General features: G+C 42.2%; 3 protein-coding genes across 4 annotated transcripts in view; all 3 read left to right on the forward strand.

Annotated features, from left to right (window-relative positions):
- stard10 (StAR related lipid transfer domain containing 10) overlaps positions 1–5,487 on the forward strand; it is a 10,029-nt gene extending 4,542 nt beyond the window's left edge. The window contains exons 2-6 of the mRNA XM_084019430.1: positions 1,407–1,554; positions 1,711–1,814; positions 3,344–3,464; positions 3,821–3,873; positions 4,384–5,487. Of these exons, the coding sequence (XP_083875556.1) occupies positions 1,407–1,554; positions 1,711–1,814; positions 3,344–3,464; positions 3,821–3,873; positions 4,384–4,590 (633 nt within the window). The 3' untranslated portion in view covers positions 4,591–5,487. The remainder of the gene's footprint in view (positions 1–1,406; positions 1,555–1,710; positions 1,815–3,343; positions 3,465–3,820; positions 3,874–4,383) is intronic.
- A 2,909-nt stretch (positions 5,488–8,396) lies between these two features.
- arap1 (ArfGAP with RhoGAP domain, ankyrin repeat and PH domain 1) lies at positions 8,397–53,858 on the forward strand. Of its 2 annotated transcripts, none has more exons than XM_084019213.1 (34): positions 8,397–8,558; positions 18,388–19,521; positions 25,029–25,198; positions 26,451–26,539; positions 26,619–26,701; positions 27,103–27,255; positions 27,402–27,471; positions 28,112–28,232; positions 28,353–28,537; positions 28,905–29,011; positions 29,917–30,116; positions 30,552–30,637; positions 31,189–31,371; positions 38,335–38,509; positions 38,922–39,056; positions 39,274–39,409; positions 39,595–39,697; positions 40,092–40,284; positions 41,038–41,083; positions 41,289–41,452; positions 42,616–42,828; positions 43,360–43,465; positions 43,555–43,702; positions 44,284–44,367; positions 44,692–44,769; positions 45,534–45,651; positions 46,446–46,559; positions 46,659–46,792; positions 46,904–46,986; positions 47,433–47,492; positions 49,407–49,470; positions 49,844–49,919; positions 51,312–51,349; positions 52,562–53,858. In XM_084019213.1, exons 2-33 carry the CDS (start codon positions 18,461–18,463, stop codon positions 51,317–51,319), a joined length of 4,746 nt encoding a protein of 1,581 aa, XP_083875339.1. In that variant the 5' UTR covers positions 8,397–8,558; positions 18,388–18,460; the 3' UTR covers positions 51,320–51,349; positions 52,562–53,858. The 2 variants fall into 2 exon arrangements, with proteins under 2 accessions (XP_083875339.1, XP_083875338.1); XM_084019212.1 differs by having other exon boundaries at positions 8,398–8,558; positions 49,844–50,002.
- Positions 53,859–69,730: 15,872 nt separating this feature from the next.
- pde2a (phosphodiesterase 2A) overlaps positions 69,731–72,089 on the forward strand; it is a 116,485-nt gene continuing 114,126 nt past the window's right edge. The window contains exon 1 of the mRNA XM_084020047.1: positions 69,731–69,851. Within this exon, the coding sequence (XP_083876173.1) occupies positions 69,793–69,851 (59 nt within the window). The 5' untranslated portion in view covers positions 69,731–69,792. The remainder of the gene's footprint in view (positions 69,852–72,089) is intronic.

Consider the following 72,089-nt stretch of genomic DNA (forward strand, 5'->3'; position numbering starts at 1 on the left):
AGCCGTTTTTGTTGACACTGTCGCATGGAGGTATTCATTCTATTATACTGTATGTTTAGGGATTGAGGTCAAAGTTAGGGATGGTGTTGCATAGACTGCATTATATTCAGAGCGTTCCAATAATCTGCTTCCCTCATGTATTAAAATGCAATACAAAAATAGAAGCACCTTAATGCAGTCTAGTGCAACACCACCTTTAACGCCAGTAGTGAACATATCATTAAGTTTACACATTTCAACAAAGAGTGGGTTTAAGGCCAAAAAGAGACATTGGGAGGTATGAGATCTGGTCCTAGGAGAATTCTAACACGCTAAACTAAGACAATAAACATCATACAGCTAAACTGCAGCATGCTAGTAGTGTCTGTTTCCAGATGAAGTCTTCTCATGATCCTTAGTTATGATATTTTACTTTCATATGACAACATTTTTAGTCTGTGATTAGTAAAGGATTTTGTGGATCCATATCTGAATGAGCACTTCAGCTAACAAGTTTTAAAATGGCAAGTACACAACATGTACAATATTTTCTGAAACGAAGACCTCGGGCATCGAGGCGACAAAGATGGGGCAGATTGAGTTTCAACTCTCCTGGAGAGACAAGTCCACTCTTTTCTCCTGCTCTCATCCTCCATTGTGCAGCCCTTCTTTATTGTTATTATTAAGACTAATTCCCCCATGCAATTGTAACTGTAGTAACAGCTTTACTCAAGGGCTGCAGACCTCTTTAAACGGAGTCTATGTACGGTGCCTTCTGCTCCAAAGCTGACATGGACAGGAGTCCCTACGGTTTCATTAATAAGCTCTGAATCAAGACATCATACTTGTTCCAAATCCACAAAGCACGGCTGTATGAACAATTTATTACTCCTCCTTTAGCTTATATAATTTATCTGAGCGCTTTTTAAAGTCAATTGTAAGACTTGTTTGGCCTCGAAAAATCATCTTCAACACTTGCACACATACTTTATATTATATAATGCATCACATCACTATACTTTACCGTCATTTTTATGGGATGCAATACCTTGAGTTACATATGGTCAATTACATAAATGTTGTTCATTTATTAATGTTTTGTTAATGGATTTATTCTTTCTTAAGTTCCTGTTTGTTTTTTTCCCACTCAGGTTTATTTACTTATTATTTGTTTTGTTATTTATTTTAAATTCTGAATTAATTTATAGTTTGGATGCTAAAATATCTCAATACGTTCATATGTTTTTTGGTCAAATTAAATGAATGCAAGAAACTACAATATATATCTATTAGGAGTACATGAGAAAACATTGTATGTTGTTTACTTGTTTATTAAAGTTAAAAATAAATAAAAAACATTCTCTGATTCAGTTATGTTAGCGTTTCTTTATTGCCTAAAAATGAACGCTCGTCTCTTTCTGTTTCAGTGTCGGATGGTGTGTAAGGACTTGTCGGCCGAGACCATGTACGACGTTCTCCATGACATTGAATACAGAAGGAAATGGGACACAAACGTCATCGAGACCTTCGATATCGGGAAACTTACGGTCAACGCGGATGTCGGTTACTACTCATGTATGTTACACGCTCCAACGCACAACATATGCTGTTTACAGAAAGGGTTGGCATGTCACTAACATGATTCGGGGCTGTGAGGAGAAGCACAGATGTGTGCAAAGTGCACATTGATCATCAGATCGTCATCATCAGATTTATCTTGCGTGTTAACAGGGACGTGTCCGCGGCCTCTTCGCGACCGCGATGTCGTCACGCTTCGCACCTGGCTGCCAATGGGGAATGATTACATCATCATGAACTACTCTGTCAAACATGCCGTGAGTGCTCTTACACACACACACACACACACACACACACACACACACATTAAGACATGCTCAGCTGAGTCCCTGCTCATTCACCCCTTTAGAGTGTGTTCAAAGGTGCATTGTGAAACAAATGGGCCGTTTGAAAATGAGTGCACATTTGGTTGATCCAGTTCAGTACCCTCAAGGATGTTGTGCTGAATTAAAAGAAATCCTTAACTATTTGTCATAAAACATAATTCATAATTTGATTTTGCTGAAAACGTTGTGTTTTTTATTTCCTGCTTCCAGTCGTGCTTTCAGGGAATTTGAATGCCAAAGGTCAGTAAAGCAAACAGACTGATTAGAGAACAATGAGCCCACAGGAATGACTTTCAGTTTGGAATCAGAGCAGAAACCTCAGCCTTTTAATTAAGCTGCGTAACTGTTTCAGTTGCACCACTCTCGATCGGTCTTTTCTGTCTCATTTTCTTGCTTCTCTGCCCGTCCGTTCCCCAGTCTCTGTTTCTGTTTCCGAGTTTCGCTCACTAATTTAATGTTTACAAAAGGATAAGACCTCTCATGTGACCCTTAGCTGTTGCCTTCCGCATTCCTGCATCAATAAGTGGTTACGGACAAAGTAGATGGTGTGTGTGTGTGCGTGTTTGACTAGCCAAGGTCACTCTATCAGTAGAATTAGAGAGCTTCTGACTTGTGGAGTGCAGTTTAAGGAGATCTTTAGTGGAGTGCTGCGTTCACACATCCACTGCCGGGCGTCGGTCCACTTATACTATATCTGACTCCACGTTCATCTGTGCTGTGTGTCTGGTTGATTCATCGTTGAATGTATATAATGTCAAAAGTAAGAAGTGTCCATAAGAAGTGTTGACTGTAGAGACACCTCGCTGGTGACTAATGGATAATTCAAATACTCTCTTGAGTGTCTCCTATTAAAACCTCATTATTATAAGCTCGGAACATAAAATTTCCCAATAACCTGCAGATGTAATGCACCGAAAATATGAGTCAGATCGTAGCGTAATGATAAAGCAGTTATATAAAGGTTCTTAAGCACTCCTCAGTGTGCCTGTCCCAATTAGCACAGGCTAGCCAGTGCTGTGCTTTATTATCATGAATAATAATCTTGGATATATATTCAAAGGAGCCAGCAGTGTAACGTTGGGCCTTTACTGCTGTTATCCACAGAGTAGTGTGGGCTGGATTAGCATCTGAAATATGACTGTGAAGCAGGAAATCTGATTGATGGACAGCAGAAACCCCCCCAGAACCCCAATGCTTACCCTGCACAAAGTATGTCAAACACACAGACTGACACAAAGAGCTGAAGACAACATTTTTAGGTTTTTTTTTTAAAGTAGTGATTTCTGAGTCTCCTCTGCCTGTGGTGCATGTGACATTTACATCATAAAGGAATTACTCGTGGAGCTACAGAGAAAATAAATGAAGATTTCCCAGAGTTGTTGTCCTGTTCAGGGTTGATGCATGCACTGAATAAGGATGTTAATTCTAATGAGAATGTGCACGTTTTATTGTCTTCACAGAAATACCCTCCTAGAAAGGGCAAAGTTCGAGCTGTCTCCATTCAGACTGGCTACCTGGTCCAGAGCCAGGGACCAACCAACCACTGTACCCTCACTTACATGGCCCAGGTGGATCCACGAGGTAACACACACACACACACACACACACACACACACACACACACTCGGGTGCTTATTGCTTACTCAAAGTTCTAATGAATGATTCAGTCCCCTGCCTTTATTTAAAAATGAATCGCCATAGTAACCATATGAAGGACAGCCAATTTACTCCACTGCCTTGCTCTGTCCATCTTCTCTCTCTCCCTCATCTCTTTTCCCATTCATTACTCTGATTCTCCCTGTAATTGAAGGTATTTACTGTCACACTCTTGCATGCACATATGTAATGTCTGTAGTTATAAATCTCCTTTATACCCCCCCCCCCCCCCCCCCCCCTTTTTTCCACTTTTCTCCTCTGTTCACTCCGTCTCTTTGCAGGTTCGTTACCCAAGTGGGTTGTCAACAAGTCTTCCCATTTCCTTGCTCCCCGCGTAAGTCTTATGAAGATTAATCCAGATTATGTGTGTGTGTGTGTGTTGCGTGTTTGGCAATGTGTTAATCCACAGGCACTCATAAATCCAATTAATAATCTCTCCTACAAATGTACCTTGTTGTTTTCAGTATTTGTTTGTGTGTGTGTGTGTGTGTGTGTGTGTGTGTGTGTGTGTGTGTGCGTGTGTGCGTGTGCGCGTGTGCGTGTGTGTGTGTCTGTGTGTGTGTGCGAATACTTAAACTACTGTACTTACTTAAATACTTAAAAATAAAATAGTAGCTCATTGCAATGCACAAGAACAGCAAAATTTCAGGAGAAGAGAAAATATAAGCAAGAGGGCACAGTCTCCGTTGATACAGGAACATCCATAATTCTTGCATATTATACCTTTTTAAATACAATAATTTCCTTTCTGAGAGCTGACGTTGTTGTTGACCAGGTCTATACAGATCTATACCAAATAAACATGTCATCTTACTGTGTTGTTCATCTATTCTGTTGTTTTTAGGCATTGAAGAAGATCAGCAAAGCCTGTTTGAAGTATTCAGAGTGGAAGCAGAGACACAACCCTGGCTTCAAGCCCTGGCTCTACCCTGAACAGACTACGTTACCCAGCATCCCGCTCTCTGAGCTCAGCCTCCAGCGAGCTGAGAGCCTGGAGAATATTGATGAGAGCTCCCTGGCTGAGGCCCAGGAGAGAGAAGACAGCGACTAACACACACACCTGCACACGCACAGTCATGTCTTCATACACACACACCAACAGAAATGCAGGGTTACATGCATAGCTGACACACTTCCGTAATTACACTCGTGTATACGTGATTCTATATGTACGTATGTGTGTATGCAGATGCAGGCATACTAACAGGCACATGTATACGGCCATTCACACACACAGACATACTCATATTTGACCAACTCCATCTCACACTTATATACATAATGTATGAACACGTACATGCAACATAGATGCACTCGCAAATACACACCAACCACTCGCAAGCTGCATCAAAAAAACGACCTATTTTTACGAGCCAGTAACGTCATATTAGTTGGGATCAGAAAAGCGTCTGTTAACGTCATTTTTCATGCTCCTTCAAGGGATATCAAAGTTTTCTAATTGGGGCCGATGCAGATTATCATAGAAAGATATATTTTCAGTGGGATTTGCTGTTGAAATGATTATGTAATGACTGTGGACATCTAGCTCCCATTCAAAATAGGATTTAATGGATTTCAAAAATGATGCTCCTTTTATCTGAGTTATGTATGCCTTCTATTTTGTGGGAAAACATCCCAGTGCAATCCCTAATGGTCATGTGTACCCACGCCGTCTCTCTGTCACTCAGTGTGTGTCTTCATCACATTTTGTAAGCACATAATAAATATGCAGGCATGCAGAAGGCAGCTGGAACCCCAAACCTGCAACCCTTTCTCTCTCTCACACACACACACACACACACACACACACACACACACACACGCACACACACACACGCACATACAGATGTTACACACGTACTGTCTGCTCCTCTAATTGAGAGATGTATGAATGTATGTAGAGTTTAAAAAATTAAATACATATTCCTACAAAGATTTTCAAATTTCACTGGTGAACAGAGTCATTTTTTCATGTGTCTGATTTACATATTTTTAAAAACGCCACTCCCGTAATTAGGAAAAGCCATGACATGCCAGTCTTGGAATGTGTGCATGTGTTTGTTTGGTTGCACGTACCCATGCGCAGTGGCCTAGATCAGAATTAGGAATTCCCCAATCTGTTGTCATGGCAACTCTGAGATCGACTCCGCACCAAAGGGAGACATAAAGTGCTTTCCTGTCGCAGAGGAAGTGACTTATCGCAGGGTGTCTGCCCCTCTTCCCTACGTAGTATAAGACTAAGAGCATGTGTGTTGTAAATGCACCACATATACAGTGGCTACCACCGCTGTTTCCCTGTGGGGAGCTAATTGGCTGACATGACACTTGTCTTGCGTAACCCACACTTGCACCCAGTACGATGGCTTTTTAAAGCCATTGTACTGGGTGCAAGAGTGGCTTCAGACTGTGTTAAGCATATCGCATAAACATAAGATGAGAAAATGATGTGAAAGTCCAGGACTAAAGCATCCAATCGTCCACGTTAACCTCATGCCTCAAGATGTTTTTCTTTTTGCCCGTCATCTTCTCTGACTCTTCCCTTTTTACGACATCCGCCCCTGCATATGCACTGCCTCATAAATTATGAATGATGAAGGAAAGTGTATGTGAGGGCTGCAAAAAGGCGTGCTGTATATGCAGCTTTCCCACAGCTGCATTGAATGTTATAACCATCCGTCCTTCCTCAGAGTCTTAATGAGGCCTTTTGCTCAGCCACCATTATATATACGTGTGTGTGTGTGTGTGTGTGTGTGTGTGTGTGTGTGAATGAGGTGGGGGGGAAGCTGCATGTGCACCACTTTGTGAACTGTGTCCCGGTGGCATCCCTGCATTGTCTTCCACCCGCCTCCACAGCAGGTGGAGACATATAAGCAGCACGATGGCCGGCATCCCTCTGTGTGTGTTACTGCATATGTGTCACTCTGCCACCCCCACAGCAACCGGGCCCACCAAGGCTGATGATGACTCATCACCACCCAACCTCCTCCTCCTCCTCTCCTCTCCCTCCACCTCTTGTATTCTCCCCCTACTCTGTTCCTCAAACCCCCCCCCCTCCCCATTCTCTTTTTTTATGTCCTCTTCCCATCTCTTCATCCTCTGATCCTTGCTTTCATCCACTTCTTATCCAGGCCCCTCTTCTCCTTTGATCCTCTTTTCTTCAGTCCTTTGCTCTCCTCATCTGCCTGTTTTTTCCTCTCCTCTTTTTATAAATGTAAACCATTTCTTCTCTATTTATTCCCATTCAATCTCCTCTACAGCTTCCAGCCCGTTCACATTACCCCAATTACTTTCCCCTTCTGCTCATTCATCTCCAAAATCTTTTCCTGCCACATCTCACCTTTTAGCACCTGTTTCTCCCATCTGCCACCTTTCATCTCCTCCCCTTGTTACCTTTTCCATCTCCTTTATCCAGGCTAATCTTTCTGGCACAGTCCCCTGATCTTTACCCCGGGTCAGGAGTGAAATGAGTAACACACTGCCAAGTCACTGACTTGTCACAGAGTCAGTGCATTGTTCATCCAGGCTCCTAAAGGCTAAAACATTACCCTTTTATTCATTGGGTCTCTGGACTAACGGGACATAAGGGAACACAGAATATTGAATCACACACAGAAACATAAAGGCCAAAATAATAGACATGGTTCCCCTTCAGCTCTCATAAAAAAATGTCTGACATAATATATGACAAACCCACAAGTGGGATACATTTAATTCATAAATGTTTTATGTTTGGAGTCTTCTGGTATACCGTGATGTACAGCATCACTGTGAATTTATGTGTTTCAATTTGGTCTTGCTTATGACTTTAATCGCATGCCAGCCTCCCTCGCACTCAGCTGCTTTCATCTTGCTGACACTACACTGGCTGAAATGTAATCAAGGGAGCGATGTTTAATAATTTAAGGTCTATTCCCATGCAACATTCTCTTTCTACTATAAATGCTTTTTCTTTTTTCTTTTTTCTTTTTAACACGATGCCCTTTGAAATTCTCTCTCGTCCACTGCGCTCACTATCTTGATGGTGAGTGTTGCCCTCTTCTGGTTCCTCTGGGAGCTTACAACTAAAAAAGAAAATCAGCTGCCTGTCTGATTCAATACTGATCTGAATGCCACATCACCGCCACCTCCAATAAGTAAATGTCTGTCAGAATAGTTTCTATTCTATCTATAGATTATACCCGTTCATACCAACTGATGGGCTCATGGACTAGAGCCCATGTAATTACATAGCCACCTCTCATTTGGCTAATACTGTTGGCTGTTGTTTGTTGTTGTTGTGGTTTTATAATAGCAATAAAACGGCAATATGTGATACATTTAATATAAATGTAAAACAGATATAATGTTGGGCATTCATATAAACTAGTTAGCTTTGATGCCCAAGGGAAATTAGCTATGTAAATAGTGAGTTATTCAAGTTCTTATTATTACTTTCCATGGCAGTCCTTTAATATTTTGTCATACAAGGATTTATAATCCGCAATAAGTATATTATTTAACAAATTTGCCTCGTGCGATGTTTCTTGTTAGTGAAAAGTACATGGATACTATGTAGTTGTTGTTTTTTTGGGATACTATCTAGTTAAAGGGCATTTTTCCCTGAGAACAGACTGGGCTGTCCAGTCAGTGGTCACATGACGGCGTACGGAAGTTTTTTTTTTTTTTTTTTTTTAATTCTCCTGCAATCAAAATCACCAGAGCATCGCCGAAAATATATCATTCCGAGCCTTCAAAATAAAACGCTGCATCATTGAACGTCGATACGTACGTGTATTTTGAAACGCACAACCGGAAATGGTTTACTTCCTCCACTAGCTTTTTACTAGCTTCACCCTGGCTGTCTGTGAGTTGAGGTCTGCTCGCTGCTACTGCTTCTCATCTGTGTGTGAAAAATGTTATCCGCTACTCGGCGTCGCAGTGGTGGTGGTGGCCGCTAATTTTGCCTAAAAAAACAAACAAAACAACAAAACGCCAGTACGTTTTCAGCGGAGTCGAAACACTCGCAACAACTTAAAAAAGGTAAGTGAATGACAAGAATTTAAAGAAACGTTAACTTCACAGCGTAAAAAAACCGCACAAACACTCTAGTTGTTCGCTCGGAAAATGTGTTGTCCGGGTTACGCTCGTGCACTGACCGTTAGCTTGAAGATTTGCTGCGGTGAAAAATAACCGTTTAGCTTGAAAATAAGCAACATTTCTCTTTATGTGAACAGTCCGTCGACTACTGAGTCCAGTTCTGCTTTTAGGAACTTAACGTCACTCACCGTTAAGAAGCACGTCCTGGCTTGAATCGGTTAATACCAACTAAGTTGGATGTTGTTCGGTTTGTTTTTCCTGCTCCGTCGAGAGGAAATGGGAACTGCCTCCCTGTGACGGGGTTGTTTATCCACAGTGGGATTAATTAGTTTTAAGATGGGTGCAGTGTCTATAGAATATTTAAGGAAATATATAGATGGAGTAGTTTGGTCCACGCCTCCCCCCACCACCCACATCCTAATGTGTGAATCTGTTAGCAGGTGGACTTGTGACAGGTGTTTTGTTTCTCTAACTTAACCTTAAGGTGTCCACACTTTCTTTCTGAGGGATGACCCATGCAGCTCCAGTAGATCACACAAACCCTCTACTGCTCCGGTTCTGCTGTTCAGGGCTCTTGGCTTTTTTTGTAGAGGCAGGTGACCCTAGATGTGTTTAAGTACTTATTGAAGTCTCCCCTTTTCTCCCTGGCTTTTAATTCAGGCTCAGCAAGACACATATTTACTGTATTGTTATGTGTACTTTCTCATCATGTTGTATTATGTGCACTGTTTTACTACCCACTTTGAAAGAAGCAACAGCGGACCAAAGTGCTGTACAGGACAATAAAACGTGCTTTATAAATACAGTTTGAGTTGCGTTGAGGTGATAAGATGTCATTAATAATTAAACAGTTAGAATATGCTATCAGGTAAATTGTTAAGTGGGAACTAGTTTCTACTTTTCGCTGCTAATGTAATTTGTGAAGTAGTTGCAGGGGAATATATATATATATATATATTTTGCATATGGCTTTGGAATAGAGTACATTTTTCATGACTGGCTGACCTGCTCAATAGACCCTTGCAATAATGAAATATGTTGTGCACACATTAGTGATCTCATAGAAGCAGAGTTTTTGCACAATAATGGTGTCTGATGTAGTTAAACAGATTCTGCTGTCCCACAGTAACAAAACTATTTAGCACAATTAATAAGAGAAGAAGTTAGGCTGGGCCAGGTTAAATCTTTTAAAAATAGCGACCAATTAGATACTCCAAAGGGCAACACAAAAACCTACATCATTTTTATTTTTGGGAGACTGTAAAAAGTAGCTATCAAACAGTACCAAGACCCTACTAACCATATTTTGTGGTTAGTAGGGTGAAGTCTGGCTATGAGTAAGCCTGGTTTTCTGTGTTTGGCTTTCAAGTGCAAACAGGGCCATATAATGTAGAGTTACAGGATGTTGGTTATCAGAGATACAAGTCTCTCTTCACCTTCAACGTGTGATATTTTTTTTTGTGTCTTCCAGTAAAATGAGCCCCTTTATGCTAAGTCGAGCCACTTAAAATTCACAATCTCCATTTGGTTGATTTGTACTTCTACCAAGGATGCACTCTCTGAATCATCTATTGTTGCAGCTGAAACTTTGTCAGTCGCTGTTTCTCCATCCCGCTTGTGTCTACCACTTTTCTGTCTTTTCTGTCTTTCTCTCCCTCTCTCCCTGCTTCCTTCTCGTCTCATGCACTCACATGATTACTCACTCCTGAATCACTCCGTGATGAGGTGAGAAGAGTACCTCACGGGTTCAGATGACGTATTAGTCAGTCTGGCTGTAAAATGACACAGGCTAACCGAAGAGCCCAGTTGTGCAAGAACTGACAACTGGACACTGTTACTCAAATTCAGCTTCATGATCGTACATTTTCCAAAGGGAAGAGAACAGGTCTTTAGGTAATGAGTTTGCAAGTCTTGAAAATTAGATAAGCCTGATATACACACAAAACCCAAATTGTTCTAAAACATTTTTTTGAAAGAATTTATTTGATTTATTTTTACACCGAGCTAAAATGAACACAGTCTAATACTGCAGTTAATCCTACATTCATTTCCTGTTTTTGTTAAGTTTTTGGTGCTGTTAAATAGAGAGATTAGATTGTAGATTAAATATTCAAAGAACCTCTCCGTATCTTAATACAACAACATTTTGGAGGATTTCTTGCTACATTTTTTTTATTCAAAGTGATGTAACTATCAGACTCCTGCCCTTAATGATATGTTTGAGTAATGATTTCCAACATATGGATTTTTAGAGTTTGCTCAAATCTGTACTGATATGCTGTCAAAACTTTAGGTCAAGCTAGAAGCAAAAGTAGACTTCATGAAGAGGAAGATGCTGTTGCAAGCTTGTGTACACAGTTTGTACTCATATCAACTCACGCCATGGGAGGAAATTATCATAACCCCCAGAATGTCATCCTTATTAACGTTCCATTAAGGGACTCGTAGGTGTAATGTAGTTTGAGGCGGGTTACCATGGGAAACAGCCTCCTGTGAGACGTTGAGCCCTGAAGAGTTAGGAAGCAAACACACACACACACACACATAGACATTTTAACCAGAGGACATTGGTCAGATGCATTTCTTGACTGGCAGGACTGAGTCACTATTCAGTTCTAATTGGAACGGGGTGAAAGCAGCAGTGTGTCTGATTGTGTGGTGAGTATATGACTCATGTCCTGTGTGTACATGCGTTCTTTTTTTCAGTCGTCCTGATGGAGTCAACACCTTGATATTAATCAGAGGGTCTGAGGAAAAACAATTTTGTAGCGGCTACCCAACTACTTGTCTGTGGGAAGCATATTGTTGCGTGGGCTAAATGGAAAGTTACTGGAATGGCAATTCAGAGATCTGGCAGCGGCATCAGAGAAAACCCCAAAGTCACTTTGTCTCTACGAGGTTGACTTTTGACTTGAGCATTGTCAAGATTGAATTTTGGACTTGCATTCATTAAGTGGCTGCAAATTCTAAGAGTTTTGTGACCGATACAATTATGTATATTTGGGAGTCTAAAGAAATTCTATGTATCAGAACAATATTTCTGTTATTTATGTGATCTCTTAGCAGTCTTGTGAGTATTGTGACCAATATACTGAGTGTGACATTTTAAATTCAAGAAATAATCTTGTTCATGCTCTCTTGACGTTTCAGCTCTGACATTTCTTGTCATCGGCCAACATAGGTACTGTTGATGTTAAATGATAAAATGCTGATTTGACATTGATGACCTGGCCAATGTATCATTCTAGTTCTAGTCAATAGTTGATCAATATTCTGTTTGCTAACACAGTAGACAAACGTTATGACTCAAAAAATAAGCTTGCCGTCTTACGATTTTAACCCGTTCACAGTGTGTTTTCAGTTTGTGGAATTAACTTGTAACATTTTGGTCCCCTAAAAATGAATTTTTCAGCGTTCAGTTGTATTAACTCCACCCTCTTATGTCACTCTTGAAACCAAGATGGTGAAATTGTGTTTTTGTGTATCTGTCGTCATAAAGGAAATGATGCTGTTCTCACCACTTTTACAGTACATGTTTAACCATAAAAGGATACTTGTGTGTCTTGCACATTATGATATCATTTCTATATTGATTAGTTAGTCCTACCCTGACATATTGTTTTGGCACACATGAAAAGATGTGCAATCTTTCCTATTCTACAATGGTATTTTGTTGAAGTTACTCAGAATGGAGGTTTTTGAGTTTTCACATTCCTAGTCTGCTGGTATTTATTCTCCTATAAACAAAACACATTTCCTTCTACTTGATCCTTGTGATACATTTGTGACTTGTTTTGGAGTATTTCCCAAGACTACACAGTCGACGGGTACAGCTGGGCATCAATTTGTCATATAGTGAATAAAGTAGGTTGCATATCATCATGATCACATCATAATCATGCGGCACCCCTTTTCAAATTAAAACTGTCTTAGCATTAATTAGACAAAATCATATAGAATATAAGCATTCATTTCGGCAATTTAGAGTAAGGGGCCGCAAAACCTCGATCATGATGGATGTGTTTTATATGCACAGAGAGCAGAAGACGAGGCCGGTCATGTCTCAACAATGAGAACAAGGCTGTTTGACCTTTTAGTTGTTGTTGCTTTGCTTTAGAAATCAGCCGATGTAAATTCAGTCCAATTTAGGTCATTTATTTCAAATCTTAGGACGCTGACAGGAAGCAGAGTTGAGCCTGTTGCCAGCAGGCACTGAAGCGCCAACAGAGAACATGAGTATCTGTGTTTGTGTGTCAAATTGAAAGGGGATATGAGACGTGAAAAGCAATTTCTGAGGTCCTCCGATTCCTCAGAATTTACACACACACACACACGCATGCACAATGTTATTAGGTGAGTGCTTATTTTAGAGAGTGTGAGCAGATTCGACCAGTGGGCCCCCACCATGCGTTTCCCTCCTCACTCTCAGTTTGTGTGTATGTGTGTATGCATGTGTACTTTCCTCGGCAACAGAATGCCCCATTGTGAAGGTAGTACAGAGACCCTGTTATTGGCAGCTTTCTGAGTGGGAGGGAGGGAGGGAGCGCAGAGAAGGATGGAGAGAGAGTGGAGGGATAAATGAATTGAAATGTGCAGAGAGCACAGCGGTTTGGTAACTGCAGAAAATCAAAATAAATGCCCAGGAAAAAGGAAGTCAGCTGTTGCTGAACAGATACTAAGGCTATACAAATTGTAAAAAGCACTCAGTCCTCTGTCATTTTATGGGAGTTCAGGTTCAAACTCTTTGTCCATTTCAGCAGCTAAAGGAAGGTTGACATCATCATGTTTCCCATCTTACTGACAGCCAGATAAAAAGATCAATATACATTTTTATCTCTCTGCATTAGTAGAGGAAAGGGTCCAGGTCACATTTTAAGTGAAGCACAGAAGTTGCAATAATTCTTGCAACATCTCAAAACTTTTTACTACTAAGTAGTACATTAGTCAGAAGGGTTTTGTTCAGAGTGAGGACATCTGACAAAGTAAAGCTGGTAGTTCTGAGATGCAGAATTCATAATCTAGATCCTGGAACAACTGAAGAATTTGGGCCATGAAAGTAGGTCCTTTGGTTGGAGCACCTAAGTGCATGGATGATGAACCTGCACAGTTTTTCCAAGTGAGATTATTTAGCCTCACAGAGAACAAAATGAAGCTGTGTTTGCTGGCTGTTTGGCCACAACGTTTTAACTATTTGACAGTGAGAGTGTTTACCAGTGGAAAACTGGAGTTTTCTTGTATTTTATTATACCCAAGGGGCACAGGTCGAGTTACAATGCCCTATTTGTACACATGATAGATGATTGGCAACAGTTCACTGTGATAATGGTAAATATGTCTCATAACATGCCCCATGACGCCTTCTCTTACCAGAAAGTGTAGTGAACATATTAGAATAACTTTAAAGCCCCATAATAAAAATAATTCAGGGTAAGGGAACTTTAAATACATAGAATTAAATGTGTAAAATCAGGTTAGTTTTGGAGGGTGTTGTGTTTCCATTTTAATGAAGGCTAGAAGCATGTTGTGTACTGTGCTGCTGCCAAAAAGGCCATTAAGAGGACAATAAACTATCCAAGGTTCCTCCTACTTCCAGTCTTTAAGCTGAGCTAGGCTAAACCCATTCTGTATGTCGAGGCCCTGGATGTTCAGAAATATAAATTTACATCAACCTTCTCATCTGACTGTGGCATTATGATGGCAGATAAATATGGTGCATCAAAGTGTCCATTCCTCTCAGTTTAACCTAAGATTAAACCTAACGTCTGGAACGGTTGGCGAAGTTATAACTCCAGCCTCTCTTTGTGCATCTGCTGAACGTGATGCTCACTGCGAAAGCTAATAAGACGTGCTTCTACCTACAATACTAGATTCTGTGATATCCACCCACACTGAGCTACTTAAAACTGCCTGAACTTTGCTGAAATGTTTGTGTGTATTTACAACTACAGGTGTATCTCCTGGCCATGGCCACTAACATGGTAACTCTTTTAACTGATGACACACCGTTGTACCCTCCTTTTAGCAGTTGTACCCTCTGAGCTGAATTTATTGGGTTATCTGCAGGCTTGCTTGTTTGATTTTAAAAGTAATTATGTTGTAGTCGCAACAAAATCTCAATGTTTTTGTCCCCTGAAATATGTCAAAGTAAAATCTGCTTTAATTATCTGAGAGTATCTCTGCTTTCATCTCGTCAGGCTTTGCAGCAGCCTCGGTTTCATTGGGTTTTCTCACCCTTTATATTAGCATTTAACACTTGGGCCTCGGGTCATTCCTTAAAGACACACACACACGCCAAACAGACAAGGCTGATTAAGGGCTTTTCTGGATTAAGTGCTGAGGTAAAAATTACATTTGGCCAAAGATGCTGAGAAACATTTTTGTTCAAATGCCATTTGTAGACTTTTTGTTTTTGGTTATATGTGTAACCATCCAATGATGGCTGAACCAAGACCACTGACCAGACAGAAATTCATCGCGTTCCTGAGCGAATGGTTCCTCAATTCAAAAATAGGAACTTTGTTTGATCAGGGTGCAAGATTCAGTGTGTCCCTGTGCTCTCCGGCCTCTGACCTGTTAGAGGAAACATTTGACAGGAAATGAAATGCCCTCATTTCAACATGCTCACATCCTCGGACAGGATTGTGTAGGTTACTCTGCGCTCGCTCAGTCTTCTACACCTTCACTTTTACCTGCAAATGAATGAGGTCCATGTTGTGTCTTTATTGATATTTTGTGTAATCTACTGCTATACACGAGGCTGAGGCGTATGTGTACTACACATTCAATTCACAGAATATTTATGTGGAGTGAAACAATGTACTGCCAGGTTCTGTTTAATTATAGTCACATTAACTCTTATGACTTTGACGTTTATCCATTATAGTGAAGGTTCTTGTAAAAAGTAGATTCTACTACTTATGTAAATATTGCCAGTGCCAATTTGGTCTGATATACTGTCTCCATTAAGAAACTGTTACAGAAAAATAACATTATTCAAGCAAATTCAAAAACAAAAAAAAAAAAAAATTCAAAACTATTTTGTGTCATCGTGTGTGTAAATTAAATTACATTTTATTTTGTGAAATATGGATTATAGTTCTAAGTCGAGCTGTGATGAAAAACTCCTTTTTAACACTATTAGATCACATCCCCGGCCATACTGCGCACCTATTTACCAATATATGGCAATGCTTTACTCCTCCTGGTGAACAAAATATGACACTTGCTTACATCAGCTAATGTATGATTTCCATCAATCAGGTTGCAACTATTGCTCTGCACAGAGCAAGAGATAATCATGAGCTAAACTTTTTAACGAACAAATCAAATTCCTCCCGTTTCCCTCGGAAATACGTCACGATGCGGAAGCTAGAAACTCCTGAAATGCGGTTTCACCTCAACCTTGAAGTTGAATGGGTAATTGGGGTGAGTGACACAAACAAACTTAATAAAACAGAGGACATTGAACAATCTGTTATTAATTAGGGAGAATCATGACCACCTTCCTGACAGACAGTGGTGCTCTTTCTCTAAATGTATAAAGCGCCTTCAAGCTAACTAGCTACTCAATGCGCTTTACACTACATTCAATCACTTTTACCCATTCACACACACAGTCATGATTCACTGATGGCAGAGGAGCCGCCTGCACATCAGCATCATACGCATTCATACACATTCACACGCCGATAGCACAGCATCAGGGACACTTTGGGGATCAGTATCTTGGCCAAGGATACTTCGCCACATAGACTGGAGGAGCTGGGATTTGAACCGCCGATCCTCCGATGTACCTGACCACTCTAACAGACTGATTCAGCTTCGCTGTCTCAAGGACAAGGATACAGGAAATCTTTCCTGCCCAGATCAATAACCCTCACACCTCACCTCACTTCTATGCATCTTATTTCATACAATTTTAAACAAAAACAGCAACAAATGTGCACACATATGTTTGATGTAGACAGTATGTTATCCTCCCCTCTTATATTTGATAAACTAGTTGTTGTTTGGTATATTTATAGTCTATTCTATAATCAAATAGTGTATTTTAGATATATATCTAATATTGATATTTTCTGTGTACTTACTGTTTTTGTGGATAAACTGCTTCTGTAACTCAATCATTTCTGTTCAAAAGCATGAGGCAGAGGTAAAATGTTGTGAATGCAGTAGATGTCTGATTTAATGATTTTGACAGCAACCAAATTGCTTTTGGAGTTATGATCCACACTTATTCCTCTTGGAGAATACATTTTTGCTGATGTTTTTGTCATCGCTCCGGTTTATGCATCATAGCAGTCCTTACTGAGCAATTTGTTCAACTCCGGCAGGTTTGCATCATGTTAATGCCGACAGCTGGCACTGCCTGCTGTTTTCTAATCAAGGCCTGGCTTTGTGAATCCTCTGCATGTGAAAACTTAAACCCAAATCAAAAAGAAATCCCAATACTTGGAACAGTTTGAACACTGTCATTATGTTAATTTAAAAACTAAAACGCCCCATAAGGGTGCTAATGCAAAGGGATGGGGATTCCTTGTGGGAAGCGACTTGAATCCACTTATACTGCTTTCAAGTGTGTGTTCGGGAGATGAAGAGAGAATTGAGTGAGTCTGTGTGAACGTGCTGTGTGTGCCAATACTTGTTGTGTCAATAACACTTCCTCCCTTAGTGGTCTGTTGTGTGATAGTGCTACAGAACTGTGTGTGTGTGTGTGTGTGTGTGTGTGTGTGTGAAAAGGAATGATATTATGTCATTCCTTTTGAGTTCTGTTTTTCATTCTAAAGTTGTGTTGTTTTAATGCTCATACAGCACTGAAATGCTTTGCCTTTAGATAGGAAACAGATCTAACATCAGTCCCTGAAATCAAATATCATCACCTGACCTCCACAGTGACCTGGACAGTTTCTGAATACACATCCTTGTTGTTCTATCTGTTAAAGCTGTATATAGACACTAAAGTGAGCAGAAGTGCTGTTGAAAATGACAGTGCTTATCAAAATGACTAACTGACGGCTATGGCACCTAACTGTAGAGGCATGAACATAACTTCCTCTTTGCCACCCACCCTAACAGTTTATCATGCACAACTTTGACAGTTGACATTTACAGGCTCTAAATATGGTCAACTCTTGGATCTGTAGGATCCTCATCTTGATTATTAATCATCATTATTATTTTTGTACTTTTTGCACAACAACACATTTCCCAATGCAGGATTTCTCAAAATAGTGTAGCATACAGGAAGTATTCTTCATAGCCTGGTCTATAATCAGACCAATGTGACACACAATTATAGGAACTACACAGTTTTCAGTTCAAATCAAATCAAATGCCAAAGTGGACTAGAGGAGTAAATTGGGGCAGAGGAGTTGAACCCTTCCCACTTCCTACCCCCTTTACTTCTTGCTTAAGCCACACCTATCTTGAAACTCCACCTTCATTTTGATCTAACGACACACCTGTAACCTTTCGTGACTGCATCTTACACGGTTGCAACGTTATCATGGAGACAGAATGTGTCAACATACAGACAGACAGAACTTCATACACCAGGCAAAGTACTCAAACCCGCCTCTGTGATAGTTCCTGATAAAGTAGGTGTCTCCAGGATCACATGACCATGTGATTACTCACACTCAGACTCACAGGGTGAAAAGAATACCAGTGTCGCTGCCGTAACTGGTAAGAATGGCTTAGAGCTGATGCATGCCTTTCTTCGGTAGTTCCTCTTGAAAACGCTTGAACATTTTTATTTCCCTCTCTTCTACAGGTTGCGTAAATCATGATCTGAGGAGTCGGAAGTCTACATTTTCGCTGTGGACGACATAAACGCGCCCTTCCACATGCTGCATTCACACGCATCAATCATGTCTGAATCCTGTTTGACTGTGTGGGACTGGTTATGTGTTCTTCGCCTGGAGCAGTATTCTGAGGCCTTTCAGAGCGCCGGGCTGGCAACGCTACAACAGTGTCGCAACCTCACACCACATCGGCTGGAACTGATGGGCATCACCCTGCCGGGTCACCAGAGACGCATCCTGGCTAGCCTGAGCAAAACTGGTAGCAGTGACATGCAATCTGACACACACTCTCACCTTGTACAGTCTGAGAGCGAGCAGACATCGGAGGAAACAGGACATGCCAAAGTGTTGCAGGGAGAGAGAGCTGTGCCTATGCCATTGGAGGAAAAGCCTGTCATCAAGGAAAGTGAGAAAAGAGATGGAGAGACATCCAGACCCACACCAAGGGAAAGAGAGAAACCCGTCCCCAGGGAAAGACAAGTGCCCAGTGTGAAAGAGGAAAGTGGAGAAGGAGGAGATAAGAAGCCAGTTCCTGGACAAAGACAAACAGTCAGAGGAGGAAAGGAGGATGAGAGGGATGGAGGAGTAGATGGAGAGAGGGAGAAGCCTGTGCCTAAAGAAAGGAAAAGGTTTCGCCCGAGCGCTCCAGTGGACTGTGACCCCAGCCCACTTGTCTCTCCAAATTCTGACACCTCTTTACCCCCTGTGCCTCCACGAAGCACCCCCAACTGCCCTCCACAGCGCTTCACCTCTCCCCTGAGCCCCTCGCCTCCTGCCCGAACCCCTGCCTCCCCCAAACCGGACCGACATGTGGTTAAAGCTCCAACTGTGCAGAGCCGATCCCAGAGTTCCACTCCCCCTCCCACCAGCACCCCAACTCACACACCCACACCTGCACCTCTCCACCCTCCCAACTTCCCCTCTGCTCAAACTCGTCCTCAAACATTAGCCATTCAACCACCTGCCCTACATTTGAGTAGTGATGGAGAACGAGTAACTTCATCCGTCTCTCCCACTGCTTCACGCAGCGATGAAATAAATGCTCCACCTCTCCCTCCAAAAGTAGGGGCGGTACCTAAAGTCCCTCCTCCAATACCACACCGGTAAGTCTTTTATTTTTTGATGGATATGTATGCAGGCTTTAATATGTATTTGCAGTTAGCCATGGCCCTCTTTCAGAACACTGTTTACTACAACCTTCAGAATTTGTAAATTGTACGATTATGCAAGAAACGTAAGAAAATAACTTGAGATAGCTTTACTCTGGTTAGTCACTCGACCCCGTTTTAAGACCATCTCTGCTCCTGCTCCTCTAGTATGATGGTTATGATTCACCCCTTAAAATGAGCCCTATTCCCACTGTGTACTTAGTTTGTCTCAACTTTGAGTGGAAGACAATTTAAAGAGTGAGTAATATGTTGTTCCCCTGTATGTGTATGGGGTCAGTTCAGTCTCATTAATAATGAATGCACAGAGAAGGATTCACAAATGTGTTTTGTGATTTATATATAAATGACTCTCTTCTCACAAATACATTTCAATACACACACAAATGGATATCGCTATGTAAAAATGTAAAATAAATCCATTAACAAACAAATAAAAATTCTGATACACACACAAATGTTTCTTGTTTTAAATAAATGTAATATAAATCCATAATATATGAATTAAAAAGATATTTGCAATTTTCATCAAAAATGTATTTGTATGTTGTTACATTTATATACAAACTGTTAAACTTGAATTTACAAGACGCTTTTCATTTGTGAACGTGCATTTGTGCATGATCTGTATTTGTGTGTGGGTTTTTGAGACTCTCTTGATGTGGCTGGATTCACAAATGCATTTTTTTCAACAAGGAACCCTCTGTAGCCAATCAGATGCCTTGTTTTCAGCCAATCACATGACTGCATTCCCACCAGGGGTAATTCACCATGGCCAGAGCACAGCTTTCTCTCTGCGCATTTTGTGTTGCTTTTCGGTAAAAGAAATAAGAACAAAAATGATTCAGAAGTTATTTTATTCTCTCTCTAGCCAACGTTATTGACAAGTTTGTAGCGTCTTGTAAATTCAAGTTTAACAGTTTGTATATATGTATATTATTAATATTAATATTGTATATTTAACATTCAAATACATTTTTGATGAAAATTGCAAATATCTTTTTAATTCATATTTGTATGGATTTGTATTACATTTATTTAAAACAAGACACATTTGTGTGTGTGGATCAGAAATGTGTTTGTTAAACTTATTTTTGTTTATGGATATATGTTACATTTTTACATACCGATATCCATTTGTGTGTGTATTGAATGTATTTGTGAGTAAAGAGTTATTTATATATAAATCACAAAATACATTTGTGAATCCTTCTCTGTGCATTAATTATTAATGTGACTGACCTGACCCCATAGATGTGTGAGGGTGCTGCATTTGAGGCTAAAGGGTAAAACATGATGATTGTCAGTGATGTGTATTGAGAGATGAATTTCATTGAGAAATTGTCAAAAAATATCACCTCTGTAAATGTGTATTAGTTCTAAAAGGATTGTGCTGCCACCTATTGGACAAGAAGAGAAAAGGCATCTAGACAGTAGATGACAATTTGTGAAACTGAAAGGTCGAGGGCACATTGGGTGACGGTGGACCTGATGCTCAGTGGTCTGTTGAATACGGAACTATATGATCAAGACCTGTTGACTGGATGAGTGATTTGAACTGTGAGGATGTGGTTTTGTGAATGCTTTACCACACACAGTATGTTTTTTTTTGTCAAAGGCTCTGTGGTGCCGTATTATATTCCTACATTGTATATAATATCCTTTTTTTGTTGTTGCACAGTCAGCATTGTTTCTTGCTTCTTTGTGCACATGGAAGAGGCTGCACATGTTCCCTTTAAGAGCAGACTATTATCCTTCAACTAGTTTCACTGATGAGACTGCAGCAGGCAGCAGGCCTTTGGTTCTGAAAGGTGAAGCCAATGCACCTTTAACATTTTTTTTTCTAATGGTCAGTACTCCTCTAGTGTATGAGACAATTACCCTACTTCTCACTTTATTTTATCACCTCAGTAAGTTTATGGTCTCAATTGTTAGTGCAGCATGATGTTCACTTTGTTAATTATTGATCCATTTATAGTATAATAAAGCAGGGAGGAACTAGGTTATGCTTTGGGGCGTGGTCACCTTGTGTTTGACAGATCGCGACCACAGCGTTGTCCAGTCGGGGAGTTGGCCGTGTTTTTGTCTTTGAACTCTTTCACAGCGTGTTTTCAGTTCATGAAAGTTAATTATAACATTTTAGTTTAGCCTAGTAATGTGTTATTCAGCATTCGGTTGTACTCCACCCTCTCGTGTCAATTCCGGTTACAAAAAAAACAAACAGATGGCGATGGCCAAACGCCTAAATGGTGAAACTTGAGGCTCCAAAATGCCAAACTTGAGGCTCCAAAATCGTAGTCCAAATACCAACATATATGATATCATGGTGACTCTGTCCACCTATGTACAGTCTATGGAGTGTAACAGTTCTTTGCCAAATGAAACTGTTTGTGTACTTCCTGGTGATTGTAGCCTACACAAGATTCTGTGTGCTTTCTATGATGAGCTTTGCAACATATGCATGTTCTCTGCCTGTGTTTTAAAGAGACACTGGCTGTAGAGAGAGAGAGAGAGAGAGAGAGAGAAAGAGAGAGAAAGAGAGAGAGGGAGGAGGAAGTTGCAATGGAGAACAACATAGAGCGGTTAAAAGTCTCCTCATTATTAGCCTCTCTGAGTGTCACATTGAGAAGTAAAGAGTTACAAAAGTGATTTGTTACCAGGAGCTAGCGTCAGACTTTTTTTTAAGCATCAGCACACATTCTCACGCTCTATTGTCACTCTCTTGTTTCCTTGTCACTGTGCTTCGTTGCCTCCTCCCATCTTCTGGTTTACTGGTCATTTCCTCTCCTGGGTGGGAGTGTGTGTGTGTTTGAGATTGTTGTATCGTCATAGAAGAGGACTCCTTTTTGAACGTGGAGAAGGTAAATTGATATACTAATCATACCTCTACATGTCTCTTCTCAGTCGGTACTAGCTTTTAGCCTTCTAATCCCCCTCCTCACTCTGTTCGGGGTCAGGGTTTCAAACAAGGAAGCCTTTCTTTATTGCTGTGGTCATATTTTCTGCTGTTACAACAGATTTTGGTGAATAGAAAACAAGGCATTGTTATTGGAAATGTTATCCTGTTTACGAGAGTTTGTTCTACCTTGACCAGAGGGAGGTAGTTTCATGTTTCCGTGGTCCTGTGTGAGACCAGATACCTTGTCCTGTGGCCGTGCAAGTTTAGGGAAATGACACCAGTATTTGTGTATTACCTGTGAAGAATGCAAAATCAGTAAGATGGCATACATGGCATGTTTCGCTGTCATGGAAATCAGATGTTTTCAAAGAGAAAGGCTCTTAGCTTGACTGTTAGCACTCCCTATTGGCAATGAAATACAGACTTTTACAAACAAAGGTTAAGACATAATGTAGTTTTGTGTGTGTGTATATGTGTGTGGGATAAAGTGTAGAAATGTGCTCAGTATAAGTTCACATAAATACACCGTGGGAGGAGAAGGAAGCAGCCATTGTTTCTTAAGCCCACTACCATCTATTAGCTAGCAGAAGGACGGTTAAATTTAGCATCTAGCTAGCAGCCCCTCTCTCAGCAATCTCCCCCTGAGGAAAAAAGAGGAACTGTGTTAACAGGTCAGCTTCCCGTCATTGTTTATTCTTTTCTGGTTTATTATTAAACCGACGTACTAGAATATATATTTAGAGTCTCAAGTTGAATTAAAAGAACTTTTAAAAATGTGCTATTCTGCCAGAACCGAAGTGTATGATAAAGTAATGTAATTATTTAGAATGTATATTGTATAAATGAAAGTATTTTGACAGCAAATGAAGACACCACCTTAAGCTTACTGTAACAACTAGAGTAGGTTGTCTTTAAACTGACTCTTGCATGATTGTTTGAGCCTCCCTGACGCGACGTACTGTCTATGAGGCAAATCTTTCCAGTTTTGACTTAAAAGCCACTAGTGGCGTGATTACTTGTGACTTCTAAACTGAAGATTTGTTTGGAAACAAAGTGACATGTTCATTATGTTTGGTCTGGAGCTGTTTGCTCTAATGTGTGACTTACGTCACAATGGCCTTGACAGGGTAAAAGCTAATCTTAGCGACTGGAACGAGGAAATACACTGAAAAAGAGTGAAGAAGAAAAAAGGAACTTTCACAATAATTGATGGATAGAAACCAGGCCTGTGTGCTCACTCTTGACTTTCCTGCCAGCTTGGAAATAGTATACACTACTTAACATTGTATGAATGAATCATTTCACAATTCTTGTTTGGTCTTTCATAGCCAAAATAAGGGGATACTGATATCATACAGATACCGATTCAAACAGCTACCTCGGGTATCTGTTTAACCCAATTCTAAATCTATATCCATACATCATTGTATTTTAATCCCATTTAACATTTTGACCAACAGTATTTAAAATGTTTACACTTTAACTGTAAATCCCGTTCATTTTTAAGATTTCATTCTAGTAGGTGCTGGTGCACAAATAATAAATTGCAAATCATTTAATTCCTACCTTTGCATTTATTTATTAGATTTTGTTTGACAAATTTAAGGAAGTGTTGCCTTACACATCAAATAATTGGCACAGTCACTTCCACACTGTGAGATGTACAGCTTACTAATTATAGCTGGTATCGGTGCTCTGTATCGGCCGATACCCAAAGCCCAGGTATCCATATCGGAGCTGCAAAAGTCACCTAGCTCCATCCCTAGCCAAAATCCAACAATGTAAGATATATTTTAATGAGCAAACATGCATGTAGATCTTAGGCACCGTGCTTATGTGCATTTTCTCCACATTAAAAAAACCCATCCGAAACCACAGTAGCTGTTGTTACAGTTGGCTGAGCTGTGGTTTGCATGGACAGATTAATTGTGTTTAGAGTTATTATAAATTATTATAATTATGATTAAATCAATATTTGATTTCCTTGTGACAGCTGGCTTCTTGGCTGCTTTGCACCGGGAAATTAATATTGTTATTAATCAGCAAATATTAGGATCGCAAGACATATGCGGTTGAAAATAACAATTGTTGGCAGTAATGTTCCTATGAAATGTTTCATCATGGTGTATTGCATAACTGGTATATCAGCACATCTCTTATGTGCACACGTGTGTTTGTGTGTGTTTTTACAGCGGAGCCCGTGGTATGCTGTGTTAGCATGGGGGAGGTCCTTGTAGAGTGAGGCAGGTTCAGACTTGCTGCTTAAACCAGTAGTGCAGAGAGAAAACAGTCAGAGCAGAGCAGAGGGACGTCGGTTTGCCACAGTTCAGGGATCCATTCTTATTCCACTGAAGAAGACAGAGCAGGACTCAACTGAATCACTTTACCAGAGTGATTCATTTTTTCCCTTTTCTTCATGCAGAGGATGAATAGAATCACTTGCTCCTTGGGATTTTCACCCGAACACCAACTCCAGTTGTGGCGAGGACTCCCCTCCTGCTCTCCAAACCTCTGTTGACATGTCCTTTACCACTTTACCCCCCAGCCCCTCTCCCACCAAGACAGTCGCTGATGACCTGCAGAAAGAGCAAACTCCCCAGGTCCCACCTCGCATAAGGACACTTCAAACTCTAGAAGACGCACATCAGTCGACTCAACCGGACACCCAGCCGGCTTTGCCTGCCAGGAAAGTCCCCCAACCTCCCCGTGAGTCCAGTAATCGACATTCCTGTGTCAACAGTAACAATGGGGGAATTCCCCAAGGTTAATCACTTTCGGTTTATATGGTGCTGTAATATTGTTTAACTTAATCAGTGTAGGCACATACATTTCACTCAACGTAAGAGCTTTTCAAATATATCTTCCTGCTTGAGGCTCCTTTTACTTGAATAAAAGTATTTAAAATTGAAAAAGGGTAAATGGATCATTTGTAATCAAGTAAATGAAATTACATAAATTGAATGGGCTGTTGGTGCAGTTTTGAGGCTTGCTTAGAGTGTCAATATGAAGGTTGGTCGTATCACCAGGACAGTTTGATCAAAGTTATTTTTCACCCGGAAGACAAACTAGTTGAGTTCTTGTGTTGCTACTGATGTTGTCCATTATATCATTGACCCGTGTGCTTGTTCAACTGTTGGCAAAGACGGTACCAAGACTCCAGTGCTCAATAGAAACTGCCTCTGCCAATGTAGTGTAATGTAGAGTGAATATATTAATATTAATAGTTAATAGTCATTCATATTTACTCATTTAGTCACTCAGCCTGAAAAGCTAGTTCTTAAGAGAGGCGGAGAGTCCTGCCTTGCTGATAAACTGGTACCTGGTGTTAGCCAGTTGTCCTTCCCAGTTCATTTCCTTTGTGTGTTCACAAACATAGATAAACAGAGCTAACACTCCAATCCAGACTGATATTACCAGTGCTGTTATTTACATTTAACTGTATTCCCTACTCTTGCTCTAATAGTGTTTCCTGCGTTTCCCACAATGACTTCTAGTAACCCCCAGAGAAAGAATGTAGACATTTGCATGTGAGGCAAGTAAAGTTAGGTTTAAATGTTCTGTATTATTTCTGTCCTGCCGGATTCATTAAATCAGTATGATTTTGGTTGATTTGTTTTCCAACTGAAAATGAAAACCTGCAATCCATCAGATATCCAAAGTCAAACATATACCTTGTGTATTAAAGAGAGCAGTAATGTTGCTGTTGCTCCAAGTCATAAAATGAGGCAACCTTTACACAAAAGGCAGGACGTCTTGTACAGTATTGTTGTGTTGCATTTTGGTTAATTGAGCCGTGTCCAAATTGAGTGTCAGTGTGGGAAACCAGAGTTTTATATACTGTAACATATTATTTATTATATCTTTTCTTGATATGACATATTGTGTATGTTCTTTTGTAAAGCCTCTGCAAGTGTTATTGCAAACCAGTCGTAAACTGCATGACTGCATCCTCTACTCCCTCCCTCAGGGTTGGATTCACTTGATGATAGTTCTGATGACTACGAGGATCCAGACTTGTTTTACCCCAGTGCTCAACGACTGAACGCACCAGGGAGGGTAAGTAAGAATGTTCTTTGTCACTCGTCTTCCTCTTCTCCTCCTGTACAATGTGAATGACGGCTGTCTCCTCCAATAGGATATGTCCCTGCAAGTGCCCTGCCGGGTGAAGGGACGGTACAGTTCTTTGTGCAGTGATGACGAGCTGTTGGATGATGATGAGTGAGTCATGCAGCAACACAAACAGCCTGTGTAATAGAAAAAAAAGTCAACAAGCAACCACAGAGACAGTTTTGACCGTAGTCAGTACATCGGCAGCATATAGCTCCAATGTAAGGTCGTGGTTTTAAGTGCTTACCGGTACTTTGATGCATTTGTTAATCCACTAGAATCAGGCCATTTAGCTTGCTTGATTAAAACTTAAAACATCTGTTGTGTAAACAAACTGGGTTTATGCCGTGTGGACTATCACAAAAACAGATTCTTGGTATTGTGCAGAACACTTTTCAATGGCAACCACCTTGGTTTCTGTGGTGACAAAATATATGCTTGTTGGTTTCCTGGCTGATTTCTGTTGTTATCATTTAATGTGTGATTGTGCGCTTATTTCTGTGCATCCAAAGTCCTAGTTCATGGCAGGACGGGGGCATTGGCAGTATGCAAGGAAGTGTCTACCTGCCGAGCAATGGCAGACGGGCCTCTCTGCCAAAAGACGACAGCTCTCAGCTTGCTGCTGTCATCAAGATGGGCTGGCTGGACAAGAATCCACCTCAAGGGTATGAGTGACAACATATACACACATTAAAGGGAATCAAACAATACAAAACAGATATCTGTTTTGTTGTCCGGCAAATCCTCTATCCTAGGGTTTGAACTTCATGCTTATGAATATATATATTTGTGTGTATGTTCTTGTACACAGGGCCCTTTATTATCAGAGACGATGGGTAAAGCTGGATGTTGACTACCTGAGATACTTTGACAATGAGAAGGTAACAAAAACCATGTGCAGTTACTCCACCACATGATCACATGAGTAACTTCATCAAAAGCCTGTTCTGTCTTCAGAACCAACTGTCCAACTCCTCAGGAGCTGTAAGCACAGCAGCCTGCCAAACTTTCACCACAAAGTGCATGCATGCATGTTGGGTGTATATATATATACGGTATATAGATTTTCTTTCTCCACACTCATTAGTGAGCAGTGGAAGTATGTCTGTAGTGAAACCTTAAAACCCATAGCTAAACTGGAGGCAATTATCAATTGAGATATGTTTACAACATGTAAGCACGAGGGGGTTTGTTCAATTTCAACAGCTGACCCTGCATATAAGGCTTTAGGAAGCAGACCAAACATGCATTAAAAACTGGGGCGTCCTGTGGTGATGAGCTTCACACATCCTGCATTGTGTTCTGTGAGACAGTCGCTTTTTTAAAATACACCGATTAATGAAGCTGGCCTTTCCCGTTCATGCAAACACAAACATGAACACACACGCCCACGCTCTTCCTGCATGCTGTATTTTAGATATGGATCTATTTAACAGTAGTTGTTGCTGTGTGTGTGTGTGTGTGTGTGTGTGTGTGTGTGTGTGTGTGTGTGTGTGTGTGTGTGTGTGTGGTCTATTGCAGGACGTGTATTCTAAGGGGATCATCTCTACCGCCGTCATCACTAGTGTGACCAGTGTGGGAGAGCTGAAGTTGGAGGTTGTCACAAACAACCGGACATTTATCTTCAGGGCTGAAAGTGAAGGTCTGTCTGTTGTGTGTAAAATGTCATGTGCATATGTCTGGTGCGTGCACAGCTACATATGCACAGTATCTTTGGTTCATTTGTGCATGCATGTTTTACTAAGCATGTCTGTTCTTCCAGCTGAGAGAAATGAATGGGTGACTGTACTACAGGACTGCACCAGGGGGCGCCATCTGCGCAGCACTATGAACCCCGGCTCACCTTTGACCCCAGCCTATCAGGGCTATCTGGAGCTCAGAGGGTTACGCTCCAAACTTTATACCGTTGTCGCCTCAGATAAAGTCTATCTCTACAAAAACATTGAGGTAAGGACCTTCTGTGTGTAGTGTAACCTTTATTTTGAAATGTTACCCTTTAACAATAAAAGGTTCCATTGAGTTGATAAAATGCTTCTGCCAATCCATAATTGACACAGAAAAATCATCATTGCATCATTCGCTTTGCCTTTGCAAAAAGCATCAGATGAAATTGATGACTGATTTTTAATAAATCATACATCGACCTAGTTCATTGTCTAAATTGAAGGTTACATTTGTAGATACTCTAGTGAAGATTCCTTCAGCCTACTTCACATTACAAAAAACGGTAACGTTCATGTGATATAGCAATTAAAAAATGTTGAACAAAAAGTTGATCTCGCCCAGAAAAATGTTTTGTTTTTTCTTCTTCCAGGACTATCGTTTAGGAGTGGGTATCACATCCATTGAGATGAATGTAGGAAATATTAAAGACACCGATCGTCGTGGCTTTGATCTCACCACACCTTACCGTATATTCAGGTACTGCATGTACACAAAAACACTTACTGACTCTCTTTCGTGTGTAGACTGTGAACTTAAACACTTGACCTGGATGCGTGCTTTGTGTCTTCTTTAAGTATCCTGCATAAGGTATAATTTTTCCTTGAAAGTCAACAGCTGAGTCGGTCTGAGTCAGCTGATGCTAGGATACTCCAGGAAAATTAGATCACGTTGTTTTACTGAGAATTCCCACCGTCGAGCCATCCTCACAGTCCTCAGCTGGACATCTTTGGAGAATGTGAAAAGCCCTTTGTGTGTGTGTGTGTGTGTGTGTGTGTTTGTGAGAGAGTGTGAAGAAGAGTGAAGGAGATGTGTGTGCACAAGTGTTTGTGTCGGTGTGGTGTGGTCTTTTGGCAGACAACGCACAGCCTGCACTGCGAGGGCTCAGCTTGACAGGATGGGGAAATCTGAAAAGGCTTGTGTGTTTGTATAAGAGCTTGACTGTGAGTCAGTGTGTGTCTCAGTCTGAGTGTGCACTTTTTAAGTCCTAGTCGTTTGAGAAGTGTGTGTGTGTTGAGAAGTGTGTGCGTGTATGTCTATGTGTGTCTGTGTGTACTTTAAGGACAGAGACCTATGTGTTGTTAGACACATGAGAAGAGGAAGGATTCAGGCATGCGAGTCTGCGTCAAGCCACAAATCTGTGTGTGTGTGTTTGTGTGTGTGTGTGTGTTTGTGTGTTTGTATAATTTCCAGTCTTTGATTCAAGTATTTTTAGAAAAACAAGAGCAGAGTCAGAGTCACTACTCAGGCGGTTCATGAGCATAACGATACACTCTCTCACACACACAGGACCAAAGCAGGCTTGGTCATTTCTAACACTTACTTGTTATCGAAATCATCATGTCGGCTTTAACATTCAGCCGCCTTTTTGTCTCCCTTCGCAGTTTCATCGCAGAAACAGAGCAGCTACGAGAGCTGTGGGTGGACGCCATGCGGGATGCGATAGGTGAGGCGCTGTCGAATAGTGAGGTGGCAGAGCAGATCTGGGCGGAGCCTAGCAACAGCCTCTGTGCCGACTGTGAGGCTCCCAAGCCGGAATGGGCTGCCATCAACTTGTGTGTGGTGGTCTGCAAACGATGCGCAGGTTAGTGTGTGTGTGGGTTTGGATTAGTGTTTATTATGTGTGGTGTGTGCAGGCATGTTTGTACATTTGGCAATGTGAATATTTTTCTGTTGAACACATTTTTACATTGTTTTCAGCATGTTTTGGATTATCTGCATGTTCATACAAGTCTTCAAGATAAAGTTAGAATTAAACAGGGGATTTAACTTTTGCTGTGCGTTGCAATGACTGACAACTATCAATTAGCATGGTGTAAAAACTTGTTATTATTAGGGTGGTTGCAGTAGAATTTCACATTACTGTTACTGTGTGTGTGTGTGTGTGTGTGTGTGTGTGTGTGTGTGTGTGTGTGTGTGTGTGTGTGTGTGTGTGTGTGTGTGTGTGTGTGTGTGTGTGTGTGTGTGTGTGTGTGTGCCTGTGTGTGCCTGTGTGTGTGTGTGTGTGTGTCGGTTCCAGGAGAGCACAGAGGACTGGGTCCTAGCATCTCCAAGGTTCGTAGTCTGAAGATGGACAGGAAAGTCTGGACAGAAGAGCTTAGACAGGTAAACACGTTGTGTGTGTGTGTATGTATATATATATATGTGTGTGTGTGTGTGTGTGTGTGTGTATGAATGTGTATATCTCTCTCCATATATATAAATGCACACACACTCACACACACAGAAAAAAATATAAGATGCCCCTCCCGTGACCTGAACTACTTCTAACTCATGACCGATTCATTTAGCTGCTTAAACCCAGACAGAGCTGCAGATTAATTTATACTGAGGTAGCAGTTTATTTGGCACACTTGTATAATGTATTGCAGTCTAATATAACAGCCCTGTAGTTAATCTTTGTGAAGCTTACAATGTCTAGTTTTTGTTTGTTGACACAGTGTTTTCGGGGTTTCAATTTGTGGTTATTTCTGAGGCCGTTAGTAGTGGTGTTGCATTATATTGATTTACACACAAAAGGGGTGTGAATATTAGCCACTGTAATGAAAATACTGTTAATAAACAGAATTTACAGGCAAACTTACTAAACTGTATATTGATTTCCTATCTTTCCTAATGTGTGGAAATAATTGTCCTTAACCCTACCTGTGATGCAGGTGTTCTTGTTGCTTGGCAACGAGAGGGCTAACAGTTTCTGGGCAGCTAACGTCCCGCCAAGTGAAGCTTTAACGTCCTCTAGCTGCAGCGAAGACAGACGGCGCTTCATCACCAACAAATACCGCCATGGCAAATACAGGAAGTACCACCCTCTGTACGGGAACCAGAGAGAGCTGAACAATGTAAGTTGAAGTCGGTGCATTGGTTGATTGCTTTTGTCTGTGTTTGCCAACATGTTTTGGATTGGGGTTATAGAGATTTATGATACAAAACTACATTGTGAAACACGCCAGACTCAGTAAACAGGCATTGAGAAAGAGAAGCTTTCGTACGCAGGGAGGATTAAGGGGAAACGGAAATTGTTGTTTTAACAATCCACTATGACTGAAATGTATTTTCAAGACATCATCGAGACTCCTCTGTCACAGACTTAGTTGTAATTCTACTTTGTACAGCAAAAACATACTGTACATGTACTGTGTTGCATTCTTACCACTAAGATAGATAGATTAACTGATCGACAGAGACAACAACCACAGGCTTTTCCTGTGAAACCAGTTCAAAAAGAACTGTTGATACACTTTTCTGAGTCTACAATTACACTAAAGGAGAGCATGTTTTTCCTTTTCAACCAAATGTCAAATAACTCAGCAAGCTCACCTTAAAATCTTTAAAAAAGTATGTAGTTTCATGGGTTTCCAGTCAGACAAGAAGGTAGCCAGTCTACAGTTAACTCTTCCACTTCTCTTTTCTACCTTCCCACTTAGCTGATACAGGAAAGCTACATTTATCACTTCACCTCATTCAGCTGGCTGAATCCCAGATCAAGTCCAGCATTTAAAGAACAGTCTGGCAGTACAGACAATCTATACTCAAGTATTAGTAAGTCGTTACTTCCCACCTCTGGCCAATTGCAATAATCTAAATACCATACCATTATCACTATACCATTAAGAGTCGAGCTAAATTGAAGTGATTAAAGTGATGTTTCATTTTGTGAATTCCTGGCTTCTGAATCATCAGAACATGTAAAGTCATACTAGTGGTGCAAGAGAATGGGCAGTGGCCTCTCTGCCAGGGAGACATAACAATGACTACCTGTAGACTACAGCCCAGGACGGTCTACCAGCGTATCTGTCCTCATGTCCCAGTTAATGGGGGAGCTCAGAAAACACACACCTGCCCCATCAACACGATGGGGGTTATATTGTGCCTTTTGCTGTGCTCCACTGTGTGAGGTAAAATGTCTTAGTGGTTCAGACCCTGCTGGGTCACTCATTAGCTGCTTAACCCACTTAACCACAAACAATGTGGACTGCTCACACACACACTGAGTGTTTGAGTGAGTCACAGCACCTGACCGTGGGCTCTATTTTTCCTCCCTCAAGCGTTCAAGTGTGCGTGTGTCTGTCTGTGTGTGTGCGTGTGAGTCACTGTGTTTGAGATGTGCAGAAGGAGATAAAGGATGTTTTCTTATCATTTCTTATCACCAGTCCTCCTCCATGATGGCAATCTCTTTTTTCTTGTTTCTAATGTCCCTCTGAGGCTGTCCCTTGAGAACGTGAGCAATTTTCTAGTCTTTTTGAATGCCGAACTTCCCCTCATTCCAAACAGATGGTGCTCTACCTGTGCTTCACATACTTTAAGTTCCTCAGCTCTGTGTTGCTGCTCTTTCCAGTTGGGTGTGTCTAAAGAAATAAAAGCTCTTGTTGACTATTGTGAAAAGGCATTAGGCAGTGTATGAGTGTGAAAACAAGAGGCAAGCTGAAGTTTGCGGACTGTGGGACTACTAGGGGAGTGTCTCTGGCTCACATTCAGGTTTGTTTACCTAGTCCCGACTTTTTATCTTCACTTCTGTTTCCTTTCTTCTTTGTTTTTCCTTTTTTTTTCCTGATTGTGACATCATTACTCACTGCTTTAACAGGAATGTGCTGTAACTCCGCCTCTCCCTCTCTTCCCCTCCTCATTGTTTGGCTGCAGCCGCGGAAGAAAGTTGATCTCTTCAGTGCTGGCTCTTTTTCTTATTTGTAATTTGTAGTATTCCCCTAACTTTCTGCCAGACTAAAGCATCACAAACTGTTTTTATTTTTTGTTTTTTTTTTCTTTCGCAACTTTGTCTGTCGACTGGCATTCAAACAGAGGAGTGATTTGAAAGGAACTGAAAAGTTGCAGGTATGGTTTTGTGTGTCTGTGAGCTGTAGGAGAGGGTAGTGAAAGTATTTTTGTCTGTCTGCATCTGGGTGTTTTTGTACATTTATGTGTAAATGTGATTTTTAAAGAGGGTAAGTTTGTGAGTATAGAGATGTCTGCCATTGGACTTTGGATCTCTGACAGTAAGTGATCTCAGTGCAATAAAAATACTTGAATAAGTAACTTGTGGGACATAGTTTCTGCACTGCTACTGTGGCTCTATGTCAGCGAGCACATTAGAGTTATTGTGTGCACGGTTTTCACTGGGCTGAGTGGGCCGTGATGCGTTAACATGCATATTCATATTTGTGTGCCTCTGTGCTTGTGCGTGTCTGTTCTCTGTGTACTAGAGTAGATTATAGGTTCACCTCTGTCAATGGACATCATTGTCTCTCTCACGCTATCCCTTCCTGCTTCGTGTCCCCCATCTCTATTTTGCCCTAGGTTGTCAACTATTGATGCTTTCCACAGTCTTTCATTCATTCATTGGGTTTCATATTGGCTGCTCTCGTAGTGTTCGTGTTTTTACGAAACATTATGTGTTGGAGCATGCAAAGAACACTTCCTCCAGGTGTCTTGTTACTTTATACTGATATTTGAACCTTTTTTAGAAACCTTTTGCTTAACAAAATACTTTAAAAATGCTTTGCGTTTTCCTTTTTCTCTTTTGTGAGAGAGCAGAGAAGACGAAAAGCACTGGGTGGAGCATAAAAGATGTTTGACAGACACATGTAGAGTATGGAATCGAGTAATTACATTTACATTTAGGGCATTTAGCAGACGCTTTTATCCAAAGTGACTTACAATTTAACCCAGGGTGAGACGGTTTGAGAGTATGTGTGTGCTTTTGCCAAGTTCGGGTCAGTTATCTTAAGGGAGACTAGTGCTGTCGTGCATCATTGTTGTATTTGTTCAAACAAAGCTATTTGATTGAAATATTGTAACACTCATTCATTGTTCTGATCGGATTGCCATTTTTGTTCTAAACATACGTCAGTATTCGTTGATATCAACCGCAACCAATGCCTGATCCCAGTCTTCTTGAGCTTGTGTTTGCTGGTGTTCATGTTGACTGCTTCCTGGTGACAGTCAGCAGCTTATTGGTTCTTCTTATAGCAGACAACACACAGCTGAGAGGCAGCAGTAAAAACTCTTTACAGGCTTGTTTTTTGTGTTTTTATAGTTTTTATAGAGAGTGGCTTTCTTTCTGTCCATTCTCTGCTATTGCTCATTCTTTTTGCCTCATCTTTCCTCTCTTTCCCAATTGAGTCCTCTCATTTTGTCATTCACAGTTTAGGATTTGGGTTATAAATCCTTTCCAATTGTACAGGGAGATCAAATCTGCTTTCTTGTTTATTTCCCGTTTCTTTTCTTCTTTTCCTCCCTCTGTGTGTGTCTTTCTTTAGTTTTTTCCTCTGGGCCAATTTCATTCTCATCCTCTCTTTCCCCTTTTCATCCGTCTGGCTTTTGACCCTCCAACTCTCTCTCCATCTCCCCGTCTCTGCATTCTGTTCCTGGTTAGGTGATGACGGAACATATGTGAATAACTTTCTCATCTGGATTTAATAGGATGTGGACATACGCATATATATGGATGTGTGCCGGGTTGGACGTTCAGTACTTAGTAAAGTGGACTACACAAAATCTTCTGTGTGTCCGTCTGTACAGTAGGAGGTCTGAGTGTTGAGTTTGTAGCCAAGTGCAATTAGTTTCTAATTTATGTGCCCCACGGAAACGCTTTCATCTTCCTTTCACGATATCTTTTTTTTCTGCGCCTCTCATCTCTTTCTTTTCCTCCAGTTCTGCCCCAAATAACTGCAGAGACCAGATGGAGGCTGTGATTTTAGACACACCCAGATACAATCTCTTTCTGTCTCTTTCTCCTTCTCTCTCTCTCTGGGGAGATTTGGTAAGATTCTTGATTTCCCTTCTCTTCTCTCTCTCTTTCTTTGTGTGTGTGTGTGTGTGTGTGTGTGTGTGTTATTACATTACTCCCTGTTTCATAGGCAGCAGATGTTGGAGGGCGTGAGGTCTTCAAACACCCATTTCCTCATTGTACTTTGTTCTGATTGGTGCACTTCTCTTGTTCAGAAGGCACATGGCTGGCTATTGATGCATTGGAGGACTCTGACCTACATACATAAAAGCTTTCACATGTACGTTAACATGGGACAGGGGGCTGGTTATGTTCATTTTTGACTGGAACACAAAATGATCAGGCTTAGGTACATGTCTTCACAAAACGTCACAGTGTATGCAGCGAAGTACTGTTTCTGAGCTGCATCGTGCTTATGGTCAAATAATAGTACATCGCTATATGGCTTGGCTTGTAGTCTGGTGGCAATGTAAGCCTGCAGAGATTGATCTGAATATTGACTTTTGTGGCTTGTGGTATCAGCCACTACATCTAAACAAGATGGTCAGGTCAGTGCAACATTTAAACTGGATAAAACAGGAGTGGGCAGACATTGTCTCTCTAAAAAAAAAAAAAACAGTAACAGAGCACACTAAACTCATGTTTTTATTTGTAGTTTACAGTTTCCCCAAATGTAAGGCTGTAAAAACCAGGCAAGCGAAATTAGTTCCCTTCATTCTTGTGAGGAAAAGGAGTTTGCAGGAAAGTAAAGCAAAAGACTGCAAGATGTGAGTTGAACAATGCAGGAGAAATACAGTAAATTGTGTCTCTGGCAGAAGTGTGATGCCGTGTCCAAGCAGAAACAGGTGGAGATACAAGATGTCGACCCCGCCCCCCCCCAGGAATCAGCACTCTGTCTTTCCCATTGATCCAAGATGGTACTGAAAACACGTGTGCTTTCAGACTGTTTCAGGTTGTAGGTATTCAGACTGATTTACTGATACGTGAAATGTACGTTCAAGTGTGTCTGAATATGGGACCTGTATTATTTGCTCCATATGTAAACAAGAAGAAGCTGCTCAAACTAGAGTGGCCTTATATACAAGCGTTGCAGAGTACAGTATACAGTGGTGTGAAAAAGTATTTGCCCCCTTCCTGCTTTCTTCTTTTTTTGCATGTTTGTCACACTTAAATGTTTCATCAAACAAATTTTAATATAAGGCCAGGACAACACAATTAAACACAAAATGCAGTTTTTAAATGAAGTTTTCTTTTATTAAGGGGGAAAAAAAATCCAAATGTACATTGCCCTATGTGAAAAAGTATTTGCCCCCTAAACCTAATAACTGGTTGGGCCACCCTTAGCAGCAGCAACAGCCATCAAGCGTTTGCGATAACTTGATGATGAGATGATGTTTGTCGCAATCTTTTGTGTGTGCATGTGTAAGGCTTTCCTGTGCAATTTCAATTTGTGTGTGTGCGTGTGTGTGTGTGTGTGTGTGTGTGTGTGTGTGTGTGTGTGACAGAGTGTGTGTGACAGAGTGCTGTGGAATTTCTCAATCAGATCCAAAAGAGCTTATTGGTTTTTAACAGAAGACAGACGTGTGTGTGTGTGTGTGTGTGTGTGTGTGTGTGTGTGTGTGTGTGTGTGTGTGTGTGTGTGTGTGTGTGTGTGTGTGTGTGTGTGTGTGTGTGTTCAACTCCCCAGCTGTAAAAACACTGCATCCTCCTCTTCTCAGTCATAATATATTCCGCCTCCCCCTCCTTCCACTTTCTTTACATGTGACTTTATCATTTTTGGACACAATGTCCAACACACAACACAGTAGTTGTATCCTCTGTTGTCAGATACAGAAATCTATTGTTTATCATCATCTGGTTTAAAACCAATTCATCTCTAAAATATCATGATAATCCACTTCTAGGAACTAAAATAGTGGTTTTGGATTGTGGGAAGATGTTCCTCTTTTGACATTGTTATCTGTTTGTTTTTTCTACTTAACAAATTATTGTTGCTGTTTTTTCCAAAGATATATTGAAGTTTTTTGTTTTGTTTTGTTTTTTTATTTTCCCACCAAATCTACGTGCATTTGCACTTTAGTTTTCGGTCACATGGCTTCATGTTGCACATTTAAAGATTGTAATTAGTCCATGTGGATGTAATGGAACTCAATAACCTCAATAAATCCTTGACTCAAATAGTGAATAAAAAAGCAACACATGTAACACTTCAATACCACTGAATTACATGACAACTTATCTGCTTTTACATCAAAGTTCTCTTCCCTGGCGCTTCTCTGGAATTAAGCAAAATATTACTGGGGACTAACAAACTAATACATTAAATATGGCTCCAGCTTGCTTTGTTATTAAATGCAGTGGATTCAGAGTGGACTCCACAGGTTCTGTAAATCTTCATATAATTTACCTTTTTTATTGACAGTACAGTTTATTTGTTTTTCAAAAATAAGAAATAAGACATTGCATTAACGTCCGCTTGGTAAAGACATAGCAGTGTTGACAAGTGCGTGCCTCATTGCACTGTTGGTGGTTGTGGATCAGTAGAGGGCCTGCTGCAGATTTGAACCTGCCTACGCACACACTGAGTTTGACCTCAGCTGTTTCCTTTGAAACAAAGCTGACAGAGGATTCGCATGACATGATTGCAGCCAGGTCAGCAGCTGCAGTTTTTTACAGAAGTCATCAGTTTAGTATCACTCTTACTCATTTAATCTCTTTCTTTCTCTGTCTCACTGTAACTGCATCTCCCTTTCCCACCCTGTTGTTTCCCCCCTCCCAACCAGACCAGAGTTCATTAGTAGTGCAGTAGTGTGTGAATATTTGATCTTAACCAGTTAAGTTAAGTAGGTTAACTGTATTAGGCCAGTTCACATTTACTTGTTTTAGTCAATCAAAAATGTGATTTTTACTGTGATAAATTGGTTTAATTTTCACACTCATCTTTACATATAGTATTTGACACAAGTCTAATAGATGGAGAGAATGCTATGTTGCTTGTGCAGTGGCCTCAATATGTTATTTTTGTACATAACGGCTTCAATGGTGTTTTGATTTTCCCATCCTCTCTCCTTGACCCTAGGCTCTTTGCATAAACGTGCAGTGCAGTGATGTGCTGGAAACGTTGAGTCTGATTTTCTGCGGTGCAGATGTGAATTGTTCAACTGGTATGGCAAGTTGGCCCACTGCTCTCTCCCTGGCCAACGCACACTCACAACCCTTACAGGCTGAGTTAATCAGCCACAATCTCAACACAGGTACGGTAATACTTCACATGCAACTAATCAAACTGTTTCTCAGTGATGTGTGTCACATATACCGTCTGGATTGTAAATTATATTGGCTTTATGTATGTATGCTGTAAGGCTGATAGTGTCTATGTAGCTATGTGACAATAATACTGTCAAAATGATTGTTGGGACAATATAATGCATTTTTCTTATACTTTCCAGATGTGCATCTTTCATACCATTGACATTTGTTTTCCAGCAATAGTGTCATCCATAAAAGTTACATAACCCAACACACATTCCTGTCATACCCATGAGTGTTTGGGATGTATAAGATTTTCCACTAAACTAAGCCAGACGCACTTTTTCTTTCAGATAGGCCTGTATGTTTTTGCATTACAAAAGAAGATTATTTCACTGTTTGTTGGTTCTCCTTCAGAGCTTCCGAAGTCAGAGGTTGTCGGAGGCATGGAGGCGGTACATTACTCGGCACCACCTTGCGTGTCTCACAATGGCTTCCTGTTTAAGACTGCATCCATGGCTCGGGCAATCACAGAGCGCAAGGGCAAAGACGGTATTTACCATTCAAGGCTGACATTTACTCACACTCCACCCCACAGTGACAAAGAACACTAATTATGAAAACACTGTGCATTTGTAAAGCCAGCAAACAAAGTAATGCAGTCGTTAAAAATTGGCTTCACTATTAGCCACGCAGTGCAATAAAGATTCCAATGTCTACAGACGCCATTTGTGTTGTTGTCGTTCTGAATATTCGTCCCTTCCTCTAGAGTTCAGTCGTCGCTGGTGCACAGTGAATGACGGCACCTTCAGTTACTATGAGAGTGACAAGAACTCGAACCCTAACGGAGCTCTGAAGGCTTCGGAGATAGTCTGTTTGGCCGTCGACGCACCTGAGAAACACGGGTATACAAACACACTCGTACACACAAACTGATTCATTTCTGCATCATTTTACAGTCTGTCTGTCGAAGTGAGATATACCAAACGCATGTCAGGCACATGGACAAAAATGAAATCTCTCCCTTTCACCTAATTTTTCACATCACCCTTTGTTTCACTTCTCCCTAACCTCCTTTTCCAACCCTCAGGTATGAACACACCTTTGAACTCTACTCAGAGTCCGAGCGCATCTATCTGTTTGGCACTGATGACCCAGACAGCCACAGGGAATGGATCAAGTCTATTGCCAAGGTAACCACCCAATACATATTGGGGTGTAGACACGAACTCTCCTCAGGTGGACCCTTAAGACTTGACACAGGAGCAGGCCATGCTATGCTGAGGTTGGAAATGCTGCCGAGTGGTCAGGACAAGGCTAGCTAATGCTGACTTGTTTCCTGTGCCACTTATTTTCCTTCGGAGCAGCACTCTTTACAGCTGATGCAATTGTCAGCAGTATGATGATGTGCAGCAACAGCTACTTTGACCTTCTGCTCTGCAGAAATTACATTTTAATTAGCAAATAAGCAGTAACAATTTAACTAGTATTAGTTTTCACAGAGGGGTTCAGTAATGCACAGACTGGGGGAACAATTATTAATGTGCAATACAAAGCATAAACATAATGTTCCCCTTTTATTTACAGAGCTTTATCCCAGTCACTGCCGAGCCGCTGCTGAGGCTGGCTTTCGAGCGGATTGGGCGCCTGAAGTGTAAAGACGGCTTGAACCTCCAAACATCCAAGGTTGGTTGGTTTGCTCTGGTGGGCTCCACACTTCATGCCTACCTGGAGAACAGCCAGGGAGAGGAGATCCACCTCCGCAAACTGAATGAACTCTGTGAGTGAGACGCATAAACACACACGCACACAAACTGTAATCCGTACATACACAGTAACAGGGTGGGAGTGCTCAGATCATCAACAGAACAGTCGGCCAGAAATAAATCTAAGAGCATTTAATACAACAGTTTGAGGGACAGATATCTTCAGAGTTAACTGTGTCTGGAATTAGAAGCCGGTAGAATGCAGATGTCTATCAGGTGGGTCTGCATCAACCATGGCTGTATTGTGTGATTGAATAATTACAACCCAGAATTGGCACCAATGGCCTGTAAGGAGTTGTACTTCATTCAAACTCCAAAAGGAGCAGTGACGTATGCAGGCAGTTGGCTCAAAGTCATTCTATTAAGCTTTCTGTGGCGTTGTACTCGGTGGTGTGTGTACTGGTCGTTCAGTCAGCTGTTTGCCGAACACACCGTCGGAAAAACAATGGAAGTAAGCAAATCGTTTCCTCCCAGTGTCGGTGTGAGTGCAGGATAGTGTCCGGGGTTTGGTGATGCTCTCAGCTGTGCTATGACTAGCAGGGGCCGACTGATAAAACAGACCATAAAAGTTTTTTTGAGAAAGTGTTAGTCACCGCAAACACAAGAGGTCCCTGAGCATGCAACCATAACTAAGAAGAATGGACAGACACAGAGGAGCATACTCACTCACGGACGCACACACACATGCAAGTAAACATGCAGCAACAGGTTGCACACTCCTCCTGGAAATAATACAAATGTACTGACTGTGTATTTGTGTTTCACAGCGATTCAACAAGACAATGAGGTGCTGGTTCTGGTGGAGAGGGGCAGGTGAGAGGGGAGATTGTTTGTTTGCCGATTGTTTCATTGGCGATACTTGAAGGGAAATGACTTGACAACTTGTTACAAATTACCAATAATTGTTGGTATTTTCTACACCCGCCCCTTTTTTGGCTTGTTTTATTTTTTTATCCCTTCTTACCCCTTCTCTTCTCCCCTTCTCTTCTCCCCTCTGTCCCTCTATCTCTCTATTCAGAACTCTGTACATAGAGGGAGAGAGGAAGTTGGACTTTGCAGGCTGGAGTGGGGCCATACAGGCGGCAGCAGGGAGGGGAGGAGACACACTGAGCCAACAGCAGCTGACGGAGACGGACATACCTGTCATAGTACACAGCTGCATCGGCTACATCACACAGTGCGGTGAGAGTCACGTAGAGATGTTCACGGACAGCGACACAATTGAATTTAAGGTTGTTGTGTTTCTCCGTTACACACTGTGTCGTCATGCAGAGGCACTAACAGTTAAATGCACGTCAAGTCAAGTGCCTGATTTACCAGGTATCAATAATGAAAATGTGATATAAAATAATACATTTTTTAAGCTTTATTACAGTAACTGAACAGATTTCTTTATAGTTTGTGATTTAACTGATAGAATCTTACAGAATCTGAATCTTAAGTTATCATTACATGTGTTCACCATCAATTCCTGGTTAAACAAAATACAGGTAGTGCAGCTGCTGTCATGTTCTTCACAGATCCCTCACAATTTTTAAAAAGTGGTTGCCACTGCTGGTACTCAAAGGTCAAGTAAGAGAAAGCCAATTTGTCAAAACGGTTGCCAATGGCAACCTGACAGCCATCGATGTCGAGCCCTGCTGTCTACATAGGTGGCCGCAGTCTTTTTTGTGTGACTGTGTGTGTGCACACTTTTGTGTGTGTCTCTGTGAGAGACTGCAAGACAACAAAACAACTCAGTTCCACCTCCTCTTGTCCTTCCTTGCTGCCTTTTCTTTTCCTCTCTTTTGTATATTTAATACTTTTCATCCTTTGGCGTCCTCCCACTTCCACCAGCTGACCTGATTTCTCTCTCCAATCTGCCAACCTCTGTCCGCTCCCAATGATCTCCTTTTTCCTCCTCTCACTCCCACTTTTTGCCTTCATGTACAAGTAGTGGTCATTTAACATGTCATGTCATTTAATGTAAGCATCCTTCATGTGATCAGCTTTTTCATTCCTTACGACAATGTATAGTGAGTTCTACTAGTCATATGAGGAACTTTGGGCTCTTGCTCTGGAATGTCTGGTCTTGACCAGTTGTTTAAAGTCTGAGATAAAGGAACTACATTGAGATCAGATTTGATCCCTAGAACATTTAACAGAAGAACAGGACCAGAAGCCCTCTAGTGGACATAACTTGCACTCATGAAAAGTTTCACACCCAGGTCACTTTATTTTCTTGGAATCTGAATAACAAGGTTTTTTTAAAATCCAACCATGTTGTTCTAGTATGTCCTTTCTAAGAGTTACAGTAGAGAGATTGCCTCTGTTGTTAATATTTTGTGGTCTGTTATTTTTTCTAGGCTTGACCTCTGAGGGGATATATCGTAAAAGCGGTGTGAACTCCCGTGTAGCAGCGCTGTGCGAAAGATTCTGCCATGATGCTCGCAGTCTTCGTCTGAGAGAAGGAGAGCACCAGCTGGACGACGTCTCCAACACACTCAAACGCTTCTTCAGGGAGTTAGGAGAGGGAGTGTTCACGTCAGAAGATGCCAGCGCCTGGCTCAATGCTGCTGGTAAGAATTGCAATATGTGGTTGGGCCCTGCAGTGTAGGCGAGCTGTGAATTGAGCAACCCACATCCCCCCCAAAACACATTGATCTGATCTATTCACGTGGATATTCAGGTTTTTCTATTTATTAAAGAGAGCTAGAAATATTGTGACATTTCATTTGCCAAATGCTGCATACATACACCTGAACTGGTTAGCATATCAATTCACAATTAAATATGGTTGTGTGTCGGAGAACTACAGAAAATCTCAGGAGCTCATCGCTGTTAACTCTGATTTGAATCTCGCAGTCTGTTTTTCTTTTTCCTCTCTTACTATATTTGTCTACATTTTTATGTCTCTGTCCCCCTTTCACTAATAATTCTTTAATGATTCTTCACCATCTCTCCCTTTTCTTCTCTTACACTCTCATCCTGTGCTTTTCATCTTTCCCTCTTACACTTCCTGACACGCTCTGTGATACTGCTCCTCTTTATATTCCCTCCGGATTCATCACTTTCTTTTTTCCTTCCCCTCTCTCTGTCTTTGACTGCAGCCATTCAGGATGTAGGCAAGAAAATCTCCCAGTACCAGCTGCTGTTGAACAGATTGCCTCGTGTCAACAAGGCTACACTACAAGCTCTTATCAACCACCTATACTGGTGAGAAACGCACACGTTTAAATCCCCCTGTACCTCTACGCATGTCTGTCTGCACGTTCCCATGTGTGTTTCCCCTGCATATGTTTTAGTGTGCAGCGTTTTTCTGAGCTGAACCAGATGAACCTCCATAACCTGGCCATAGTGTTTGGTCCCACGCTGTTCCAGTGCGACGGGAAGGACTTCACTGCTGGCCGCGCTGTAGAGGACCTCATACAGCACTACACGCTCATCTTTGAGGTCAGACTCACTGCCCGCTGTTGGACAGAGGGATGACAGGAGGGCAAAACATTTTGTTCTCTAAGATAATTCATCTATCTTTAAGTGATGACATCAGAAGGCGGCCAGCACAACACAGATTGCACCGCTTTTAAAGGTCGAGATGTCAAAGAACATCTTTTATTAGCTGCAAGCTCCCAAAAAGCAAGAAACCCTCAGGAACAGATTCCAGTCGCTCCTATTATTATTATTTTATTTTTTTACTTTGTGGTGATAAGATTATGTTCTTGCAGTTCTTGTTGTTTAAATAATTTAAATAGAGAATGTGATGGGGATATTAAAAGGAAGCTGGGGCGGGAGTGTGGAAATGCATCATGATGGGATTGCCTCTCATGAGCTTAAAATAAAATCCCTGCAGACGTTGGGAAATGTACTTCTCTCCAAAGACAACTGCGCAACGTCCGAAAGCCTGTAATGAGAGAATGAAGAGGTTTTAAATGGTGGTCGGGATCCCTGATAGAGCTGTAATTAAAGTATTATGTCAGTTGATGGTTGATTCATTGTTTGTGGGAGTTGGTGAATGTGTTCCTACTTGTTTGCAGGTGGATGAGCAGCAGCTAAAGAAGCAGCTAGAGGAGATCACTGTTATCATCCAAGTGAGAGAGAAGCTCAACACAAAGTTTCCCGTGAGTCACACACTCTCACCAAACCCTGTCCGGTGTCGTTTGCATGCTTGTATGCATCCATGTGTATGCTGCAGTTGGACATCTTTGCATGCTTTTATTTGTTATTCTCATGCTGGTATCTTTCTGCCTGACCTTCTCTCTCTCTGTCTCGTGTGTGTGTGTGTGTGTGTGTGTGTGTGTGTGTGTGTGTGTGTGTGTGTGTGTGTGTGTGTGTGTGTGTGTGTGTGTGTGTGTGTGTGTGTGTGTGTGTGTGTGTGTGTGTGTGTGTGTGTGTGTGTGTGTGTGTGTGTGTGTGTGTGTGTGTGTGTGTGTCGGACACTTCAGAGTACTGAACCTGGAGGGCACTTCATCTGTACAGTGTACCTGGAGGAAAAGAAGGACACTGCAGAGCAACATGTCAAGGTGACCTGGACTTCAACACATGACACAATAGGCCTCATGCAGGAAGCAACAAAGTATCCATGATTTGGTCTTATTTTGTTAGTACCCATTGATTTCTGGGATTTTTTCTTCTTCTCTGAGGTGAGAACATTTTACATATGGTCGAGAGCACTCTTACTAAGATAAGAAATAAAACAACTTGTTTTCACAGTCCACAAATTGTCCAAGGCGAGGAAACATATTTATATATCATAATTGTTTTAAATGCATCAATATCATCCATCGTCTACCAGCTGGGATCGGCTGGAGTCATTGGGCGAAGGCGGAGTACACCCAGTCCATCGCAGGGCCAACATGTAGAGACAAACAACCACTCACGCTCACATTCACACCTACGGGCAATTTAGAGTCATCAATGAACCTATCCCCATCCTGCATGTCTTTGGAGAGAACCCACGCTTACACGGGGAGAACATGCAAACTCCACACAGAAGGAACCCAAACCCGACCCGGGAATCAAACCCGGACCCTCTCGCTGTGAGGCGACAGTGCTACCCACTACACCACCGTGCAGCCACTCATCAATATCATATCATGAGTTAATTCCATTATTATATATTTACGGGTAACTTACGTTTATAACGTTTGGCATCTGGAGTTGACTTCTCTTTTTATTCTCTTAACAGCAAATATAACAGACATTTAAGACCACTTTGCTGCATGAGGCCTGGTATTCAGCCACACTTTCAGTACACCTCCAGTTAATGTGTTCCTTTTCCTCCCAGATTCCTGGTGCTATGACAGCAGCAGAGCTGACCTGTGAGGTCCTGGACCGCCGAAACATCCAGGTTAAACACAAAGAGTACTGGAACTGCTGGGAGGTCAGCGACAAGGAGGAAATGGGTGAGAAAGATGGGAAGACAGCTGGAGAAGGCACAACAATTGACAAAAACCTTTTGTTGTGTCTTTTTGTTTTATTTTGATGCAGTTAATTTTCTGGCCATTGATATATTTGGTATACACATTGTGTCAGTATGTACCAATAGGCTCTATTGATATGTCTTTTGGTTAAGAAAGCAGCATGGATTTGCATGTAAAAATAACAATTGAAGATAGAAGAGGCCCGCAGCGATCCAAAAACAATGACATAAAGCTTGTGAAGTGCTCCCCCACTCAACCCATAGCATGACCTACTCAAAGTGACACTCAAGCCCCCGAGGCCAGACGATCATTCTCAACAATGTGACTATATGTTGTGGTTTGTTTTGAGCCTGGTATGTGGGCCGTCCGGTTCCCCACAGAGAAGTCCGGAGGTGGCTTATCAAATACCAGTAACTCTCAACTGATTTAGCAGATTTCCCGTCATTACAGGAAGAGATGGAAGAATAATAGAGAGAGACGGGTGGATATAAAGAGTATGAGTGACGGGAAGAGTTGGAGGGAATTCTGTCTGTTACTTGTTTACCATAAAAAGAAGGTATTTTTGTGTTTGGTATGTAGGCGGAAAAGTCCAAACTGCTTGTAAGGATGTAAGGCGACCCCAGCGTACGCCAAATATGCATTCCACTGTTGGCTATCAAAGCAACAGAAACCCATTTTCATAGCGACTTAAACTATTGTGCTTGATCAGTTAAAGAAATGACTTGAACATACTTCAGATTCTTTACCCCCGTGTTGTGTCGCTCTGCTTTCCTCAGAACGTCCACTGCACTATCAGGAGCGAGTCTTGCCCATCCTTCACTCCTTTGGCACCGACTCCCATCTGCTCATCAAGAAACACATTGCTATGGAGGCGATGATAACCTACCTGGGTAAACACGCAAGCCAACTGCCAACGAAATGACAAAATCACCGCATTGATGGTCCTCCGCATCACGTCATTCTTCATAATCTCTTATTCTGCCCTCCAGCCGGTAAGGTGGATGCATCCAAACACGGGATGATGAAATTCAGAGAAGAGCGAAGCATCCTGGGATTGGGAGGTTTCCACGACCGATATTTCATCCTCAATTCAAACTCTCTACGAATGTACAAGGAAGTCCGAGTAAGAGTGGCAGATTTACTCTGAACAAATTTGACACCATCATTTTATATTGCCTCATTCCTTCACAGGCTCTTTACGATGTCTCTCTCTCTCTCTCTCTCTGTCTGTCAGAGTAACCGTCCAGAACGTGATTGGTCAGTGAAGAGTCTAAAGGTCTACTTGGGTATTAAGAAGAAAATCCGCCCAACTACATGGTGAGTATGTGTGGCACTGATGCCACTTATTATATATGGAAAAATGTTTTTAAGTATATTATACTTTAAAAAATATATATTTATTGGATTTTAATTTTTTCATTCGTATTAATCATTCTTTTCATTTGAACAAACCCTTTCAATACCCCAGAGCTTACTACAGAATTATTTATTCAAAAAACAAACGCAGGTTTTGAGCCCTTTCTGTAACCACACTTACTCTCCCACCACCTCTTTTAAAGGAATAATCAGTGTCTAAGCTTAAATAATGGATTATCCCATTTTGGATACATTTTAATGACTTGCCTCCTGTGGAATAGCTCATGGTGACTTGTGACCAGAGTGACCACTAGGGGGCAGACTGTACACAAGAATCTTTATTGAAGGGACAGTTATAATTGTACTGCTGTTGAACTAATTTGATCTTTCTGCCTTTGTGTTTCTAGTTGGGGACTGACAGTGGTGCATGAGAGTAAGAAACAAGAGAAACCAGAGAGACAGCAGTGGTGAGTAGACGTGCAGTTCTGTATGTCAACCTTTTATTACAATACACAGCTGTCAGCTGAGAGTACTCGTAGCTTAAGCCAGTCCTGCTCATGTTGTCAGTTTCAGAGGCGCACATGGTTTATTCCAAGCTTTTCACTTCAATCCATCTGTATTACACCCCAGTGTCACTGAGTGGAGTGAATAGCACCAAAGATGAAGAGTTATTTTCCTTCACAAGACATTTGTTTCCCGCAGTCCTTCCACACTCCAACTATACAGCTTTTTATCCCCCCAGTAGTCAGCCTTCAGTGCGCACGTATTCAGTTGTGACACGTCTGCTGGCTTCATGTTAAGCAGGCTCTTTCATTTTTCCCTTAGTGGCAGTATGATTACATATTTGATGTGCATGTAAACATGGCCAATGTCAGTAAAGCTAGCGGTTTCGCTGTAGGCAGAGAAAACAGGTCAGATCCCTGCGTGAGAGTTTGGAGATGGAGGCGTATGAAAGGTCGTCTCCACCCAGGAGGGAAACACACATGAGTTTACCTGTAACCATGCCTCGATTCTAATCTGTTCATATATGCTGTACATCCCTCTGTGTGTGTGTGTGTGTGTGTGTGTGTGTGTGTGTGTGTCCATTTGTTCGCGTTGCAGTGGGCCTCTGCACTGTCAACAGCAGTAGACATCAGAACCATTGCAATGGGAGTGCTGTTCTCGTCACGCTTAAGGCAGTATCATCTCTTGGTTCCGCTCCATTGCCATGTCGCTCACAGCAAACCACACCTGGGAGGAAGAAATCGAGGGAGGGAGGGGAGGGAGGGAGGGGATGTGGAAGAAAGATAAGGAAGTCAGGGGGAGGAAGTGGAAAATGTCATGCTGAAGGGTAGAAGCTGTATACTAAGTGACAAATTCTGCATTGACTGCAGGAAAAAATAAAACTAAGTGAGGAGAAAAGTGGTAAGAGATAAGGCGGAAAGTCAAATTATGGAAAAGAATGGGTGAGGAGGTACCCTTGTGACTCTCTGTCCCAATCTTACTCACCCACCTGCACTTAATGTCACTTAGTTTTATTCTGTTATTGCATTCATCCCCTCAAAACACTCACATCTATTAGCATAATCTTGCAGTCTTCTTTTCAGAATTTATTCCGTGTCTTTATGAAAACTCATGATGATAAATGAGCAGCATTTATTCTCCTGCAGCCGATAACGTTCTAGATTAGCAGCCCCGTTAATTGCATGGAACGTGAATGTATTGTAGAAAATGACCGAATGCTGCACTGCAGGTATGCGTGCTAGGATGGAGCGACTGTCCTGTTTTGAATCCCAACAAGCACTAATGAGCTCTGTTGGCCGCAAACTAGGGTGTGTGTGTGTGTGTGTGTGTGTGTGTGTGTGTGTGTGTGTGTCTGTGTTAGCATGCGTGCCCAAGCTCTTAACTGTGGCTACATTTATGTCTGTTTTGCACACTACAGTATACGGTTCTCAAGTATATATCAGCATTTTGTTGTGTCTCAGTGGAGACACTTGAATAATTTTAGTGGTCTAAATCGGTGCTCATAACAATAATAGTTGTATAAATAAAGCCTACTTATTCAGCACCACAGCATGGCTGATGACTCTGAGGGCTATGGCAACCTGAGTGCCATAAAATACACACACACACACACACGCACACACACACACTCGAATACACTTTCACGGACCCTGAAGGTCCTAATCAGCGTTTCTCCTTGTTGGGAGAATAATCACACACATAGTTGTGCCGCTACCACCGGGGGGCCATGAGAGAGGATATGTCAATGTCAGAGACAGAAGAAAGGGACGGATATTAACTCCAAATTTCCCCCGTCCCTGAACGCCTCTCAAACTTCTTCTCTCTCCAGACCACAAACGCTCCACCTCTCTCACTTTATCGCTCTCGTTTATTTGCAGGTATCTCTGCTGTGACACCCAGACAGAAATGAGGGAGTGGTATGCTACTTTTCTCAGTATCCAGGTGCGAACACACACACACACACACACACACACACACACACACACACACACACACACACACACACACACACACACACACACTATGTTCCCAGGCTTTAATACACATTGTTCATTGACATTCTGTTACTCCACTTTTTCCAATAAATCTTTAGATAATTGTATCCACTGGCTTTAATTGTTAAAAAAAAAAAGAAGCAGTCCTTAGCATTGGTGATATCACAGCACTATTGGATGGTGTTTACTTCAACAGGACAATTTGAAAGCTTCAAATATTAATTTCCCTCAACCTGCTGACAGTATTATTGTATTGTAAAATCTCTTCTTGCTCCCTCTCGTCATCCCTCCCCGTGTCCGTGTCCACTCCCCCATTAAAGTACGACGGCAACGTGTGGCCTCAGGAAGGACTCCAGCAGACACGAGTGAGCCGCGTGTTGCCAGATACGCGTCACGGTAATGTGTCACTGATACCACTGCGTGGCAGTGAGAATGAGATGCGGAACAGCGTGGCCGCTTTCAGCCAAGACCCGCTTGCTGTGAGTGAATCTACCAATCACTGGGACTAATCTAGGACAGACCAGGAAGCTCAATCCAAAGCTACCTGGCTAATCAGAGACGGTCATGCTGAACAGGTGGTCCACTCCTCCAATCTGGATTCGAACTGAAGAGCTGAACAAATTTGTGTAATATTTTACATTTGGAGGACAAGTCTTTTTCAGAATTCTACTTAGTTTAAATATTGGAGATATGATTGGGTAAAAACATGCACATTCAGTGTTTGAATGTGTCTTCTCTTTTTTATTATTGACTGCCACCAAAAGGGCGGACAGGAGATTAGGGGTAACACCTGAGCAGCATCAATAATCTCTGAGCCATGATTCATCTTTGATTTGATTATCATGACAGTATCTGGGTTCTTAGACTCAAAAAGGCTTCCTTGAAGTGTTTTCACAAGCCGAGAACTCATTATTAATTCATGTCTTCATCATCAAAAATGTTTAAGAATCCAGATAATGTGAAGAGGAGTAGACGGCGGCATCTTCATGTTGTAGGAGGTTTGGACCGAGAACCAACAGAACAGGATCAGAGAGTCGTTCTGGTGAAGCTCTGCCAAAAAGCATCGCAAACGACAGAAACAAAGAATAAAACATTTAAAGTGAACTCATGCCCTGCAGGCAGAGTCTGGCCCTTGGCCAACATTGTGTGTTCATTGCTGCTGGCACGTCAGTTCAGAGTTGTACACTTGGCAGGAGTTTGACAAACATCATCACCGTTGGTTTGTTCGACTGCATTTCGAGCATCCTGACATTATACCAGATCTGTTCAACAACATTAATATCCCCCTCTCTATCTGTGTGCCTGTTTTCATACAAGGATTTATCATCTAAAATAATCCACTTGGTACCAAATGTCCACAGTATGACGATGCAGTTCTCGCCTCCTGTTTCTATAGCTACAGCATGCCGTGACTTCCATCGGCAAAAACAAAACACCCTTCCAGGGTTGCTTTTGCCTTCCAGATATTTTTCTATTGATCCTTGTCTTTGCAGCGTATTGATTGTATAAAAAAAACATTGTTGGGAGTATGAGCGTTGGTGTGATTGCTTCGGTGATGGGGCAGCAGCGGGTTTTATGTAATATGTTGCTGTGTGTGTGTGCGTGTGTGTGTGTGTGTGTGTGTGGGGGGGGGGATTTACTGCATATTGGTCTAATTTTCAACGTAAGTGTGAAACACTGACCGTGTGTGTATTTCCCTGCAGTCTTCAGTCCATTATTACCTCCCTCTAGTTGGACACCTCCCGGTGTCCCCCTGCCCGTCTCACCCCTGTGTTGTTTATCTTTCAGCTCTTTAGAGATGTTCGATAATGGTTGTTGAAAGAAAGGTAAGACCATTCAAATTGGACAACATGGAAGGATGTATAATTTTCAATTTCAATTAATTTTTATTCATATATCAGAAGTTTAGATATTATATATATATATTTCTAAATTTCTATATATATATATATATTTCTATATTTATTATTTCTATAAATTCTGTGACATCACATTGGCAAGGGCGACTACCAGGACACGCCCCATTCAACTGTTTCTTTAATATGGACAGACAGCAGAGCAGCAGCAGTGAGTCAACCAATCGATCAGTTGATTGACAGATAACTAATGTTGGTTATTGACCAATTGATAATTTTTCATGCAATAATATTGAAATAAAAATGTGTCATACGCAATGTAATATCGAAAAACATCAGCGGCACTCAGACCCTCTGGATCTGGGTATTATTAACTTCTTGTAAGCATTTCTGACCTTCTTTGTAATTTCAAAGGAATCAAATAAAACAGGATTTAATATCTCTGATGTGTCTTTGAGGGAATGTAAGAGGAATAGATGCAATAATATCAGTGAGTCTTTTCAATATTTCAGTTCTAGCCCCTCTAGTTATGGTTATCCATCTGTTAATATCCTCTTTGATGGACTGGAAGATGCTAGGAACCATTAAGACTGAATATTTTAGTAAGAGGAGATATGATGTTGATAGCCAGATATTTCTAGCCATTTGTTTTCCAGATAAAGTTTGTTGCACATTAAATCAGAATTGAATGTGTGACAGTTTAGTGGTATTGCCTCATTCTTATTCCAATTGATGTTAAATCCCGAGGAATTGCCATATAAATTAACCATATTAAGAACCCAGGTAAGGAGGATACATGCTTGAACTGGTGACTGAATATAACCGCCATAACCTGGAACCATATGGTTTGAGGATAAACGAGCTTAGATGAAACCTACTTGTGGTTATGGACTAGTAATGACAAACAAATCGTTTTTGATCAATCATTACAAGTTTATGTTATTTATCAAGCAAAAGAAAGCTGGCCTTTAAAATGTGAGGATGTGCTGCTAGTCTCCGTTTCATATCTCTGTAAGTTGAGTATCTATTAGTTTTAAAATTTTCCACAGTGGATTTCAAGCAGTTTAATGACAACTCGGGCTCTAGCAATAAACACATGAACCACATATGAACACACACGAATAAAAAGTTGGGACAGGACTGATTTGAATGTGGAACTCTCTGTATTTCTTTCCTTTGAAGGGCGGGCAGTCGGCCTCGGACGGCGTCTGAACATTCCAGTGACATCATCACTCTGCGACTGTAAGGACCAGAATGACGGACACTATGTGGATTATGCCCTTGGACTCCCATCTGCTCCTTTTGAATATGAACTGGACCAAAAGCAAACGGACAAACAGGTTCTCATGTAAAATATCACCTACACTGGTCTCCCTGCACATTTGACTTGACTTGAAGCACATTAGAAGCAGCTGGGAGCAGACAGGACGAGGATGGATGAGCGGCAGGTCTGCGTCCAACGCTCCACTGTCAGTGCTCTGCGACTCAATCACTGCATGACATCATGGGACGGAAGCATGACAGCCATGCTGAGAGAAATCTTAATGTTTTAATGTATTACAGAAAAGACTTAGTCTGGTTATTCTAGGCACCAGCATCGGCTGCTTCGCATTTCTTTCAAGTAGAAGATTGAAGCTAATTGACTTGTAGTAGCTGAATCTGATTTATAACCTTGTGACGTTTTCAGCTTTCCTTCTGTACTTTTGCTCAAAGAATTGTCAGAATAATCCTGCAGTTCAAAACTGAATAATTGCCTTTGTAAGCAAGGCTGATGTCATATAAGACTATGGTGGCCTGATTCTGTCCAGTTTGTTCCACTGGGACCAAGACCAGGACAGAGAGGAAAAAGCTGAGAAAATGACAGATGGATCTGTGTTTGTTACTCCTGATCGCCTGTAAGTGTGTAGACCTTGCTCAGAGTTGCATATTAGTGCCTGTGTCCATTTGTCTGCCAGTGTGCATTCAGTATGTGTGAATACGTGTACATGCCTGTAAGCTTGTGTAAAGTTTTATCTTGTATATCTTTGGGGAGCGAAGCAACAAAAGAAGTCGCAGTTGAGTGCAAAAAGGCCTTTGTTAAACACTGTTGGAATATGTGATCAAATAAGACGAGCACTTGATTTACTATCGTCCCATATTCTGGGTTAGGTATCTTGAGTTGGTCACATTTCAAACCCTATTCCCTTATTCACAATTCAACATGTGTTATCTGTCCTTGCTGTCCTCACACTGCCTCCTCTCCGTAGGTCCTTTTCTCAACGCTGTGACGCTCAGAACTATAGATATACAAACAATAACCAGCAGTATTTATGACGTTTTAGATTAATGAATTAGTCACAATAAATATGTCTTCTTTTGTTTGTTATGCACAATCTTTGTAACTGTACATTATTATAGTTTGTTCATCAACACTGAGCACAGAAGTTCAACTGAAACGTCTGTAAGCACGAGCGACAAATTAAAGTGCATTATAATCTTCTATCATTCTTTCTACTTAGGTTCAGACTTGTAGATATTTTTACCTGTATTAACCGGTCAACAGTTACCACACCTGATGCTTGAACTTGAAGCTCCATCTTCCCTACCTTGTGGTCGTGCCTGTGTTTTTCCGGTTGTTAAGATTTCTTATTTATTCGGACAGCAGAGGACGCTAGATGCTGCGCTGTATCATCATCATGACAACCAGATAAATGTTCACTTTTGGCATTTGTGGCCTGTTTTAAATCATACTACACGCTTGATTAAAGGGGCGGTGAGATCATGATGTCTGCAAAGCAGCACCACATGTTGTTTCACCACACGCTGCTCAGGGGATCGTAATGTGAAGTAAACGTAACTAGCTATCTGAAATTCATCAGAGGGTACAGCTTTGTTTCACGGCCTCGTATCCCTTCTAGCAAACATTTCCAAGTCCGTGCCCTTTTTACACAGTCAGCTGTTCGAGGCAGATTTCCAAATGTGTCATTATGTGTCCTTTTTTTCATGCAGATGAATGTGCATTTAACCAAGTTAGTTTTTACACCTAGAATACACAAAATAATCACAAATGATCACTGATCAGCGATTCAATGAAGTAAAACAGTTATTGTCCAACAGAGGGTGGTGAATCCTTTTTTTTTATAAGCAATTCTTTCCCTCTTATTCTGATTTTACTGATCTTCCATCTCTGAAAACCCAGATGGACATGGTCAGCTAGTTGCATGTGCATATTTTGTGTTTCTGAACGTGCATATAAATATAGTGCACAGTCACATAGAACTTTATTATTCTTGGAAAACCCCCCCCCCATCTTCTTCCGAAAGGTTGATGCCTTCCAGCTCTGCTTTGCCCTCAAGGTAATTCGTCAGTGCTTTTATGAAATGAATGTACACACACAGTCCAACTGTAATCTGTGCAACTGTGAAATCAAGCTGGAAAAAACATGTACACAGTACATGACGTACACACGTATGCATCGACTTTACACAAATGTATCTATAAGGGCAAGATTTTAAGAAGCCTGAAGGCTTGTCATGCTACATCCGTAAAATAGGGGCCTATAGATGTGCTTTGAGGAAGAAATGTCAGGAATGTGTGTGTGGGTGGGATACAGTGATCATAGGGAGAGCCCTAAGGAGGTCTCCTGGTGTGTGTGTGTGTGTGTGTGTGTGTGTGTGTGTGTGTGTGTGTGTGTGTCACGGTGGTCCACCAGCTATCTGCTCGTTCTTCTAAGCAAAGTTGACACATCAGGGTCACTCTGTACCTCGAGACACACACCGCAAAGCCCCACGAGGGACTCACACACAGGAGGATGCTTAAACATACACATGCAGAAAAATGGCCTTTACTACATAGGTCATAGCAGCAGTTGCGTAAAGCGGAGGAATGACGACAGACGAGAGCGGTTCAGGGAAGGGCTGTGAATGGAGGACGGAGGTCCAAACTTAGGATGCGAGCCTCGGGGGTGGACTCGCTGGCAGGTGGGCCCGTCAAAACCTGCCGGCCCACCTGCCAGCTCCCCAGAAATAATATATATTTTTTATGTTTTGAGCACAGTTTGCCACAATGCCTGAAACGGACACACAACGGGAGGGACAATGGCAGCCGCGGACGTGTTGACGTCCACCTGTGGGAGTCGACTTCCTTCACTTCCCCTCGGGAGCACATGGCAACAGGAACAGCGTGAGTGAGGGACACTTAAATTGGCCTCCGCCGCATGCGGCGCTGTGTCCGCAGCTTTCATGTCAAGTCCATCCCAAGTCAGGTCAGCAGTGAACAGCTTACACAACACATTTGTTTTCTCCAAGTCAACGAGCAACTAATGCAGGACTAAACACGGACTGAACAACGACATTGATAAAGTAGGATTTATTGTGGTTTTTTATATTTATCTATGCATACGTTTTTACAGTTGAATAAGTCATTTAAGCTCTACAGGCGCCCGTTTAACTGCACTACCTGCACTGTATATTTACACACCATCTACAATATTTGACTTTACACTGAACAGGGCAGCAGCAATATGGCACCAACATATTTCATTTTAGTGTTCTTTCTTCCTGAATCCATTTCCACTAAAGTGTAATCTAGAGGGAAATGTGAGGGGTCCGACCACTGCTGTTAATCAGGGAGCAAACCTGTCTCATATATGATGGAGCCTGTGTGATTGTCACTAAACTTGCTTTACATTCAAAAGCCTGGCTTGCTCTACAAAAGCAAACGGTCAAATTGCCTAGAACGCTACTCCTGATATCTATGTGCCTCACCGACTTTTATCCGACGAATCACATTTAAAGTCACATCTCATGTCCTTCATTGCACCTTCTACATCCACCTGCAGCGCGCGTCTCCGCATGAGGCATCACTCCAGATCTGGATAATTACTCTGCCTCCTGCGCTTTCTCACCCCGCCACAACCTGCTGCCACAACCTGTAAAACTTGCCAATCCACCACCGACGAGCTCCAGACAACTTCTGCACGTGTGACGGATCGGACCTCTTTATTCATGACACGTTCTCCTATTTCAGCCACACAAATATTCTGCAGCGTCGTCAAGGAAACCAGCCAAGCAAGCACCCATCACATCATGGTGTGCTCATCCTGGCAGCAGTTTGATTATGGAGAAGAAGAAAAAAAAAAAGTTGCTGTCGGAGGTCATGCTGCATCTTATTTAATGGTATGCTACAGATCAGTGGGCTGTGCTCGCGGTGTCAAGCTGCGTCGCGAGGATCACACGTTTCTAAAGCAGCATGTGTCCTCTCCTTCTGGTCTCTGTTCCATCAGTGGTGAAGCTCGGCGGCGCACCTTGATTGAAACAGCTGTCAGGGAGATTGAAGAGTACAGGTGACGCGGCCAGCTTCTGCCAGGCATTTTGTTCTCAGTCATGTAACGGATCCTTGAGCAACTTGACATTTAGATCAAGATAATGAGGCGGGAGAGATTAAAAAAAAAAAAATCTCATAATGTATTTTGGGGTCTCATGTAGGAAAACTAGTTCCACCTCCAACAGAATGTGTTTAGACTACTGTATAGACATGTTAAACTCTGCTAATGCTTTCCTTGTCTGGATCGTGGCTTACTTTGCCCATCAATTAAAGTGCATTTGAGGTTTATAAACAAAGGTCAGGAGTCACTTTTCATACCACCATCACTGTCAGCGCCAAAGGGAATGTTTAAACAAGATGGATGAGATTTAACAGCCGAAGAGATGAGAGAGAGAGACGGCAGTTCTTCCCAAGAGACTTTGTTGCCAGTGAGCAACATACTGATGCAGAAATTAGCTAAATGATGTTTAAATGAGCCCTTAATTAATGAATTAATCATTAATCATTACATCAACTCCTTCAGGTCAGACACCAGATGTAAAACACTCATTTGCATTTAACATGTTTATTTAACAAATGTACAGTGTATTTAGGCTCAGATTTGATGTCAACATAAACACATTTAATTTGCAAAATGGATGTAGAGCATAAGTACACCAAACCTACACGCCGCAACACTAATTATCTAACCGTATATGTTCCTCACACTATAGCTGAAATAACGGGAACGCTGGGAAAAACAATGTAGGTCAAAAATGGCAGCCACGTCACAGAAATATGCAGAAACAGACTATTGCACATAAACCTATTGCCTCTGTGAATAAAAGAAACTATAATTAGGACCACATACTCGTCTCCTCGGCGTGTTTCGGTGTGTGAGTGCAGTCTGCAAATGAACGTGTGTGATCCTCCGCAGTGCCACACGGAGCTCCTCTCCACTGGATGCACTTCATGTCAACAGATTCCTTTTACACATTTCATTAACACCTTGTCTTCAGTCACCGCCAGCTGACTGGAAATCACACACACACACACACACACACACACACACACACACACACACACACACACACACACACACACACACACACACACACACACACACACACACACACACACACACACACACGATTGTGCCTCCCCTTTCCCTGCCTTCAACACACATTGTGAGTCCTTCAGCACTTCCTCAGTTCTGCAGAAGCCGCTGTGCTTCGCTGATTACCGCCCTGCAGCCCCTCCCTTCAAGTTTATTACCAATTATTGGTCCTCGAAGATAAAAAAAAAAAGAAGAAGAAGGAAAAAGGCCTCACTCCTTGTCCCCATGGCAACCATTCTCCTCCTCTCCTTTTTTTTGCACAATCAATCAGACAGGGACTGTCTGGCTGTCCTGGCCCAGCCCCGCTAAAGAGAAGAGGGACCCATCTTTTCCTGTATTCACCATTTTTCTGCATATTCCTTCACCTCTGTCTGAAAAAACACACCACACACAAACATGCAACAACAATGAACTATGAAATTCTAAAAAATCTCCACGCTGACAAAATATAGGTTGTCTCTTCTACACTGGCATACTGGTTATTAAAAATTTACAGTAGTATGATAGAATAAAACTGACTATTTTGCGGAGGTTAGATTGAAGATGGGACTGCTAATGTCTGTATGGTAATGGAATCACACAGCTAGCCTAGCTCCATCCAAAGTAACAATGCCAGTAAAGTCTAAAGCTCCTTCATTCATCATTTTATGTTTTTAAAAATCTTTTTATGTAAAAATTAGTTGCGTGTATAATTTCTAGGCCAGTGGATTTCGTGTGGACCGAGCAAGGCTAGCCGTTCCACCCTGTTTTCCAGCCTTCATGCTAAGCTAAGCTAAGCTAACCAACTGTTAGCTTCAGCTATCAGTCTCCTCTGATTATCTGCAAGAAAGAAGTGCATTTCCCAAAGTTTCAAGCATTCCTGTGGGCGTCTTCTTCTGTGTCATTCCATCACAAGCAGATCTGAATGAGTGATGGCTAACGTTATGAAATATAAATGCCTTTCTGTCTTTTCCCTCCGTATGCTCGCCTCACAGTTGCCTCCGTCTTCCCGTCTACCTGTCTGTTCTCCCTCGTTGCCTTTTGTTTGACTTTATCTTCCAGTCGGTCCATTTCTCACCAGCAGCAGACACGGGGAAATTGGAGAACATTTTGTGTCTGACACCCAGCTCATCTCAGAGATACAATCACCGCGGAGGGACCCGGGAGGAGGTGTTGGTGGGGCACAGCAGGACTGGAGGGAGGAAGAGGAGAAATTACAGGGAGATGAAAGAGGGAGAGGTGTAGAGGTATAAAGGGACACGAGTGGCAGGGGGAGATTGGAAAGAAAACACGAGGGAGATGAGGTGAAGAACAGTTCAAAGCTAGAATATTTTCAAAGAAAGAAAGGAAAAAAAAAAAGCAGTTGTGACGACCCCTTCTCTTCCCTGCCAATCTGTCCTTTTTCATGTTTCCTAGATATGTGATGGCAGGGGATCATTAGGACCAACTGGGAGTACCTGGACCCAGTGTTCCCAGTCTATCAAGCCCTGGCTGCTAGCAGTCTCCGTTCTCTGTCCGCCTTGCTGCTGTTCTCTCCGTTCTCTCTACAGGAGACTGCTTGTTTGGTTTCTTTCTTCAGTTTATCTTCTTTTGCACCTTTCATCCTGCCGTCCGTCACTCATTCACACCACACATCTTAATAATGCTGAGGGTGCACTTTAATTTACGTCTTCTCCTATTTGCTCTGGTCCTCAGAGCCGGGTCACAATGCAGCTAGAAAATAAGGCTACAGATTTATGAAATGAATGAATTCAGATGTTGTATTCACCATTCAAATGATGCCAAACCGTAACAATCAGGGAACCCCTTGAGCTGAAATCGATGGCGGAGTGGAAGCAGCCGAGGAGGAAGGAGGGAGTGGTGCGCAGGATGAAGGAAGGGAGGGCCTGGGAGACAAGTGCTAATAGTAGATTAGTCACTCTAAAGATGCTGTGGGCCAGTGCAACACTAGTCGCTGTGTGTGTGTGTGTGTGTGTGTGTGTGTGTGTGTGAATTTATAAGAGAGGGTGAAACCGGATGTGCACAAGCTGACAGACTGAGGAATTTGCCCCTTAATCACTGTACAGTTTAATTAAACCTGATTGACTTGATGAACACACACACACACGCACACACACACACACACACACACACACACACACACACACACACACACACACACACAAAGAGAGGGCGCTTCAGGGCAGATGATGTCACTGTATTATATTGTGGCCGTTATAGCCGCAGTGGCGTCATATGCCGGCAGACGCATCTCTGTTTTGACCTGACGGCATAAATAACGTATCTCTTTAAACACCTTTTTTCTCATCTTTGCTTTCTCAGTCTTATTTTTTCCCTATTTTTCTCCTCCCTCCAGCGCACAGATGACACAATGCAGTGTTGTGTTTGCATATTTCACTGATGTCTTAATCCCCTCTTTGGCCCTCTCTGGGACAGTGTCTGTCAATACAAACTCACATTGTGTGCACAAAGTAAGGTCAAACTCTCTGAGCTTTATTTACAGCCTCGTCAAGGGCTCGCAGTTTTTCCAAGACACTCACAATGCCAGGCTGAATCACAGAAAAAAAAAGATGTTTATGAAACAAAAATAAATGGTGCAGCCACGGAAATCAAAAATGGGAAATCAGATTTTTAACCTTCACCGAAACAAAGAATTTGCACTCTAATATGGTTTATATTTGGTAAGGTAAAACCGTGTAGCTCTAAAATGTCACAAACATTTTTAGATGGGTTTCCTAAGCTTAAGAAGATTTCCTGCTTCAGATCTGTAAAGCTTAAAATGGGATGCTTGTGGATCTTCTTATCAGCAGGGAGAACAACAGTGCTGCAAAACAAGACGTTAAGACAGACGGTGCACAGACAAGGGAGGCCTTCATGCATCATGTGTCTGCAGTTGAGGATCACCCCTCAGAGCACAAAGCAGCATGGGCTCTGTTCAGGGAACGAGAGAGAACATAGAGAGACTGCGGATGATGTCGCCACAGGGCTCTCTCTCTCTCTCTCTCTCTCTCTCTCTCTGAGTTATGTAAGCTGTTTGGGCTAAACTGCGCTGCTGAAAATAACACAGATTGTATCCTCAGACACAGAGAGACACGCGGTGATCCGACCGTCTATTTCCATCACGATTCTCCAAACTTTCTTAACGTGGGCACAACTTTTGAATTTGGAACATAATCCTCTTTTCTCTCCTCATTCCCCCATCGTTGTTCCCTTCTCACTACTAAATCACTACTATTCCTCAACACACGCTCACTCTTACGATGGTTTCGCTGTGCGAGCTGGTTGTGCGCGCGCCAGTCTGCTGACGTGTGACGCGTGGTTTTTTTCCCTTTTCTTTCTCCCAACAAATGCCACCACGTGTGTGAGTAGGATCAGTCCTTCTTGTATTTTTTCATACTGTGACGTCGCGCACAAAACACTTACTTCGACACAGTTCACTTCATTGTTTATGTTCAGCCTTCGATGGTGTTAATCTGTGATGCGCAAAGTGGTCTTAATCTGGTTGCCTGACATCGATTGCTTCTGTCTCCGCACACCTTCGGAAGTCGGTTATTGGGTTCTAGCCTATCGATTGACTGCAACATGCTGGGGAAAGAGAAAGAAGTCACACACTGTCAATAGATGAGGTTTTTTTTAGGCACATTAGGCCCAAACACCCAGAGGACCGTGCTTCATCTTTAATCTCTCTGCAGAGTTAATCCCATGGAGCCTGCTCTAAAACCTCTGTGGTGGAAGCAGCTGAGAAGGTGGTCGGTGCTGGACACGGTGGAAGCCAAAGAGCTACAGGAGGTGATGAATGAACACAGTGAGCTCCCAAACTCAGGTTGCTGCAGGAGATCACAGGTGGAGGAGTGACGCATGATGACGTTTGTTCTTTCCAGTGAGCGTAAGTCATACCAAAAATTGTGTTTTCACGCTGTGAATGTGAAGAATTGCAACCAAGATATATGATGGGTTATATAAAATAAAAAAATCTATTATAATATGCATTACACAGTCTTTCAAATAACCAATTCAATCTATGAGGTTAAACTGACAGCAGATATCATGACCAATAAATATATAAAAAAACAATCTAAGGTAACTCAACTTCCACTCAGACAGTAAAGCCACGTCATTGACCTGTGCCACTTCAGGAGTGTGGGACATAATCAAGCTTGAAACACACATGAGATCCCAGTAGAGTTGATGGGACACGCAGAGATAACCAGTGATTGAATGGGTTAAACTGGTAACGCATCAAAACGTACCGTCAATTTCGATGAGTGTTGTGGTGAGGCTGAAAATGATCAGTGCTTATTTCTTGTTAACATGATTTTTGTAAATCTAAACACCGATGTACATTCAGCCAACATGTTCATGTGTGTGCATTCACTCTTTCATCAGAAGCACAACTGTCTCAAATGATTTCCTTTAATTCACACTGCTAAGTCAGCCAGCAGCCATCTGGCCCCTACACACACACACACACACACACACACACACACACACACACACACACACACACACACACACACACACACACACACAATCCCTCACAGATATTAACACACATTTACAACAAACTCAGTGGGAATGACATCTGAGGGCATGCAGTCAGATAGAGGATGTTATGACAGCCAGAGTGACCATAACTCCCAGCTGATGGGGCATGCAGACAGCTCTCTCTCTCTCTCTCTCTCTCTCTCTCTTTTGTAGGCCGGGGAGAATAGAGTAATTCATCAAGCCCCATTTTTTTGTCTTGTCTTCGAGGCATTTGCAAACCCATCCAGAGCTCTCTGGGGTCGTACTGTAAGTCCACTAAAGCTGCTCACTCCACCGAGGACGATGAGATCGGCACAATTAAATAAACTCAAAGGCCGCGTGATAGCTGGGCTAACCCCGACAGGGTTCAGGAGATTGCACCGATAATAGGTTAAAGCCCAGCACAACATTTGGTGCTGCGCCACAAATGTTCAAGCTGTATCATGTGACACAAGCAAAGGGAATGAAAAGGATGCACCCTCGCGCTGTAAAAATGATGCCAAACCGGACTCGGCACATGACTAACTCTGGTCAGCTGGCTTTGTGCTTGACATCAAACTCAAAACACTGTAGGTTTTTGTTGAATAATGTCGGCGTTTTTTCCACAACATGGCCTCGGAGAAGTTTCCATTTCAAGTGAAGTACTGTGTGACATTGCATCGTTTTAGTTTGCCTCGGGTCTCCTGCTCCAACACAAACCAGTCAGTCAACAGTTTACATTCTAGGGACTCTTTAATCCAGAGTGACTCATGATGGTGACCAGGTAGGAGCTTCAGTGGTTTGCCTTTGAAAGAATCTTGGACCTTGCCGACCGTGTCACTGTAATCCTCCCATGCCAAGATGGATGGCAAAGGCTGTAATCATATATGACTAGCACAGATAGTGTGGTTTACTTAAGGTTCAATGAGAGCATGAGAGAAAACACATAACTCATTTCTACCAAATGCAACCGCATAGCAGTTATGGCCTGCAGATTCAACATTCAATCATTTATTACCATTTCAGCTAAACATTGACTGGAACAACAACAAAAAAAACATTCAACAAATACGCACCTAGAATACACTTCAGCATACACGTATCAAAAATACTCTTGCGAGGTAAATAAAACATCAGTGTAAACGTATAAAAATACCCTGCAGTGGTGCATTCACAAGCCTGATGGGGAACACGGTTAAGTTGGCGTCCCAGTGACCTGCTTTGAGCTTTAATTTAGCAAAGTTTCGTTTAGTCTGAGGCTTGATTTGCAATTATGCTATTTAAGCGTCTTCTAGTGCCCTGATAAGTTGTGCATCAAAAAAATGAAATAATTAAAATATGCACACAGAAAAAACCCGTTCGCAGAAAGCCGCTGCATAGTTTGCGCCCAGCATCGCTTTCCGGTGTCATTTTTAATGTTTTTTTTCTCTGCCTGCTGATGTAAGATAATTAACTCAATGTTCTTTAGATAGTTAGAGGGGTCGGAGAAATGTCAGCTCATTTAAAGATCATAGAGAAATATGCGGGAATGCCGTATGCACTTGCACCACGTCCAGTAAACGTGTGCATACATTATGCAACTGACTGCAAGCATGTATGTATTTCAAGAAAAATGGGTTTTCTTTTTAATTATAATTAATACGGAACAGGAGAACTGAACATGTTACCAGAGGTATTACAACACAGCTCATATGTTATCAGTACTTAGCTTTGTGTTAAGGGTGACTTTCCCAATAGTCCCAAGAAGAAAGAGAGGCATCGAATAAAATGTATTGATACAAAGAACGTATATTATACTTTGTTAGCATGCTCTGAAATCCATCCGTTTTGTCTGACTACTTCCTAAATGTGTAGGACTTAACATAATGCCTCTTTAGCATCAGCACCGCCTTCCTCCATGTCCACCATCCTTTGTTCTGCTTCCAATACCAACCATATCTTTGAAATCCATGGGAATTAATTGAACTTGCAGTCAGACAAATCCTTTTCATGTGTCTGGAAAAGGTGTCTAAAAGCTGTTTGGCTTCGTCTTATCTCAACATGTGTGCCGCTGTTGCTAGCTTGCAGGCTACCCACGGCCTCGTGGTCGATAACGTCATTGAAGTCGTCTCTTCCACAATCCTTTTTTTTGGGTCTCTGCAAGGATTTGCGTCTAGCCTTTCTCCGCTTTCCAGCGTGTTTTGACTTCAAAACAGGTGGACCAAATTCCTGTAGGGGAATATAGAAGAGCTTTCTGGGAGCTCTCTCATGAAACTGCCACTTGCCTGAACTCCGCAAGCCCAAGACAACTCGGTTCATTACGGAGGCTGATGAAATTAACTTGAACCATAATGTAATGTCGAACCAGTGAAGCCCGGCTATCCGGACGATTTAAAAAAAAGACACGTTCAAGTGGACCGGCTGTGTTTTTAGCCCCAAGCTTACCGGCCTTGATTTGGAGCAAGGCAATCCGAATGTGGAGGATGAACACTTTGAGATGGGGTTTAATTAGTTTTGGGAAAACTCAGCCCTGGGCTGAGGATAACACCGGGCTACAACTCGCTGCGATAAAACCACAAAAGATGAAGTGAAGATGGCAGCGGCCGCAGGGTTTCCAGTTAATGCTGTGAGGATTACAAGTGGTGAGAATTGCAGGATGGAAAAACAGAGGAAGTACGAAGAGGAGGGAAGGAAGTAACGAAGGAAGGAGCTGGATTTTGGGCTACAGGAAAGGTATTAGAGTGAGCGCAGCAGGGATGGAGGGAGGGAAGACAGAGGGGGAGAGCAGGGAGAGAAAGGAAGGGATTAAGATAAGGAGGGATAGATATTAGGAGTGAGAAATGTCTGAAAAGCGTGTCAGACGAACAGGAGCTCATTTTCTTTGGAAGAAGTCAATTTATTCCCAACAAATCCTCACAGGTAAAGGTTAAGTCAGGTGGTTTGTCGGTACCTTTCAAAACGACCCATATATTATGATGTTAGTGAGTAGTACCTTATGCTCTCATTGGCTGTATCGCCCCTTGACCGACTCCCCGACAGGTCCACATATAGCCTGCTAGATATCGGGAATGTGTATGTGATGAATTGGCAAGGCTCTTGGCTCACCTGAACAGTTTCAACAATTCACACGTAGCTGTCGAGCACCAATTTGACTCTGAACTGGGGCTTTTGTCGCGGAGCCTCAAAGACTGTTGGCGTCTGGAAGATCAGGGCTAAAGTCTGCATTATTGGTATGTGAGTTTTCTGGTCTGTCAAAGCAACTCAAACTTCTTGGTAATCAATAATTTTGTACGGTAGATCAAATGACTACTACTGGGAAACGGATTCCTCTTAGTGATGAAGCCACAGAACATAATCATCAGACTTCCATCGGCTCCACAGAGCATTTATTGTCTTCCAGCGTATTAACTTCCTTTAACTTCCTGGAACTTCACTTTTTTAACTCAGTCTCTCATCGGCCTTTGTATTCAGATTCAATAATGTAGTCATTAAAAAAGCTATGATAAAGTCAGCGACTACTAATTTAGCAGCTGAAGGGCCAGACATTTCCCCAAGGAGTTGGTGGGTACCAAAAACAGAGCTAAAAGGAGAGTTAATATTAGACTTCAATTCATTGTTTGCTATCTAGGGATGTAACAATATGCATATATTTATTGATTTGTATTGTATTAAAGGACGTATCTGTAACAAAAACAGCTGTACACCAACATACTTAATTTACAACGGCATCTTCCGAAACGAAACAAAAAACGGGCTAGATGGCATGTCAGAGTTCAGGCAGCCTCCCACTGCAGATTCAGACCGTGCCAAAGTAATAACTAATGTCATGGAGTGTTTATTGATGGGTACGAATTTATTACTTACACTTTTGCCAAGTCCTCTTATAAGGTGATAATATGTCAGTGTTGTTTTCAGAGGTTGTTTAAGCTGCCCGGCAGAAATGGTTACATCCAGGACACCACGTAAAACGCTGCTGTTTTGTTGCTTGTCAGTGAAAGAGAAGGTGCAGGGGCTGTTCGGACTGAGGTAATGGAGCTTACTTGGTAGGATTGTTTTTCTGTGTCAAAATCAAGCACTAACACCGACCGGGAGATTGGGAGAGTTTGTTTCTATTTGTCGAGAAAAGGAAGTGGACAGAGTCGAGCAAGGCAGAGTGATATAAGCTATGAGCAAGCAGAGAAAAAAAAAATAATCCACAGCTTTGCGAGCATATGATTTGATCCCGCTCCAACTGAGAGAGCACATAAATCTTCCTCTGTGAAGGACAGGTAAGGACGGGCGACACACAGGTTGCCTTTCACCGACAGCTTTCCGGACTCTTTAATTACCCCCGTCCTTTTGTCTTCTTACGCCTCAATATTTACAACCATATTGTCACTCCATATGTCTGCTGCAGGCACAGCGATGTCGCCAAACCGTGTTTATGTATCACAGCCGGTTGGAAGATGGCATTATCCCTGATATTATGGCTCAACAGAGAGCTGTTACCAATCAGGCCACGGGCACAGAAAGGATCATAAATAATTAAGCCTCTGTTCAGTCGGCACTTTCAAATTCCAGGAAGTATTAACGATTGGTGGATCCGTCCGGCCCATAAATGTCAGTAAACACTCCAGGTTGAGGACAGAACGTCTAATCGAGTTCTGATGTAATCAAGTCAAGGAGCTGATAGGTAACACTCTGGAACTCAAACGACTGGAGCGTGACACTGTTTCTCTCCGCTGTGCGGCTTTCGTTAAGTCACAACAGGAGCGTTTGGGCTTCAGGGTCACTAAACTTTAATATTGATGTCGGGGGAGTTGTCCTGTCTTGCTCTTCTCTTATCTGATTCACAGGCCTTGATTAGACCTTGCCGCGGGACGCTCAAAGACGAGCTCCGAGTCTGGTAGCGATATTGATCCCGCCGAGCCATAAAACCTGAAGCACATGTCAGACTCTGTCTGGCTTATTATCGCCAGATTAAAAAATCATATATTTGACTTGTTGATTAAGGCGCAGAGAGTCTAATTGTTGTCTTATATAACAAATCAGTTTTTAATGAGGGGGAGGCTGTTCGGGGTTCATATTAATGGGTTGCTTCATGTCATGAGCATATGTGGCTCGCTGCTTTGCTCACTGGCCTCATCCTATTTACAGAAGCAGCTCCGCTCAGTGTGTTTGAGTAGAGACTGGAACAACAAGAACTTCACCTCTTATAAAAATAAGCTTCACTGCACTTTATTGGTCAGACCCTGCTGTCACATTACAGCTGCTGCCTCCTCTTGACTGTGCTGACGGTGTGACCCTTTCCTTCCTGACTCGGTCCACAGGGCCATGTGGGAAAAGCTCACAAGTCCTTTAGGATTTTGACGTTTTTGTGAGATTATTGCAGCAATAAATGTGTACAGGTCTTGTTGATTTCACTTGACTGTTGTAAAGGTACAATTTACAGCTTGTTGTGTCTGCTTGTCCAGACTGAAATATCTACTTAAATTAAATAACTATTGGATGGATTGACACAAAATATTCTGCATATTCGCTGCCCAATCCTAACAACGTTGATGACCTTTCCTCTGGTGCCATCATCAGGTCAAAATACTTAACAGTACGAGCAAATACCTGCCAAACGAATGACATTCCCATTAGCCTCATCTGTGCTTTGTGTTTATGGTAGCACTGCACACACATTCTTAATTAAAAGGGTTGCCTTTGGTGAACAATTGCATATAGTTTACCTCTTAGAATTAACCATTAACTGACCTCCATTCTCATCGCCACACTATAACAGCACAAAGCTTACGATAAGTAATCCACCAGCCATCAGCCATCCCTCCATCTGACTTCATGCTGGTTGGACCCCTGAGCTTTCTTTAATAGCCTGTCGGAGATATGGTTGATCAGTGATCCGCTGTGCTGCGCTGTAAGCTGCTGTGCAACGTTTGTTCAGTGTGTGGTGGATACAGGACCTTTGACATGTCAGCAACAGGTGTAATTGATAACATTAATAAGGTCTGCTTGTGCATATTGGCTCCCTGATAAATGTTTACCTCACTTTAGACCGTTAATGGACTGAACATGATGTCATTAGTGGCACCTGTGCTACTCTTGCAATGACACAGTAATGTTTGACTTGAAATTTGCCTATTTTATCTAATCAAGATTGCACAATTTCTTTCAATTTTTAAAACCAATTTACATGGTCTCTTAGCAAATGATTTAGTAGCAATAGAGAACCCATCCACGGAGACGTATTAATCTGTGTCAAAAAGTTAAAGGAAAATATGAAGGTGCAATTAATAATCTAAGATATGTATGCAAGTGTAGCCCCGTCACTAAAACTGAAAGCATGAAAAAAGGCGCATTTGACACAGGTGTTTGCAGTTATGACTGATTGGCCGGAGTGCTCAAGTTGGAGAAACTTGCTTACTTACTATGACGATGAACCGGGCTGTCAATCAATCACAATCTGCACATGCTCACACAGCCCCGAGGAGAGGTCCAATCAGGCAAACATAATTGAGAACACCTGTGTTGGTGGAGCGAGGCTGCAGGCTAGGAGGAGGGGGGGGGGGGGAGATGCTTTCTTTTCATCAAATACTGATTTTCTATTTGTCTTGCCTGAATATGTCGCCCAGAAAAAATCCTTACTGGGTCTTTAGAATGTAAAACCCCTGATAGCTGAAGGCCCTTTGGGATATTTAAAGGCCTTGAACATCAACAAACTTTTAAAAGGCTCCTGTTTCACTAGGCATACTCTCCCTCCTGTGCGCGTGCCACTGGGATAGCCTTATAAGGCAGAAGATCCGTGTTGGACCTTGAGACCTTTGTCCCGTGATAGACACACTGGAGTCGGGTGCAACATGTGGTTTTACAGGGAAACGCTGCCAGCAAGAGCCGATGACATCTCCGCCGTTCGGGGAAGCGAGAGGGAACAAGTTCACGTCCTGTCCTGCAGATCTTCATAAGCAGCGAGAGGAAGAAGAGGAGGAAGAAGAGGAGGAAGAGGAGGGAGTTGCGTGAAAACGCGCAGCGAGTGGTGTGAAGAAGATACACACAGTTGAATTTGAACAACAACGCAACTTTTCGTTTTCACGGATGATTTGGCGCTCGCGCATGAGGCAGACACGAGTGGCGCACGCGGAGAAGTGACGTGCGGTTTGACCGACGCATCTTCTGACTGTTGATGTGTCCATGTGGCGCAGAGCGTTAAACTAGCCGCCGACTCCCCCCCCCCCCTTGTTTTATTTATCCTCGCTCACCACCGCTCGAGTATCAGTTACCGGGTCCCGTCCAATCCGCGCGCACTGTCGAGCTGTGGAGGAGAGACAGCAGCGGAGAGCAGAGCGGAGCGAGGGAGGCAGGGAGACGGGCTTCGGAGGGGAGAGACAGCGAGCGGAGCGCACACACTCGCATCCAACCAACCATTTATCCATCTACCGTCTATCCTCCTTCACCCCCTCCTCCTCCTCCTCCTCCTCCTCCTCCTCCTCCTCCTCTCCTCCACCTCGCCCGCCAGGTCCTCCTGACTGCAGCTGTTTTGGGTGAACCGGGGAGGCGCGAGGCAGGATGCGCGATGGGACAAGCGTGCGGACACGCGCTCCTCTGCCGTAGTCAGCCGCCGTCCTCCGAGATGTAAGTGTGTGTGTGTGTGTCTAACAACTATGTGTGTTGTGTTTCTCGCCACTTGTGCGCGCCGCGCACCAACCGAACGACGCACATGGCGCCTATAGCGTTGATCCGGAGGCAGACTGGTGGCGCTGCGGGTGCAGGGAGCGGGACCTGCCGTCAGCCCGCCCGTTTGATCCGTGCATGTTGCTGTCAGTGTAGACCGGTGTGTAACGAGCTCACCTCCATCACACCGTGATATCACTTGGATGTTCTCGTGGTGAGTCTTCTGGGAGTTTATTGACCTTGGTATCCGAACAGCAGCTTTCTCTGATAGGCTGCTCTCCCTCTAATATCCCTGCTGGGAGATGCATTCGCTCCTAATTGCATTCCGCAATAGCTATGTAAAAAAAAAAAAAAAGGTGCTTACTGTGTGCAAACCACATTATCCTAAAATAGTGTGTGGCCTGATCTGACACTTTCTATGGCATCAATATATAAAATGCTTATAAGCGCTATTAATGTTTAATACATAATTTGTTGCTGCCTTATAGAGCAAATGACAAGAAAAGCTTTGGGTTGAGATATTCTCTTTGATCCATTGGACATACCTTGTGGAATAGGGCTTTATTGCCATCTTGTTATAGATAAATAATTAAAAAAGAAACACCAACCACAGAGATTTTCGTAGCCCACATTTGTAGTAATAAGTCATCTATAAAGCACTAGGATTCATGGAACATTAATAAAGCTGTCTTTATAAGCTTTATAGAACTTGACATGAAATGCCCCCACTGTGCAGTTTCCCACTTTGAGAACCCGCCAAAACTCAGAGTTTACAAAAAGGCTTCCGGTGCGAACCAAATGTTTTGAACCTGAGGCCGTTCATGAAAAGTTTACATCTCGGAGTCAGAAACCAACCTTATAATGCAATAAGGCGGCCCGGCGTTTCATAATACCTCTGTGAAGCTTCCAGTCTCAGAGAGGTGATGTGGTGTTGTTCAGTCTGCCATGTAAACATGCAGCGCCTGCTTTATTTAATTAAATCTACTGCTATCTATCTATCTATCTATCTATCTATCTATCTATCTATCTATCTATCTATCTATCTATCTATCTATCTATCTGTATGTATACGTGGTGAAAGCTTCCTTCAGGGCATGGTTGCAATTATCCCCTCTCCCTCTCTCGTAGCTGAATTTGCAGATAATAACATTGTAATGCTGTTATACGCTGATTGCACAAAAATATTAGCAACATCCCCCCCTCATATCAAGTTTCAACCCCCATATTGTCTCAAAGTTGAAAACCCCTCCTCTAATGTGCCCCTCCTTGTATTATTGGTTTAAATTCAATAAGGGAAACCACTGAAGGATAATGGCTTTTATTCACTTCACCAGTGCTCGTCCGGAGAGACTAAGCTCCTTACGTTTTGATGGCCAGTCTAGGAGAAAATAACCAGAGTTGGAGGGATAATGAGTCTTGCCAGGTGGACGTCAGTGATCTCTGACGTACAATTAGTTTCAGGAACCGGTCTCACCTGCTCCCCTCGAGCTGGAGTCGCTCCGAGTGATCGGTTAGGGTCGCGTCGCGTGATGTCTGTCATGAAATGCAGGAGCAGATGTCGTGTCTCTGCCTTTATTTGGGGATAAGTATCCTCTCAGGCTCGAGCTTTGTGATCACGTTAACCTGTCCTAGAGGTGCATCGGCAGCCTATTGTGTTTTATCATGATGATGTTTTTTTGTGGGGGTTGTAGCTTTAAGAGTCTGCTACTCATCAGAAATATTGACCACGCTGTACAGTTCCAGGAATCCGTGTATTCTGTCTGAGATCCGACCTCCGATCACCATCGATGTGTAATGTTTGAGGCTCTCTCTGCCTTCACACTGCTGAGTGTGTGTGTGTTTGTTTTTGAAAAGCCTTTGAGGAAGAAACGGTGGTATTCAACGCACTCTGTTTATCTTGCATTATTTCAGCAGCCGACAGGCATCGACCTTGTAATCGGCATTTGGGTGTGCGTATTTGTGTGCAAGCTGCGTGTGCACGTGGTCGGTCTTCAGCCTGAAAAATATTGCTATTTACTGGATTGACGCCAGGAAGTCGGATCCCCTGGCCTCCTTCTGAACACACACACACACACACACACACTCATTAGGAGTCAAGTTACAACTCTGCTGCTGTGTGTGTGTGTGTGAGAGAAAAAGAGAGAGAGATGCTGACGTTGCACTGTGCTATCATCAGTAATGGGCTCATCAATACTAAAA

The sequence above is a fragment of the Eutrigla gurnardus genome, assembly GCF_963514095.1.
Source record: "Eutrigla gurnardus genome assembly, chromosome: 10".
Lineage (NCBI taxonomy): Eukaryota > Metazoa > Chordata > Actinopteri > Perciformes > Triglidae > Eutrigla > Eutrigla gurnardus.

Excerpts from the sequence above, each read along its gene's own strand:
- arap1 (XM_084019212.1), top strand. The coding sequence starts at position 18,461 with ATGCTGCATTCACACGCATCAATCATGTCTGAATCCTGTTTGACTGTG. Across the intron at positions 42,829-43,359 it reads CGCCTGGCTCAATGCTGCTG|CCATTCAGGATGTAGGCAAG; the intron begins GTAAGAATTGCA and ends CTTTGACTGCAG. Across the intron at positions 43,466-43,554 it reads CTTATCAACCACCTATACTG|TGTGCAGCGTTTTTCTGAGC; the intron begins GTGAGAAACGCA and ends CATATGTTTTAG.